The 71,398-nt window shown below is 47.8% G+C and overlaps 1 protein-coding gene across 2 annotated transcripts; it reads right to left on the reverse strand.

Annotated features, from left to right (window-relative positions):
• Positions 1 to 30,398: 30,398 nt before the first annotated feature.
• Positions 30,399 to 55,642, reverse strand: LOC123949775 (inner centromere protein). 2 transcript variants are annotated; one of them, XM_046017402.1, is made up of 19 exons: positions 55,456 to 55,642; positions 52,212 to 52,362; positions 51,708 to 51,821; positions 50,034 to 50,833; positions 44,395 to 44,446; positions 43,797 to 43,851; positions 43,611 to 43,713; positions 42,629 to 42,680; positions 42,041 to 42,179; positions 41,821 to 41,955; positions 41,288 to 41,299; positions 37,435 to 37,544; positions 37,234 to 37,354; positions 36,888 to 37,010; positions 35,723 to 35,898; positions 35,426 to 35,510; positions 35,151 to 35,261; positions 34,231 to 34,381; positions 30,399 to 32,734 (listed from the first exon to the last, which is right to left on the reverse strand). In XM_046017402.1, the coding sequence occupies exons 2-19, from the start codon at positions 52,349 to 52,351 to the stop codon at positions 32,520 to 32,522; spliced, it is 2,694 nt and encodes an 897-aa protein (XP_045873358.1). In that variant the 5' UTR covers positions 52,352 to 52,362; positions 55,456 to 55,642; the 3' UTR covers positions 30,399 to 32,519. The 2 variants fall into 2 exon arrangements, with proteins under 2 accessions (XP_045873358.1, XP_045873359.1); XM_046017403.1 differs by lacking the exon at positions 41,288 to 41,299 and having other exon boundaries at positions 55,456 to 55,641.
• Between the last annotated feature and the right edge of the window lie 15,756 nt (positions 55,643 to 71,398).

The raw sequence follows: 71,398 nt of genomic DNA on the forward strand, positions 1-71,398 counted from the left end.
GACCTAACACCTCCCACTCCAGGTCTTTCCACCCATGTCTCAGGTAAACATTAAAAGTGCAGTGGGTCCAGGTGAAACGTAAATCAGTATTTGAACTAAGTTAAGTTTGTTGGTTTAATTAAGATAGACATGTCTTTAAAGTTAATAGCAGTAAGCATGAAACTTCAATCAAAGTTTACTGAAGGTCAAATAATTTCATGCTATTTGTTAAAATCTGTTAACAAAAAAATAACAACTGATGGTTAATTGTCTGTGTCAAAGTTTTAATGTGTAATTGTTAAAGTAACTTTCAAAGTCTTTGGTAACCTGAAACTTTAAAGTTTTGGTTGGATGACAAATAGAATTAAATTATGGACATCTAGGTCTTAACCAAATGAGATAAAATGCTAAAGTATTGGTTGCTGGAACTAGGTTTGTGCTTTTGGAATCTGTTGGTAAACATGTTTTGTGCTTAACTGATTCATAAATTTGTCTTCTAAGAATTCTGTTGTAACTATTCACAATTGGTTAATACTTAACCATCACTAGAAACTGAAATGTTTCTAAGAATAGAAAATTCTGCTAACTGTAACTAAGACTGATGGAAGTAAGGGAAATAACCCTATATGTAAAAAAGTAGGAGACACATAAGAAAGATATGGATTTATTCACAAGAAGGAAAAAAAGACGAATAAATCTTTTCCTGTAAAATGTTTCTGTTCAAATGAGACATAGTATTTAAGGAGGGAAGACTAAAGCCCTGTGTCATGGCTAAACTATATTGGTGATCCATTCAAGTAAATGTTAAAATCAGAGGGCAGTAAATCTTGCCTTTGCCAGTCAGTCAGCCCCAGATATAAGGAAGAAACTTCAGAAAATTTAAGAATTTGAAGGGAAGAATCTGACTGAGTTAGTGGGAATAGCAGAAAAGGTGTTTAACAATAGGAATACACAAGAAGATGAAAAACAGACTAAAAAAAATAGTTAAAGTTTTGGGCATTACATGAGGTGGGAAGGAGACCAAAAAAAGGGGGGGGGTCAATGAAAAAGAAAAAGGCAAGTAGGAGATGGTCAATGGAAAGAAAAGCCTAAACACAGAGAAAGCAGGTGGGAAGGTTTAGATTCAGATCAGTGTGCTTACTGCAAGGAAAAAGGACCCTGAGCCGGAGAGTGCCCTAAGAAGAAAATGGCAATGCTGGCCACCAAAGACTGAAGGGGCCATGGTTCGGAGCCCCTCCCCGAACCTCGGGTTAAAATTGAGGTGGAGGGCATACAAATGGCTATCAGACACATGAAAAAATGTTCATCATCACTAGCCATCAGGGAGATTCAAATTAAAACAACATTGAGATACCACCTAACACCAGTTAGAATGGCCAAAATTAGCAAGACAGGAAACAACGTGTGCTGGAGAGGATGTGGAGAAAGGGGAACCCTCTTACACTGTTGGTGGGAATGCAAGTTAGTGCAGCCACTTTGGAGAACAGTGTGGAGATTCCTGAAGAAATTAAAAATAGAGCTTCCCTATGACCCTGCAATTGCACTGCTGGGTATTTACCCCAAAGATACAGATGTAGTGAAAAGAAGGGCCATTTGTACCCCAATGTTTATTGCAGCAATGGCTACGGTCGCCAAACTGTGGAAAGAACCAAGATGCCCTTCAACGGATGAATGGATAAGGAAGATGTGGTCCATATACACAATGGAGTATTATGCCTCCATCAGAAAGGACGAATACCCAACTTTTGTAGCAACATGGACAGGACTGGAAGAAATTATGCTGAGCGAAATAAGTCAAGCAGAGAGAGTCAAGTATCATATGGTCTCACTTATTTGCGGAGCATAACAAATAACATGGAGGACATGGGGAGATGGAGAGGAGAGGGAGTTGATGGAAACTGGAAGGGGAGATGAACCATGAGAGACTATGGACTCTGAAAAACAACCAGAGGGTTATGAAGGGGCGGTGGGAGGGGGTGGGGTGGGGTGGGAGGTTGAGGAACCAGGTGGTGGGTAATAGGGAGGGCACGTACTGCATGGAGCACTGGGTGTGATGCCAAAACAATGAACACTGTTATGCTGTAAATAAACAAATAAAAATAAATAAATTAAAAAAAAAATCAGAGATGGGAAAAAAAAAATTGAGGTGGAGGGGAAATCAGTTGATTTTTTTGGTGGACACGGGAGCCCAATTTTCATCATTACTAAAGCCTCTGGGAAAACTATCTGGAGAGGAAGTCTGGGTACAAGGGGCAAATGGCACAGAAAGACAGAAATGGACAACAGAAAGGACTTTAAATTTGGCCTCAGGAGTAGTCAAACATCAATTCTTGGTCCTCCCTAATACCCCGTATAACTTGGTGGGAAGAGATCTCCTCCACAATCTACAGGCTGGCATTCAGTTCTCGGAAGGAGACATGACTGTGACTTTGGGACAATGCACTGTGCAGATGCTTGTGGCAGCAGTAGATGAACATCTCCTTTCGGAGCCAGTCTCAAAACCAGAGGAGATAAGGGAGTGAAGCCTTCTCCAAACCCTACAGGTCGAGTTTCCCGAAGTCTGGGCAGAAGGGAGGCCTCCTGGCCTGGCCAAGGGACATCCTCCAGTAGTGGTACAGTTAAAAGCAACAGCTATGGCTGTTCCAGTCCGGCAGTACTGCCTCCCCTGGGAAGCAAAGGAAGGGATCAGAAAACACATTAACTGCCTCTGAGGAGACGGGATCCTAGTTCCTTGCAAGTCTCCATGGAACACACCTTCGCTGCCTGTCAAAAAGGCTGAAACTGGGGAGTACCGACCCATTCAGGACTTGCGGGAAGTTAACAAATGGGTTGAAGATATCCACCCAACGGTGCCCAATCCCTATATCCTACTTTCCCTCCTAGGCCCCAAAAGAACTGTGTATGCCATCTTAGATCTCAAGGATGCATTTTTCTGCATATCTTTGGCAAGGGAGTCTCAACCCCTCTTTGCTTTTGAGTGGTCTGACCCACAGGAAGTGTTCCAGGGCCAGCTCACCTGGACAAGACTTCCCCAAGGATTCAAAAATTCACCCACCATCTTCGATGAGACACTACATGAGGATTTCCATGAGTACAGAACCTCCAACCCGGGAGTCACCCTGTTACAGTATGTTGATGACTTGCTAATAGCCGCTGGGGACTATAAGTCATGCTTGCAGGGGGATGAAAACTCTCTTACAGACTCTGCAGGAAAAAAGGTATCCGGTGTCAGCAAAGAAAGCATAGCTTTGTCAGAGCCATGCCACTTATTTAGGCTTTGCTCTCCACGACGGAATGCATTCACTTTCTGAGTCCAGGAAACATGCCCCAACAAGTGAGGGAGTTTCTTGGGACAGTGGGCTACTGCAGACTGTGGATACCGCGGTTCACGGAGATTGCCCAACCCCTCTACGAACTGATTAAGGGAGGATTCACTATGGTAGAGTGGACAGCTGAGGCAGAAGGAGCATTTCAAAAATTACAAACAGCCTTACTGAGTGCCCCAGTACTGGCCATCCCAGATGTTACCAAGCCCTTCCACTTGTATGTAGATGAAAAGGCAGGGGTGGCCAAAGGGGTTTTGACTCAGACTCTGGGGCCTTCGCAAAGGTCAGTAGCCTATCCTAGCAAAAAGACTAGATCCAGTAGCGGCTGGGTTCCCCCCTTGCCTCCGCATAATTGCTGCCATGGCCCTCATGGTGAAGGATGCAGTAAATTAACTTTACGTCAAAATCTCATCTTGACCACTACTCACGCTATGGAAGGCCTCCTCTGGACCCCACCAGACAAATGCCTGAGTGACAGGGTATCAAGCCCTCCTCCTCAATGAGCCAAAAGTGATTTTCAGGCCCCTGGCAGTGCTAAATCCAGCCACATTGCTGCCAGAAAAGTTGGCTAACCACCCACATGACTGTGGGGAGGTCCTAACCCAGATCACAGGAATAAGGCCTGACCTCAGAGACACTCCCTTCCCGGATGTGGAGATGACTCTGTTCACAGATGGGAGTAGCTACATGATCGATGGAAAGAGGTATGCAGGGGCTGCGGTGGTTCCTCCTGAACAGGAGCTGTGGAAGGCAGCCCTGCCACACGGAACCTCGGTGCAAAAAGCAGAGCTGATTGCACTCACCAAGGCACTGCAGATGGCCAAAGGTAAAACCGCCAGCATCTACACGGACAGCAGGTACACCTTTGCTACTCTCCATATATGTGGGGCTATTTATAAAGAAAGGGGCCTATTAACAGCAGAAGGAAAAGAAATTAAAAACAGAAAAGAAATATTGGCTCTCCTCTAGGCTATTTGGGACCCAAAAGAGGTGGCCGTTATGCATTGCCCGGGACACCAAAAGGGGACTGATCTTGTTTCCAAAGGAAACCAATTAGCAGATCGAACAGCAAAGCAAGCAGCCAGGGAAACAGCTCAAGAACTGGTTACACTCATGGCTCCAGACCTACCAGAAAAACCAGATTATTCAGAGAAAGGTTTAAAACATTTACAAAAATGGACTAAATTAGACTACAAAGGGGATTGGACTAAGACTAGAGCAGGAGAGTTAATTCTTCCTCGAAGACTAGGAAAAAAAAATCAGTAAGCCAAATACATCAGGGCATTCATGTAGGGACATACAAGCTTAAGGAGCTCATGGGTAAACAGTTCCAGGTTTCTAAGTTAGGGCGTATGGCTCAGGATATGATTGATAGTTGTGCTTAATGTCAGGCGGTAAATGCAGGAGGAACTAGGATGGGAAGAAAAAAGAGAAAGAGGAAGGGAACCAGGAATTTATTGGGAAGTAGATTTTACAGAGATGAAACAGGGAAAGTATGGACACAAGTATATGTTAGTTTTTGTGGATATATTTTTCAGGCTGTGTAGAGGCTTTTTCTGCCAAACATGAAATGGCAGGAATGGTAGCCAAAAAGCTACTACAGGAAATAATTCCTAGGTTTGGGTTGCCTCTCGCAATTGGGTCAGACAACGGCCCTGCATTTGTGAATTCAGTCTCATAGGCATTGGTCAAGGCCATGGGCACTAATTGGAAACTACACTGTGCCTACCGGCCCCAGAGCTCCGGACAAATAGAAAGAACGAACTGGACTCTTAAAGAGACCTTGACAAAGTTAATTCTGGAAACTGATGATGGATGGGTGGATCTCCTTCCCTTCGCCCTCCTTAGAGCGCGATGTACACCCTACTTAAACAAGGTAAATAATGTTCAGGAGACCCCGCTCCACTCTGCCCACAGCTATAAGAGGTTGCCCTAACAGAAATGACTGATCAGTCTGTACTCCAGTCACTGCAGGTGCTACAGTCCATCTTAAAAAGAACCCACACAGGGATCCGAGCTGCCTACACTGAGACAGAGATGGAAATAAGACCACATCCTTACCAATCCGGAGACTTGGTTTGGATACATTGCCACCAAATGAAAAACTTTGAACCTTGCTGAAAGGGACCATTCACTGTCATCCTGACCACCCCCATGGCAGTAAAAGTAGAAGGCATCAGGGCCTGGATTCATGCGTGTCATAGCAAATGAACCGAAAACAAGGACACCCCCAGAAATGGGAGTCACTGCCGGAGGACCCCACTAGCTGTGGACTAAAACTAAGACTCAAAAGGGTTTCATAACTTGGTCACTTTTAACCCTGTTCCTACCTAGCAGCAGCCAGGGGACACCACATCGGCCCAAAACAGCCCACTAGAAAATCAGAAAAACAGCCGATGAAACAACACTCAAGGTTAATGGCACCTCAGGTCAGCCTGTTTTCACCCTCAAGAACTGGCTGAAGAGTCAAAGAATTGACTAATCTCCAAAGAAAAGGGGGGAATGTTAGGGCCAATTTAATGTTAAAACCTGTTTAACTAATAGGGCCTGCTTAGCCAGAGCGACTCCATATTGCCTCGGTAGCCATATTGTTGTTTACATCCATGGACTTCATTCTGGGAATAAACGCCCCAGTAGTTCCTGGTATGGTTCCGGGTATCGATTCTGGGAGTAAATGCCTTAACAATAGAAGTCACGTACCTTGGGTCTGCAGTTATGCCCTATAAAACCAGCCTGTGAGATCAGGAGGGGGTTGCTCTCTTCAGAGGCAGCCCTGACCAGTCAGTCTGACTTCTAATGCTTGGCATAGAATAAAGCTTCACATAACCTTAACTTTGTCTCAGTCTCATTCTCCTGGCCAGTCAGTCTAACTTCTAATGCTTGGCATAGAATAAAGCTTTGCATAACTTTCACTTTGTCTCAGTCTCGTTCCTTTGATAACGGACCCCAACAAGGAGGGGAAACTCAGAAGTGAGGCTGTGGGAGCAGAGGTGGCAGAACTCAGTGAATTGCTGGATGTCAGGGGCAAGGTAAATGTAGTAAACTTTTAAAACTCCCCAAAGATACCCACATCTCAATCCCTGCTACTTGCCATGTTCCCCTTCGTGGTAAGAAAAGGACTTTGTAGATACGATCTGATTCTGTAGATCTAGATCTAGATTCTGATATGGGCAGATTATCCTGATTTGGGGGGATTGTCCTCTAAATGCAACCCCATACATTTTATATGAAGGAGATAGAGGGAAATTGATAAATAAAGAAAAACAAAAGGCAGTGTGATGGGAGAAGGCAGAGATCAGAGTGATGGGACACAAGACAAGGAGTGATGGTTTCCAGCCATTAAGGTTGGAAGCAGCCATGAATAGATTCTCACCTCAACTTTTCAGAGGGAGCCGGCCCTCCTGACACAATGACTTCTGCAAAGTGTTACATATTTTGGACCTCTGTCATCCAAACTTTGAAAAAACAATTGGTGTAAGCCACTAAGTGTATGGTGGTAGTGTTTTGGAGCAGCCAATGGAAACTCTTCCAAATGGTCTGCATTGGGTGCCTCATGGGTTGGGGCATTAGCCAAAATGGGAGGCTCATGGAAGAAAGAGTAAGTTACAGGCAGGCAGTGTGGAGTTTCCTACATTTCTCTTGAAATAACAATGGAGGCCTGAATAGAGTTTTCCAGAGGGCACCTGGATGCTCTTTCTGGAGCTCTCAGGAGAATGTGAGGGAGAAAACATTACCCTGAGGTGTTGATGAATGTTCTAGAGGTCAGGGAGCATGTGCATGTGCAGAGTCAAAATGATTTAACTGAAGGGTGAACCCTAGAGGTTCACTAGCTTTGAGAGGTAGGTAGAAAACAAATGACACTGGGCAATTCATAGGATTGAAGCCAGAGCGAGGTGTGAGAACCAAGTGTGATGTACAAGAAGTACATCACAGATTGCATAAAATCCATCAAAGGCAATCTTGAAGAACAGAGGCCAGAAAGAAGAAAGCCTTTTATGACAGGGGCTGCAGAACAAATCAAGCATATCCTTGCTGATTTCAAAAATTACTAGTTCTTCACGGTGGACATGGGGAGATGGAGAGGAGAGGGAGTTGAGGGAAACTGGAAGGGGAGATGAACCATGAGAGACTATGGACTCTGAAAAACAACCAGAGGGTTTTGAAGGGGCGGAGGTGGGGATGGGAGGTTGAGGAACCAGGTGGTGGGTAATAGGGAGGGCACGTACTGCATGGAGGACTGGGTGTGGTGCAAAAACAATGAACACTGTTATGCTGTAAATAAACAAATAAAAAAATTAAATTAAAAAAATTACCAGTTCTTGGGGGTTGCTGGGGGGAGGTGGGATTGGGAGAGGGGGAGGGGGCTATGGACATTGGGGAGGGTATGTGCTATCGTGAGTGCTGTGAAGTGTGTAAACCTGGCGATTCACAGACCTGTACCCCTGGGGATAAAAATACATTATATGTTTATTAAAAAAAAAAATTTGGAAGGGGAGGCGAACCATAAGAGACTATGGACTCTGAAAAACAACCTGAGGGTTTTGAAGGGTCAGGGGTGGGAGGTTGGGGGAACAGGTGGTGGGTAATGGGGAGGGCACGTTTTGCATGGAGCACTGGGTGTTGTGCAAAAAGAATGAATACTGTTACGCTGAAAAAATAAATAAAATGGAAAAAAAAATTACCAGTTCTTTATTGGTGAAAACACGCATCCAGATGGCATGATTGCTCTGCTGGCCTACTGTGAGGAAGGTGGGACCCCGTATATGATTTTCTTTAAGGATGGTTTAGAAATAGAGAAGTGTTCATGCATCTGGCCATTACTTCGCATGTGTCGCCTGTTGTCGTGACTGGCTGCTGCTCTCCATCCACACAACACTGGGACTTAGACAAATGGCACTGATGTCATCTCTAGCTGTTCATTTCTTTTGACCCTGATTTATTTGGAGTGGAGGCATTGTTTTTAAGAAAAAAAAAACATGTCATGTAGGTTATCTAAAAATAAAATGCATTTAAACTAATAAAAAAATGTTGTGACTGGGACAAAATACTAATGATGCTGCTCATGGGAACCACACGACTGCCTAGACAGATTGGCTGTGTCATACAAAACCATCACAGGAACGTTTTAATTGCACATCACCCTGAAACTTCATTTTCACTTGTGACCCTGTGAATGGGAAATCTATAGAGTGAAACAGGATGATTCTTGCACAAATATTTCCTCCTGTGGTCCCTGCTCCTCAGGCGGCTATGGGTAACTGAATATTGGATTTCCAAAATTTACTATTGACAATACCCAGTGGCCACTTCATGACAAAGAACATCCCAACTCAAGGCCAGAGACTGTGGGATAATAATAAGACAATAAAGAAGTGCAGTGAAATTGATTTATTGAAGCAAGATGTTGAGATCTTTACATTTTCCAGAAGACAGAGTACGGGTAGACAGAGATACTTGTATATATGATTTGCTATGTACAAGACAACACAATTTTCCCCTGAAATAGATAAGGAAAGAGAGAGAAGGTCAGTCATGCTTCTCCTGGGGACGACGCTTTAACCCAGATTGTCATTTACAAGAAGTTGTCTTCTTGTTGAAACAAGAAGTTTCAACCAACAAAAGGCAAGTAGAATGGGCACAAGACAGCAAACCAGGGAGGATGGTTAAGTAAATACACCTAACACAATGACAGCCAACGATGCAAGTCAGGCAAAATCCATTTTCATAGTCTGGCAAATAAAGCCTGAGGTGTCCCAAGAGTAAGACTCAGGTTTCTAATGGAAGAGGGAGAAGCCCAGGATTTTTTTTTCTTGCTATCCCAGGGGGATGGACTCTAATTTTTCACTGCAGCGAGGATACAGGTATGAGAGACTAGAATAGGGATGGGAGGGGACTTTGGGATGCTGCTTTCAGAAGAGTCCCAGGTTCACATGTAGAAATTCAACCAGATGGCACATGTCTTCTCAGCACTGAAAACCCAGCCCCCTATGGGCCTTTATGACTGAATCTTATGACCTAAATCCAGCGGTGCATGGACTGAGAGCCACCTTTAAGTAAGTATCTTATTTCTAGACAAAGATGTAATTTAAGTGTTTCACCCTCACATGTGACTACAGGAGATAAGAGGAAGGAGGGTCTCTGGACAGGAGGATGATAAGGGAGAGAGCTGTAGGCAGGGAGTGGTGAAGTCGACTGAGGTCTGAGGGCTATATCTTGGCTCAGCAGAAGCTGGCAGAATGCCCAGGCAGCTGCCCTCCCTGCTGACAGAGGGCTGGGCTCCCTCCTTTCCAGCTGTCTCCCCATTCATTACTCCCAACACCCTCATGGGATTCTGCTGTGATGGTGTCCACTCAGAAGGGGGAACTCGCCCTAGGAAAGCTCCCAGGCAAGAACAAAGCCTTGCTTTGATCCTACAACACCCCTGCTTGGGGCCCCAGTTTTTCCCTTCCTCAGGACACTATGGGTAACTTGATGCCTGTGGCCACCTTTCACCCTATCAGGGGTGAGCAAGGAAGCAGGGACCTCTACCCCCTATGCCCTTGACAGAACCGCATCGTGACTCCCTTACTGGCTTCTCTACAAGCAGAAGCTTTGATGCACAAAGAAGGAATGAATTACCAATGCCTCTCCCAATCTTTTTCTGTTCCCTGCTGAGATCTGATCCACTCATTTCTTCACTTCCAGATAGTCCTCAATGACTCCTTGAGGTGGGTTATATTTTCCCTGAACGGTAGTCTTGAAGCTAGCTGCATCTTGAAAGAGGAAGCCCTTCGAAATATTTACAAAGTCTGGACAGACTGTGGCATTGGCTGGAGAAGAAAAAGGAATACAATCAATACAAGGAAAATCACATTTTCCCCTTGGCTCCCTAATGTTATAATTAGACAGGAACCCTAAGGATTTTAGGATCTCATCCCATTATAGTGCCAAGGACAATGCCTGACTATGGAAGCTGTGAATTCCTCATTTCACAGAGCAATCAGAGCAAGCCTAGGATATAGGCTTGCTGATCGCTGGTTCAGTTTTTTGTTTTGTTTTGTTTTTTAAGATTTTTAAAAAAAATTTTTTTAATTTTTTATTTTTTTAAAGATTTTATTTATTTATTTATTTGACAGATCACAAGTAGGCAGAGAGGCAGGCAGAGAGAGAGGGGGAAGCAGGCTCCCCCCTGAGCAGAGAGCCCGATGTGGGGCATGATCCCAGAATCCTGGGATCATAACCCAAGCCAAAGGCAGAGGCTTTAACCCACCGAGCCACCCAGGTGCCCCCAGTTTTTAATCCTTTTTAAAGCACATCTCCTTTTTAACAAGACTTTCCTGGTTTGCTAAAAATTACTTTTTTTATGTTTCAAACAATTAAGCTTTGCCTGAACCCAGTGACACCTTTGTTTTGTCTTGGATATCAGAGGAAGAGAGATTTGAGTAATCAATTTTTAAGTAAATAGTAGAGTGAGATCTTTCCAGAGTGCAGAGAAGTGGGAGAAGAGAAGAGAAGTCGCACTCTCTATGTGATGGAAGATGACAGTTTGAGACTAAAGAATAAAGTTGTGTCACTGGTGGCAGATATGGTTGAAAAGCTAAACACACACACACAAACATGATCCCCCAGGTAATCAGTTCAAAAACATTTGAAGTTACAAACACACAAAGTTACAACTGGCTCTTTTATTCCTGCAGAATCCCCTGGAGAGGGTGAGAGGTAGGGGCTGGGCTGTCTGGACCCACTGGAACTGTGTGGAGACCTGAAGAGACCAGCTTTCCTAGTGCAGATTCTCGAACCCTTGAAGTCTTTGTAATCATGCTGTAGTCTCGAAGTATCCTACCAGGCTTCATCTGACCCCTGATCATATGTCAGACTGTGAAAGGGATATGAGAGATTCAAATCAAAGGAAAATGGGGGAAAGATGAGGACATTTAGAAAGTCAGATGAGATAGAACAACTGTAGAAAACTAGGGTCAGTAACAAGGATAAGAAGACATGCAAAAATATTATTGAATGAATGACAAGAATTTATCTAGACAAACAAAAATCCTACCCTTATGAAAGTACTAATTCTATTACAATTACTCATAGCAATTACAATTACTCACAGATAGATACAGCGAGATACACTCACTAGCAGATGGAGTGAGCGCTGCTTATTCTCAGGGCCACCTTGAAGATTTATTATTAAAAGACTCAGACAAGGGGTGCCTGGGTGGCTCAGTGGGTTAAAGCCTCTGCCTTCGGCTCAGGTCATGATCCCAGGGTCCTGGGATCGAGCCCCACATCGGGCTCTCTGTTCAGCAGGGAGCCTGCTTCCCTTCCTCTCTCTCTGCCTGCCTCTCTGCCTAATTATGATCTCTGTCTGTCAAATAAATAAATAAAATCTTTTTTAAAAAAGACTCAGACAACAATGGATCTTCTGGAAGTTAGAACTCTTCCCAAAACTCTCCAGCTGTAACATTTTTGAGACTGAATCCAAGAGCTAAAAGCTGTGAACTCAACTGCCACCTGAAAAACTCGGGGAAGGAGAATATCTGGGAACTGCTAGAAGTTGGCTTGATAGCCAAAGCTGGCCTCTTGGCATAGCTATCTCACTCCTTGCTACAGTTACTCTTGTGGTATCTGTCAAACCCAAGGAGGAGAAGAGACTTGGAATGATTAAGAATTTTGTTCAAGGTCAAAGCACTGGAGAGTGACAGAGAAATGATTCACACCTAAATCTTATGTCCTCTCGCTTCTGAAGCCCAGATCACAGATAAGGAGAGAGGCTTCAGTGGAAAAACTCTTAAAATTTGCCTGCAATAATTTGCTGTACAACTTCCAGGGTGTTGGGAACTCACAAAATTAGCCCTGGAGTTGGGAGTGGGGGGTGGGAGGCTAGCTCACAAGGAGAGGAAAAAGAAGAAAGCCACTTCAGTTCACCTGCTTCAAAGAAGGGATGTTTCCAACTGATGAGAAATGATACCCTCATAGGAGTAAAGAGCCAGAGTAACCAGCAGGACACTCAAGGATAGCCTCATGGTTTATTTTGCTCTGAGTTTTCAGCTTTAGTGAAAGGTGGTCTACTAGGAGCTGAACTCAGGATCCTCCATTTATACCTAGAGAGCCTCCCTTGTACTGCCCAAATAAACATGTGGTCAGGTCATGGGCCTGGCTTCCAGCCCTCCATTCCTCTCTCAGGGCTCATGCCATCCATTGGAGTCATAGTCCCCAATAGCATGGTCAAATTTCCTGTTCACAGACATTGCTGGCACCTTTAGCTCTCCTTTGTAGCAAACACTGAGGTTGTAGTTTTACAATTGTACAGTCAATTAATTTATTGAAGCCCCCCACCCCTGGACATTAGCTTCTGAGCTACAGGGGTAACCTCTGGTTTTGCTCCTCTTTACTTAGCATAGTGCCTGGCACACAGGAGAGGAAAAGCATATATTCTTGGAATAAATGAATGAATATGAACCAACAAACCACTAAACTTGGCTGGAGTGTATCTGTGGGATGAAGTGATACCTGCTATGCCCAAGTTTCCCTTTGGGCAGGTGAGGGAGAAATATTAATAGCATGGTGACCCCAATGAGAGACATGAGTGGTTTTGGCATCCCAAGAAAAGAAAATGCCAAGGGGAAGGCTACCTACCCAACTACTAATTTCTTATCCTAAGCTAGTATTGTAAAAAAATATCTGAAGATATTTCAAATCAAATCAGGTTCTACATGGAGAAAAGAAACTCCTCACTAGTTTTGCTTGTCCACTGGCACAGTCACACCTTCGTAGTCAGTGAGGTCCAAGCAATAGAGTTCCCCAAAGGGGCTTTTCTTCTACCTCTCCTCAAGTATGACTAGCCTGCTCTTGGAAGCAGAGGGGAGGCATGGGAAATTCTTACTAAAGGCATTAGGATGTCAGTCTGGTTATCCAGGGGAGTCTATGGGAGAACCACTGAAGGGTATACAGAATTCTGACTTGAAAAAATGGCTAGTGAGCCCTGGGTATTATACGCAACGAATGAATCATTGAACACTCAAAAACTAATGACGTGTTATATGTTGGCTACCTGAACATAATTTACAAGAAAAGAAAGAGAAGAGAAATGGCTGAGGAAGAAATTAAGAATAGAGCTTCCCTATAACCCTGCAATTGCACTGCTGGGTATTTACCCCAAAGATACAGATGTAGTGAAAAGAAGAGCCATCTGTACCCCAATGTTTATTGCAGCAATGGCCATGGTCGCCAAACTGTGGAAAGAACCAAGATGCCCTTCAACGGATGAATGGATAAGAAGATGTGGTACATACACACAATGGAGTATTATGCCTCCATCAGAAAGGATGAATACCCAACTTTTGTAGCAACATGGACGGGACTGGAAGAGATTATGCCGAGCTAAATAAGTCAAGCAGAGAGAGTCAAGTATTATATGGTCTCACTTATTTGTGGAGCATAACAAAGAACACAGTGGACATGGGGAGATGGAGAGGAGAAGGAGTTGAGGGAAACTGGAAGGGGAGATGAACCATGAGAGACTATGGACTCTGAAAAACAACCAGAGGGTTTTGAAGGGGCGGGGGTGTGGGAGGTCGAGGAACCAGGTGGTGGGTAATAGGGAGGGCACGTACTGCATGGAGCACTGGGTGTGATGCCAAAGCAATGAACACTGTTATGCTGTAAATAAACAAATAAAAAAAAAAGAAAGAAATGGCTGAGGAGGGATCCTGAGGTAAAAGCGTGGGGGAGAAGAGATGGCATAAACCACGTAACTTGGGAGTATCAGGCACGTAGCTTACCCTGAAACATATACTACCTGCAACAGTGTCTGGTGGCAGAGGGAAGGCTTTGGGACTGGAGAGACAGGACAGGCTAAATCAAGGAACACTTCCCTTGTATTCTGCGGGATGTGGGGGCAGAGTGATGCATGGAGAAAGACACATCCAGGTTTATTTGCACTAGTGCTGTCGTGCTGGGTTTCAAATCTCGTGTCAAAATCACACAGATTTTTCACACCCATTTTGACAGCTACTGGGGAAAAATGAAAAGAAATAGCAAGTGCTGGCAGGGATGTGGAGCAATAGGAACCCTTGTGCATTTGGTGGGGGTCTAAAAGGGTGCAGCTTCTGAGGGAAAAAGCCTGGAGTTCCCTCCAAAAATTAAAAAGAAAATTAATACGATCAATCGAGTTCACCTCTTGGTACCTGGGCAAAAGCAATGACAGCAGAGTCTCAAACAGATATTTGCATTCCCATGTTTACAGCAGCATTATCCACACTAGCCAAGAGCTGGAAAGAGCTGTGCAATCCAGCAGTTGCTTTTCTTGGTCTATACGCAAAGGAGCTGAAGGCATGTCTACTCAAACTCTGCACATGATGTTCATGGCAATTTCACTTATAGTTGCCCAAATTTGGAAGCAATCAAGATGTCCTTCAGCAGGTCAGTGGATAAAGAAACTGTGGTACCTCCAGACAGTGTAGTAGAGTTCTATAATTCTATGGAATTGATCCCTTAATGATAAGCTGTAAGGTATGATAAGGCATGGAAGAACCTTACGTAAATACTACTAAATAAGAGAAGCCTGCCTAAAGAGCTCTAATGTATGATTACAATCCTAAGACATCCTGGAAAGGCAAAATTATGGATACAGTAAAATAGTCATGCTTTCTGTGAGCTGGGGAAGAAAGGATAAGGAGTATGCAGAGTACAGAGGATTTGCAGGCGTGGACACTATTCTGTATGAGACTCTGATGCTAGATACCTGTCATTATGTATCTGTTATAACCCATCAAATGTACAACCTGAGTGAAATCTAATGCAAATTACTGACCTCGAGTGATAAGTATATGTCAGTATAAGTTCACCAATTGTAACAAATGTACCATCAGGGGTGGCCTCTTGATGGTGGAGGAAGCTGTGCCCCTGTGGAGGTGAGGAGCCCACCAAGACTCTGTATGCTCTGCTCGATTTTTCTGTGAAACTCACTTCTCTAAAACCATAAAGGCTATTTAAAAAAGAGAAATGTCTTGTTAAAAATATTGCCTTCCAGCAAGAAAGCAATCAGAAATATATGAAGCAATGGAATTGTTACCGCATATAGATAGTTGATGAACTGTCAGGAAAATTTAAGATAATATACTAAAAAAAAAGGTATGAGAGGTGATAAAAGTTCACTATGTAGCAGAATATAAGATCAACACATAAACATCAATCACTTTCCTATAAACCTCCTGTGACCATTCATGACATCATGGGGGAAAAAAAGATGTCATTGGCAACAGAACGATAGCAGCAACAAAACTATGTTGGAATATATGGAGATAGGCAAAACTTTTAGGATGAAATCATGAGTTTTACTTACAGATATAAAAAGGAATCTGAAAAAATAAAGGTACACACTTTGGTCCTGAAGGAAGTCTTAGAACAGTAAGAAGGTCCACTCTTCTCAAATTATTTTACAAATCCAGTCCAGCCCACATCAGAATCCTCACCGGGCAATTTTACACTGTGTGTTGAATTCTAAAGTGCTGGGTCTTTCAAGGTAGAATGTATTCGCTCATTGAGCAATGTGAGCAGTGTGTAAGGGCCCAACTTTAGGGTCCAACTACTGGGTTCAAGCTCAGCTCTTACACTTTCTACTTGAGGGCACATCTATTTATCAATAACATTTTATATCGTAGATTTAAGAAGTATCAAAAATTGAAATGTGGATGTCTTTATCCAAAGCTGCAAGCATTTTTGATGGCACCCAAGTCATCCTTGTGGCTTATCTTACGCACTCCTCGAAGCCGTTTTATTATTACTTCTCTTGTCATTGTGCACTGTTGAGCCTCTGAGACTTTTGTCCTGAGGCCCCTCAGGGGAAATGTGTGAGCTGACCAAGCCATCCACCACTCCCACACATCACCTGCCACAATGTTCATACCCCTAAAGCATGCTCAAATGTCTTACTATAAGCTGTGAACTATGAAAAGAAGCCCATGACTTGGAAAAAGCCATTGCATATAAGATTGTTTCCTTCACCTATTCACCAACTATTCTCACAAGCCAATGGTGCAATGGCGTCTAAATTTCTTCCTGTGTCATACATAGGGAAGAGAATGAAGAAAAAATTCAGGGGACGCCTGGGTGGCTCAGTTGGTTGAGCGGCTGCCTTCAGCTCAGGTCATGATCCCAGCGTCCTGGGATCGAGTCCCACATCGGGCTCCATGCTCGGCGTGGAGCCTGCTTCTCTCTCTGTCTCTGCCTGCCACTCTGTCGGCCTGTGCTCACTCTCGCTCGCTCTCTGACAAATAAATAAATAAAATCTTTAAAAAAAAAATTCAGGAGTGCTTGGTTTGCTCCAGAATTTTCCATAACCATTTCTCATTGTGTGCACTGGTCTCCTTGCGCATTTCATAATGCTGGGAACCCTGTCCAGATGCCATTTCAGATGCAACCTGGTGTTTGAGGACCCTTCATCTAACTGCGCATTGACTTCATATACCATCACCATCACTGGGTCCTCCCGTGGCCAGGCTGTATCAGGTACTCTCCCAGGATGATCTGACCCTTCCTTCCCCAGAAGGGAGAAGTTTGTTCATCCCATTTTGTCTCAGCAAGACAAGTGTTAAATTTGTCTTTGAAAATAACTAGAAATTTATAGGAATTATGCAATGTTATAGGAATTATGCAATGTTATAGGAATTATGCAATGTACCCTACAGGAACACAGGTTCACATTTACCCAGATTCACCTCACCCCATTGCCTCAGCAACACAAGTGTTAAATTTGTCTTTGAAAATAACTAGAAATTTATAGGAATTATGCAATGTTATAGGAATTATGCAATGTACCCTACAGGAACACAGGTTCACGTTTACCCAGATTCACCTATTATGGATGAGTTCCTCCATTTGCTCCATATACAGCCTCTTTGTGGGAATTCTGTTCAAAAATAGAATAAGAAAGAGTCTCATCTTATGATACAAATTTTCCCACAGATTTGCAAAGGCTTAAACATCAAATTATAACCACATATCATATCCTAATCCCAGAGCTCTGACAAGGTCATTCCCAAATCCAGGCACATTACAGACCAAATAAATCACAAGTAACAAGCCTACTGAGGAGCCAAGGCTTCTCAATGATGCAGGAAACATACAGTCTGCATTTAAATGACCTGCAAAGCACTGCACATATGACATTATCATGGGCCCAGGAGATTTCCAGGTAGGACTCTGGCAATTCTCTTCTGCCATGAGAAGAAGGCACTTGTATGTCAAGGACTCTCTTTTCATTTCAAGCTCCTTTTAAGCTGAAATCAAGGCTACCAGACCAAGACTGCACAGACTCTGTCACAGTACACGTGTTCTGTCTGAGTAACTGATGTTACCAAGAGCAGTTCCAGAGGAGCTGCCCTGTGGAATCCAAGCCAGATGCTAACAAGTCCTCTTGACCGTCCCCACAGTCAGGCAGGTGTGCTGGTCCATCCCTGAGGTATGATAAGTGAAGACAGCAAGTCACGACCTCATCAGAGGTACCTCCCAAACCGGGGGGTGGGGAGAGTTAGAATCCTCTCCAAACACTTAAGTAAATGACACTCAGATGCCACTTAGATTTTCTCCATCTTTAGCCTAGGGAGGAAATCGGTTAACCCGTGGCCATCAGCAACAGGTTGAGTAAAGTTGTTTCTAAATTTTGGAAGCACTGCATGAAGAAGGAAGCCAAATAACCTCCTGAGGTTACTCGTGTGGTGTTGGGAAACTGATGAAGCATACGCACTGTAGGATTCTCAAGACTATTTGCTTTGCTGACCTTTATACATTGCTTACACAAAGACCTTTCTTCTTGAATAGTCTTTTGTAGTGAAATGGACAATAAAAGTAATTTGTGCCTTATGGGCATTGATCCTCTTTAACCTCCACTATGCTCTAATATTTATGTACATGTAGCTTTAAATCTTCCCCAAATCTCTGATTGTAGATCTGCTACTCTGGGTATGAAACAGAAGAGCCTAAGTGACCTTTCTTATCTCAGCGTTACCTAGCACGCAGGTATTGACCAATAAAGCTAATGGGTGGGTTAGTTATTTATTATGCAAATAAATAATTATTATGCAAATAAATAAATCACATTTATTATGTTTTAGGCTACAAACTTACCAGCTGCTAACTTTTCTATGGGTAGACAATCCGTCTCCATCAGGCTGAAAAATAAAACCCAGGCTCTGTAGATTAAATTGCTGTGTGCCAGACAGGCTCTATGCTTTCTTAGTTCTAGAGTTGTTTTGTCCTACTCATATCTGTATCGCTAGAAATGAAGGCCCGTGAGTTACATATCCTAGACCCTCTTGCCAGGGCTGCCATGTGTGGTGCTCCAGTGGAAGACACTGTTGGGAGTTTAAACGTGGAAAGAAGTCAGATGTCACGTTTTCTCCTTTTGTGACATCACCTCTTGTAGTGGTCATAGAAGTATGATCTCCACAACCCACAGAAGCCCAGCAAGGACAGTGCTTTATGAACTATGGGAGCATGGAAAATGACTCCCTAACCAGAAGACATTCTGGGAGGCTTCTTGGGGGGTATGGCATGAAGATAAAGAAAGTATCCATGCTAGAGATATAGTCAACTTTCACAACTTTGCACAGGGTGAGAACAGAGGAAGACCTGGTCCCATTGCCTGCTGGAAATGGAACAACATGAACAACATGGACCTCTAGGGCAAGAGGTGAACTGAGACCATTCACAGGGGCTCTGGACCAGGTCCTTCCACGGCAATGCCTGGGTTCCTTCAACCCATGAACAGGAATCCTCTCTGCAAGTGACCTCAAAGTACCTTGGGGATTTTTTTATTCCATTCCTCTTTAGTTTCATTCCCTGGGTAGGCGATGTAGAGATCAGAATTTATTGAATGCCTAGGAAAAATGAGTAGTGATGATGTAGTAGAGAGATGAGCCACCCCCAGTTAGAGAATGCAACTTCCCAATTTCTACCAGCAAAACTGATTCTGCAAATTGATTCTATTAATTTATCATGATTGAGTGCATGATCTGTGCTTACTTGGGGGCAGTTAAAATGGTGATGGAGATATCAAGAACCCTCCACTCAAGATGTGCAGAGTGGGGTGATTTAAAGAGACAGAGAGGAGCTTGTAAAAATTAGATTCATTTTAGTAACATAAATGAGATTTAAACCAACACTAAGTCATTTGTTTGGAAGGGAAGTGTAACAGGGCCTTTAATAAAACATTTTCACTCTCATCTGGGCAAACACACTTGGAATAGGAGAGAATATTTATTGACTGCTTTGCTGAGGTTCAAATATGGTGATGATTTAGGTGGTCTGTTCGGTCCATTCAACTTTCCAAGCATAGCCTTGGAGCATCTCCCATGGACCCAGAGGGCTTAAAGGCTGTGAAAGCAATCACAACTCTCACCATCTAACCTCCTATTGCTTCATTTCTTAAGTGCTTTGATACCAAAATTGTGTCTGCCTCCTTCCTCACCTGTCAAATTCTCTAGTAAACACCAGGATTCACCAAGGAGAAGGACTTGGAGGCAAGAGACAGTGACTGTACTGATGTTTGCAGGAAGGTCAGTCCTGGGTTTCTAAACAAGGTATCAGGTGATCGAATGAGACTTGAAGGATCAACAGTTGTCCGGGTGATCAAGGTGGATGCAGTTATCCAGAAGGATCCAGAGCCCACGCCCTTTCCCCTGGAAGGGAGACATCTTGTGGTCCTCCCTGGGAATTACACCTATTCCATGAAAGCTGAGCGTCCACATTTGCCCTACCCCTTTCTGTCCATAACCCTAAACCTCAGGAAAACACTTGATTGTCTGTCCTCATTTATATGCCAACTGATGAACAGGACTCATAAGCATCTGTTTCATCTCTTTGGCGTTCTCCACATCTATTGCTTCTCCACCCATGTTGGCTTTTAAATGAAATTTCATAATTCCTTCCTTTATCATAAACCACAAAAAATCTCCATCCCCAGGGGGACACAAAATTTTTAGAGTGATATTGCCTAGAGCTTCAGGTGCAGTGGGATTGCTAGGTCCCCACATAGAGAGGGCTTGCTGCCCCACTGAATGGAATCATTTACATGATTTCAGCCTCAGTGTTTCTGGTTGCCACGCTGACCCCCACAAGTCACCATAATCTCCAGTACCCAAGAGAGTAAATACACAACGCACTGCAAGTCAGATCATGCTGGAGCTCCTTTTTTTTTTTTTTTTTTTTTTTGCTGATGGTTCTTTTTGTGCTGTCATCTATAATGGTCTTTTCTTCAATTCTATTGCCAATTCCTCATCATCTCTGATCTGGACTTGCCTGGGAAACTGTGTCTCTCTTTGATCATCCCTTGACTGGGTCCTCCCACTGACCAATTCTTATATGAGGGTGATTGACTCACAAACCTCTTGTTGAACTTGCATTTTGCAGGGGCCAAGGGCAAGCTTCCCCCAAATGTGACACTTTGGCATATTGATTATTTTCTCTTTTTTTCTGTAAAGAAAATTCTTTTCAGCTTTACTGAAGTTAAATAAAATTATCATATACATGAAGTGTACAAAACATGATTTGATAGATGTTTTTAAAAGATTTTATTTATATATTTGATAGAGACACAGCAAGAAAGGGAACACAAGCAGAGGGAGTGGGAGAGGGAGAAGCAGGCTCCCCACTGAGCAGGGAGCCTGATGTGGGGCTTGATCCCAGGACCCTGGGATCATAACCTGAGCCGAAGGCAGATGCTTAACCCATTGAGCCACCAGGTGCCCAATGGATTATTCAGTAAAAGTTACTTGAGAGGCAATCAGTGCATAAGGGCACTCAGACCATATTCTGTTGCCCTGAAAGAAGGAAAAAAATCTTCCCATGTAAGGTAAGATCTCTGTGTCAAGAGAAGACATCCTTATCACCAAAGATAGGCTATAGAAGGAATACTTAACAAGGAGGCAACCCACGGAATGGGAGACGATATTTGCAAATGACCGTACAGACAAAAGATTGATATCCAGGATCTATAAAGAACTTCTCAAACTCAACACACACAAAGATAATCATATCAAAAAGTGGGCAGAAGATATGAACAGACACTTCTCCAATGAAGACATACAAGTGGCTATCAGACACATGAAAAAATGTTCATCATCACTAGCCATCAGGGAGATTCAAATCAAAACCACATTGAGATACCACCTTACACCAGTTAGAATGGCCAAAATTAGCAAGACAGGAAACAACATGTGTTGGAGAGGATGTGGGGAAAGGGGAACCCTCTTACACTCTTGGTGGGAATGCAAGTTGGTGCAGCCACTTTGGAGAACAGTGTGGAGATTCCTCAAGAAATTAAGAATAGAGCTTCCCTATGACCCTACAATTGCACTACTGGGCATTTACCCCAAAGATACAGATGTAGTGAAAAGAAGGGCCATCTGTACCCCAATGTTTATTGCAGCAATGGCCACAGTCGCCAAACTGTGGAAAGAACCAAGATGCCCTTCAACGGATGAATGGATAAGGAAGATGTGGTCCATATACACTATGGAGTATTATGCCTCCTCAGAAAGGATGAGTACCCAACTTTTGTAGCAACATGGACAGGACTGGAAGAGATTATGCTGAGTGAAATAAGTCAAGCAGAGAGAGTCAATTATTATATGGTCTCACTTATTTGTGGAGCATAACAAATAACATGGAGGACATAGGATATGGAGAGGAGATGGGAGTTGAGGGAAATTGGAGGGGGAGGTGAACCATGAAAGACTATGGACTCTGAAGAACAATCTGAGGGTTTTTAAGGGGCAGGGGGTGAGAGGTTGGGGGAGCAAGGTGGTGGGTATTAAGGAGGGCACATATTGCATGGAGCACTGGGTATGGTGCAAGAACAATGAATTCTGTTACGCTGAAAAGAAATTATAAAAAAAAAGTATTAGAATTACCCATTGGTACATTCAAGCATTTAATTAACTATGGAAATTCAAAGGGAAATCTTATTTGTCAAAGTCAATTTAAAGATAAATATGTTATATATTTCATACTTTCAAATAGATATATGATTAAATGTTATAAAGTAAGTTACTTGCATAATTGCGTGCTTTAAAAAACATAAAGCTCTCTTCAAATTCAAAGCAAAGCATGATAGAATTATTGAAAGAATTCGTGTTGTACCTTCTAATCTATTATGAAATTGTAGTAAATGTGGCAGAAATGATATTTTAATCAGTGGGTGATATCTATAAGCATCAATGTACTTCTTTTCTCAATTTATAATAAATTAAACTAAGGTCTACACTAAATGGAAAAAAAAAAGAAAGAAAGAATCCTTGTTATTTTTTACTACTTTACTACCCCAGTGGAATTCTGTTTAGAATTTTTACATTTTGTACCTCCCAAAGGTGTCTTCTTTGCCCTGTAAATTCCTCAATGATTTATTGTCTCTTTGTTTAAAAGTTATAAAAACTGTCAGCCGTGGTTATTCCTTTAGGTCTCAATTTTATTACTGGGTGTTATTTATTCCACATATATAATAAAAGTTTGTTATTTTTTCTCCTGGTAATCTATCTTAAGTAAATTCCATTATCAGCCCAGCTAAAAGACCTAAAGGGAAACCATATGATAATTGACTCTCTCTGCTTGACTTATTTCACTTAGCATACTCTCTTCCAGATATGCTAAGTGAAATAAGTCAAGCAGAGAGAGTCAATTATCATATGATTTCACTTACTTGTAGAGCATAAGGAATAACATGGAGGACATGGGGAGATGGAGAGGAGAAGTGAGTTGGGGGAAATCGGAGGGGGAGACAAACCATGAGAGACTGTGGACTCTGAGAAACAAACTGAGGGTTTTGAAGGGGAGGGAGTTGGGGGGGTTGGGTGAGCCTGGTGGTGGGTATTAAGACGGACACATATTGCATGGGGCACTGGGTATGGTGCATATACAATGAATTCTGGAACACTGAAAAGAAATTTTTAAAAGGAGAAAATATTGGACACACACATACACACACACAAGGGGAACTTCATGGGAACTGAAAGCAGTTATTGCAAGGGAGCAGCACAAGCCAAGGATTCTCAGCAAGCTGCCAGAAGCTGGGAAAGAGGCACGAAGCAGGTTCCCCCTCACAACCTCCGAAGGAATCAGCCGTACTGACCCCTTGATTTCAGATTTCAGGCCTCCAGAATGAGGAGACAAGACATTTCTGTTGTTTAGGCCACCCAGGTAAGAGTACTTTGTTATGGCAGCCCTGAATCACCAGCCTCGGCAATGATTCCTTGGATCTGACTCCAAAAACAAAGGCAACAAAAGCAAAAATAAACAGGTGGGACCATACCAAACTAAAAACTTCCCCATAGCATGGAAAATCATTAACAAAACGGAAGGCAACCTACTGAATGGGAGGAAATATTTACAAATCACATATCTGATAAGAGATTTCCTATCTAGGATATACAATAAACTACAGCTCAGTGGCAAAAAAATAAAGTAATTCCTTTAGAAATGGGCAGAAAACCTGAACAGACTTTTTTTTTTTTTTCCTGAAGAAGACATACCGGTGACCAAAAAGATGAAAAGATACTCAACAACACTGGTCACCGGGGAAATGCTCATCAAAACCACAATGATTTATCGCCTCACACCTATTAGGATGGCTATCATCAAAAAGATAAGAAACAACAAGTGTTGGCGAGGATGTAGAGAGAAGGGGACTCTTGTGCACTGTGGGTAGCAATGTAAACTGGTGCTCTGGAAAACAGTATGGAATTCCTCAGAATGTTACAGGTATAGCCACCATGTGATACAGTGATCCCACTTATGGTTATTTATCCAAGGCAAATGAAAGCCACTAACTTGAAAAGATTATCTATATCCTTGTGTTCATTGTAGGATTATTCACAGTAGTCAGGATATAGATCCACGTAAGGGTCCATTGATGGATGAATGGATAAAGAAATTGTGAGAGTTCTCTCTCTCTTTCTCTCTCTCTCTATCTGTTCCAGATATATAGATATATATAAATTGGAATATTACTCAGCCATAAAAAAGAATGAAATCTTGCCATCTGCAACAACACAGATGGATCTTAAGGGCATTATGCTAAGTGAAATAAGCCATAAGTCAGACAGAAAAAGACAAATATTGTATGATTTCACTTATCTGTGAATCTGAAGAAAAAAAAAACCACTCATAAGATACAGAGAATAGATTTGTAGAGGCAAAGGTGGGGGGTTGGAGGAAAAGGTGAAGGGGATCCAAAGGTACAAATGTTCAGTTATAAAATAAATAAGTCATGGGAAGTAGCATACAGCATGGCAAATCTAGCTACTAGTACATATTTGAAAAATTGCTAAGAAAATAGACCTTAAAAGTTCTCGCCACAAGAAAAGAAGTTTTGTAACTGTGTATGGTGACGTGTTAACTGGATTGTGGTGGTCATTTTGCAATACACACACATATGGAATCATTAGGTTGTCCACCTGAAACTAATATCATGTGAAATGTCAATTATACCTCCATAAAAAGATGAAATACTGACACATGCCATGCTATGACGTGGATGAGCCTGGAAAACATGCTAAGTGAAAGAGGTTGGATACAAGAGACCATATGGGGTCTGATTCCACTTATATGAAATATCCAGAATAGGAGACTTCATAGAGACAGAAAGAAAGTTAGTGGTTGCTAGAGCTTGAGGGGAGATGGATTTAGGTATGAGGTTTCTTTTTGGGGCAATGAAAATATTCTGAAACCAGAGATAGGTGATGGTTGCACAGCATTATTTTTTCTTATTTTTTAAAATTTTTTTATTTTTTATGAACATATAATGTATTAGTAGCCCGAGGGGTGCACAGCATTTTGAATTCACTAAATGTCACTGAATTTTACAGTTTAAGTGGCTGAATGGTGAGCCACCTGGCGGGCTCCGTAAGTAGAGCTTGGGACGCTTGATCTCAGGATTGTGAGCTCAAGCCCCACCCTGGGCATAGAGCTTACTTTCTAAAAAATGGGTGAATTCTGTGGTACATGATTTGTATTCCCCAAAAGCTGTTTAGAAAGAAAGAGGGAAATCCTAAAGAAGGGGAAGGATTAGATTTACTACACACCAGACAAGTGAGGCTGGGTTAGGGTTAGGCATGCCCCTGATGATGGCATCATCAAGTGCTCCTGGTCACTCCACTGGATTTCATGGGCTCTGGATTCTCATGCTCATGGCTGCGATGAGTAATCATGATTGCTCGGGAATGTTCTTGTCATTCCCTCAAAATTGAAAGTCTCGGACGAGAGCATGCCCTTGGCAAACCTAAGCCACCTGCCTTGTGTCTAACTAAGCACTCTATGCCAGAGAGCAGGAAACATGACCCTGTCACTTCTCAGCTTCCAAGAGGGGAGGAGGAGTGGGGCTTGTCACCCACCTGTGTTCAGATTCCTATCAAATCAGAAGGGTCCAGGTGCTGAGCAGCCAAAAAGTGACAATTGTTGACTGCATACAGATGGCCCTTCTGGAGGCCCTGGAAGTACCCCCAAACCAGAAAGCAGGAGCCCCCGCTCCTCAGGTTACAGATCCATAAACACTGAATGAGCAAAGTCCTTGATGCTGAGCTCTACAGGAAGCATGGTGATGGGATTTCACTTAATTCTCGCTGTGAGAGCGCTATTCTTACATTCATCCGACAGATAAAGCTCCCAGAGGTTGCTTGGAGGGTAAGGGACCACTCCTATATCCCTCACCCAATCCGCTGTGCAAGTCAGAACCCCTGTACACCCACATGCTGCTCCCCAGCTCACCTACCTGACCCACTCCAATGCATCCTTAAAGCTTCCATTCAAGGAACCTCCCCAAAGCCTGCCTTGATTTACCCAGGTAATTTGGGGGCAGGAATAGGACACAGTGGGTAGGACTGGCCAACCTCACCTTTGTGTCCCCACTGAAACCTATAACTTGCCCAGGGCGTTGCACACACTATGTGACCTTGAACAAGTGACGAACATTTTCAGTCTCACTTTCCATGAGCTTAAGAGAAAGATGAAAATAATACCCGCCCCCAACTTGGGGAGCAGATGTGTTTGAAGAACATAGCCAAGTCCAAGCACCTTGCCTCACACACAGTAGGGGCTTTATTATCCACACTCCTACACTATTCCCCAGGAGGAGTTAGGTGGGACTGGATGAAAACTCCTTGTCCTTGGCCCCGACAGAGTGAGTTTACTGGATGAGTTCCTGCCATGTTGTGTTCTCTACCCGAGGTCTCTTTTCTTGGTCTATCGCAGCAAAATGTGATACAGCTGGTGAATGCGGCAGTGGCACCCAGTCCTAAGGACAGCAGCTCCGCAGAAAATGCGCCTCCCACTGGAGCTCCTAAGGCTGGTCCTGAGTGGGGACACAGTCCTGCTCCCTCAAGGGCCACCATCTTCTAGACACACTTCACTGCCCCCTTTTCTTGGCTCCTCTCAATAAAAACACTGCAACTGCTTTCTTGCCAAGGCTCTTCTTCCCCGCTGCGTTGTCCTACAGAGGTGGGCCCAGTGAGGGCTGGGTGCTGTGGGTGGGAGAGGGTGGCGTGGTGACTGAAATAATCAGGGGTACCGGGGTAAGAGGAAGAGGATTGGGAGCCACACAAGTTGTCCATCCAGGGAAGATGGTAGGCACCTATATCAAGCGGGGGCTGCCCACGTGGCTATTAAACTGGGTCCTTTTTAGCCCTGAGGGGATCTCTGATGAAATGCTGGCCGAATGAAGCTACCGTCACTGCCCGAGCTTGTAACTCCCTGCATCTCCTCAAACCTCGTTCTCTGGGCCACAGCATCTGCGGTCCACTTTAGCCAGTGGCATCACAAACATGCAAATAACATCACGACAAGGTCCCCGGGGCGACAGCCTTCCAAGCTGACATCTGTTTTCCTGCATTCCTTCAGAGCTGACTGAAACTTCAGCCCTTGCTGCTGCCCCAACACCTCACGGGGCTTCTGAGTTTGAGCAGCTAGAGGATCCCTCACAGATGATCCTACTTGTTTTGTTAGAGTCCCAGGGATCCCAAGGGCACATGTGATAAGAGGCCCTCAGGGGGCCCCTGCCTCTGCTATTCTCAAGTTGCAATTCGGAGACAAGTACACTCCTCAAGTTCAGATCCATGGGACTATACAGAGTCCGGAAGTAGAACTACACATAGCTGTGGGGAGTCATACATCTAGGCTTATGATCTATCATGAATTAAATCTGATATATGGTGTGAGGAAGGGTTGCAGATTCTTTTAACATATCCAAATGCCCCAAGACAATTTGTTAAAAGATTGTCCTTCCCACACGGAATTGCCTTTCCACTTTTGTCAAAAACCAAGTGATCATATGTGTGTAGTTCTGTTTCTGGACTCCGTATTGTTCCACTGATTTGTCTATCCTTACACCAACACCAATACCGTTCTTACCACTGTAACCGTACAGTGAGTCTCAAAGGTATGTATGTAATACCTCCAAATTTGTTCTTCTTTTTCAAAGATGTTTTGGTTATTGTAGGTCCTTTGCAATTAAATATACATTTTGAAACCACATTTTTCATAAACTTCTGCCCCCCCAAAAATCCTATCTGGGCTTTGAGATTGCATTGCATTAAATGTATGATCAAATCGGAGGAAATTGACATCTTAAGAAAATTGCTTCCAATCCACGAACATTATGTACGTCCCATTTAGGTCTCCATTAACTGCTCTCAGGAATGTTTAATGTTTTAATATATATGTCTTTCACATCTCTCATCAAATTTATTCCTAAGATTTTGATAATTTCTGAGATCGTCATAAATTGCCAAGTTTCTTTCTTTTTTTTTTTTTTTAATTTATTTGACAGAGAGAGATCACAAGTAGGCAGAGAGGCAGGCAGAGAGAGGGGAAGGAAGCAGGCTCCCTGCTGAGCAGAGAGCCCGATGCGGGGCTGGATCCCAGGACCCTGAGATCATGACCTGAGCCGAAGGCAGCGGCTTAACCACTGAGCCACCCAGGCACCCCAATTGCCAAGTTTCTTAATATTGATTTCCGATTTTGCAAGGTAAGTATATAGAAATGCATGTGATTAAGTGATTTTGTAAATGTTTTGAGTATTATCAATTTTGTTTTTATATTACAAAACAGTATTTGCAAAAATACTATTACATAGGGGCGCATGGGTGGCTCAGTGGGTTAGGCCTCTGCCTTTGGCTCAGGTCATGGTCTCAGGGTCCTGGGATTGAGCCGCACATAGGGCTCTCTGCTCAGCAGGGAGCCTGCGTCCCCCTTTTTCTCTGCCTGCCTCTCTGCCTACTTGTGATCTCTCTCTCTGTGTCAAATAAATAAATAAAATCTTTAAAAAAAAAAAACTACAATTACATAACTTTAGGGGGGAAAAGTTTGACAATGGATTCACTGTACTTATTTTGTAATTTGTTTTTCTTTTCAGATATCTAGGGCATGTTTTCATGGTATTTCATTCTGTTTATTGTACTTGGCTTATCTATAAATGGGCCATATGAACTATTTCCAATTAAAATGTTGAACTTAAAAGAAATACATGTGATTTTTCATATTAATTTTGTTTCCTACAGCCATGCTAAACTCACTTATTAATCCTGGTAGACACTATACCTTCAGCTTAGGTGCTGAGTTTAATAGGATACCAAAAAAATTTGTAATTTGTGCAGAGCTTTTATCACAAATTAGCACTGAATGTCAGATGCACTCTCTGCATCTATTAATCACACAATTTTCCTCCTGTATTAATATGGCAAATTACATTAGTTGGCTTTCAATTGGTAAACCTACTTTGCGTTCTTGAGAAAAACCCTATTTGTTTACAATGTATTATTCTCTTTATAGAACTTGCATTTAATTTGCTATAATTTCGTTGAGAATTTTCGTGTTGAGGTTTATGAGGGATGGGTGTCTAATTTTCTCTTCTTGCAGTGTCTGTTTGGTTTTGGGATCAGGGCAATGTTGGCCTCATTGATGGAGGATGAAGGGGGAAAGTATTCTTTCCTCTTTAATTTCCTGAAAGAGGTTATGTAGAATTGGTACTATGTCTTTCTTGAATATGTGGTTGCATTTACCACTAAAGTGACCTAGGCCTAGAGTATTCTTTGTGAGATTTTATTTTTTAAGATTTTATTTATTAGAGAGAGAGAACATGAGCTGGGGTGGGGGGGGGATTGAGAGAGGAAGCAGCCTCCCCACGGAGCAGGGAGCCCAACATGGGGCTAGAGCCCAGGACCCCAGACTCATGACAAAGGCAGATGCTCAACCAACTGAGCCACCCAGGCACCCCCCTTTGTGAGATTTTAAATTCAATTTCTTGAATTTTAAATTGATATTTTAAATTCAAATCCTTTAAATTCGATTTCTTCTTACAAATTCAATTTCTTTCATAAGTAGGGCTATTTAGGTGTCTATTTTTTTCTTGAGTGAACTAAAATAACTTCGATCTTCCAAGGAATTTGTGTTCATCTAAATTGTCCAATTTATTATAAATTGTAATATTCTGTTTTTACTATCTATAGACTCTATACTGGTTTGTACCTCTTTCATTCCTGACAATGGCCATTTGTTTCTTTTTTCTCCTGATCAATCTAGTTAGAGGTTTATGATTTTTGTTGTTTTTTTTTTTTGAGCTTCTCAAAGACTCAGCTTTTGGTTTAGTTAAATTTTCTCCATTATTTTTCTTTCTCCACTGTCATAGATTTCTGTTCTGCCTTTGTTATGTCCCTTCTTTTGCTTATACTTTTATTTGGTCTTCTTTCTCTAATTTCTTTTTTTTTTTAAGATTTTATTTATTTATTTGGCAGACAGCGAGAGGGAATACGAGCAGGGGGAGTGGGAGAGGGAGAAGCAGGCTTCCCGCCAAGCAGGGACCCCGATGCAGGGCTTGATCTCAGGACCCTGGGACCATGACCTGAGCCAAAGGCAGACGCCTAATCACTGAGCCACCCAGGTGCCCTTCTTTTTCTAATTTCTTAAAGTGGAAGCTGAAGTTTTGATTCAACACCTTTTATCTAACAGACATTTAGTACTATCAATGTCCTCCTACATATTACTTTGGTTGCATCACAAGACACAAGGTCAACACACAAAAATCAATTGTATTTCTATATACCAGGAATGAACAACTGGGAACCAAACTTAGAAAAACAATACCATTTACTGTAGCTCCAAGAAAATAAAATACTTAGCAGTAAGTTCAACAAAACTTGTACAGGTTCTGTATGTTGAGATCATGAACCACTGACGGAAGCCCCAGATGCAAATAAACAGAGAGACAAGACACGTGACAGTTTAGAAGACTCACTATATGTGAATTCTCCCCAAATTTATCTATAGATTTAATGTAATTCCAATCAGAGTCCCAGCGGTGCTTTTGTATAAATAAGCTCTTTCTAAAATTTAGATGGAGAGGCAAAATTGATGGACAAGTCAAAATAATTTTGAAAAGGCAGAATAAAGTTAGAGGAGTCACACTAACCAATTTTTAAGATGGATACAAGCTACCGTAACTTTGACGATGTGGTACTGGTAATAGGAGAGACTCACAGATCAGTGGAAGAGAATACAAAGTCCAGACATAGACCCATACAAAAACGGCTAACGGACTCTTGACAAAGATGCAAAAGAAATTCAGAGGAAAACAAAGTCTTTTCAACAAATGGTCCTGGAACGACTGAACATATAACCATATGCCCCCAAAACCAAATACACCAAAAACATAATCCTCTCGCTTCAAAAAAAATTAACTCAAAGTAGATCATAAACCTAAATGTAATATTGGTAAGACTATAAAACATGTAGAAGAAAATATAAGGGAAATCTTTGACAACTGGAGCTAGACAAAGATGTAGAAGATGGGACACCAAAAAGTTCCGTCCGTAAAAGAAAAATGTTGATCAGTCCTAGGTAAAGACACACTCGCCAACCGACTCCACACAACAGTTTCTAGTTCAAGAGCATATGGAACCAATTTGAGCTGTGTGCCATATTTGAATGAACCATCAAATGTTCTTTTTGTTTTTTTAAATGGGTGGAGTCCTTTTGAACTTCCGTCTATTGTATATGCTCACTATTTCCTCATTTTCAAGTACTCTTGAATTCAGCCTTTATTCAAGGGGTCAGCCAAGCAGGGGTCCTAGAGCAGGGGTCACCAAACTTCCTGTAAACGGCCATAGTATTTTCAGCTTGAGGGGGCCGTAAGGCCTCTGTTACAACACTTTAACTCTGCCCTCAGCAGAGCAGCCGGAGACAACAGGTGTTTGTTTCTATTAGGTGGGTTCCAGTGAAACTTTACAAAAACTGCCTGAGGTTTCGTTTGGCCCATGAGGCCATAGTTCACCAACCGGTCCTAGAGGCTGGAGCAGACGAGGAGCTGAGCAGGCAGCTCTGGAGCACAACCAGAGCCGCTAAGCGTCAAGCACTGAGCATTGAACGAGTAGCTGCCTGGACTGTTGCAGAAACACCTCAACAGCTTGCAAGCACTGGTCCCAACGTGGTTTCCGGAGACATCTTTCTAATCAGAACTCCTGCTTTAGCAGTGTGCACACCTTGTCAAGTCCTTTGACCATCCACGCAGCAAGGGTGGGGCTGTGGTGACAGAGCTGGGTCAAGAGCCCAGTCCTCCTGACCTCAACCTCCATGTCTTTCCCACCGAACAAGCCCCTCTTTACAAGGAGGGAGCTCCCCAGAAAATGAGAAAGTAGCTTCACCTGTCCCATTGTGTAGGTAACTGACTTGAGTCTCAGCACTGCCCAAGGACAGGATCGGAATCACCCACTGCATCAGCATCTTGACGTGGGAGACCCGGCTGACCTGGAAGCACACCTCAGGAGAAGAAACAGTGCCTTGACCCCCCGCCCACCGGTGGCCTGAGACACGGGGTGGCAGGGCCAGGGTCTGGGACATCCTGCCAAGGCCCCATCACCATCCCCACAATACCCATAGCAGGCTTGAAGGAACAGACTTTATTATTCTAGCTCTCGAACACTAGAGGCTAAAATTCCACTGAATTCTACCAACCTATTTACAGAGTGCTGTGTGCAGGCCAGAAGGGGCTGGGCTGGTTCTCCCTCAAACCCCCACCCAACGCAGCCTCCAAATGGGCCTGGGCCATGTTCTGCCTGCAGCACACAGAGGACATTTATACACACACAGCAAACCCCCGAGACAAAACACCAGGCAGGATGGCACCGAGCGACAGAGGGGCGGACAGGCAGATACACACGCAGGGGCTGAGACCGCTGGGAAGGCCCGGGGGCCTCAGTACTTCTTCAGGCTGTAGGCCAGGCTGCTGGGGACCCTGGCACCCAGCAGGGGCGGCGAGTTCCAGACAGCAGAGCTGGTGCGCTTGTGGTAGCGGGGTTTGCTCTTTTTGAAGATGTCCTCCAAGTCCAGCGGGAGGATGGTTCCAAAGAGCTCGAGCAGGTTCGGGGGGTTGTAGTACTGGTGGATGATGGCCTGGCTTAGCTGAGTGCCTGCGGGGGGACACGGAGGGTCAGGTCACTGCCTTGGGGCTCCTCGTGAGTCTCTCCAACCCCCGGTCCCTTGTCACCTTCTCCGCCCCAGCAGGTCCCCACTTCCGCCACACTGGCTCCTCTCTCGGGGCCCTTGTTCCCTGAAAATGCTCTTCCTGCCTGTTCCCACCACCATCCTCTGGCAGCTTCACCTGAACACGGGTCCCCGGGTGCTCACGTGGGCCAGGCCCTGGGTCACTGCATGACCTCGTTATCCCCACAGCCACCAGGGAGGCCGCTCCTTCATCCTCCCCATTTGATAATGCTGAGACTTGTCCAAGGGCCCACGGCTAGCGACTGGGGGGAGCTGGGGCCTGGAGACCAGTCTAGCTCCAGAACGTAAGCACATGCTGCTATCCCCGACCGCTGTGCTCGGGTGCTTCTCCCCCCGACCGCCACGTCCCATGGCACAGGGAGCTTACCGACGGAGCCCCTGGGCCAAGGCTATGGGTGGCACACAGCCCTGTTAGGGGGTCCCTGGGGGGTCAGGAGGTGAAACATGCGCCTGGCACTTATAAACACTGACTCACTTCATCCTAAATAACCCTTCTCAGCAGGCATCACCCCCACTTCACAGATGAGAAAACTGAGCCAGGTTAAGCTGGTGAAGGTCAAGCACCATTAGGGGGCCCCTCGGGCATGCTGACCCCCCTGCCTGCTGCCACCTCCCAAATGACCTGATGTCAGACGTTAAGGAGACGAAATACGATTCTGGCCAACACGGAGCTAGAGCGAGGTGACACCAAAGCAAGCTGTCTTCTGTCTTCTGGACAGAGCTGACCCCTGTGGGGCTCTGGGCCCTCCTCTCCCGGCAGTGAGACTGCAGCCTACCCTCACCCCGGCTCAGCTCACTCGATCAAGGGCCCACGGTACGCACGGGCCCCGCCCCTTTCCCAGTAGGCCTTGCACCCCGGTCTTCGGTGGCCTGGTCACCCCCACCCACGCTCCTGTTTAAACACTGCAGCTTGTCTACTCTGGGATCAAATCCTGCTCAACCGTCCCTGCCTCGGGCGTTCCCCAGCTGCCTGGAACTGCCAGCTCCAGTTCTTGGGGCGCTGCCTAAAACCTGTTAACCTATCTTGGTGTTATTCCTACCCGAAGCTGCTTATTTGGGTCCAACTCCAGCTGGCCCCTTGGATAGAGCTCCAAAGAAGGGCACAGAGCTGAGCGGGAACAGCCAGCACCGTGCCTGCAGGCAGCCAGCCATAATTTAACTCATTTCTTGAGAAGAGAGGCGCCCCCCACCGTCCAACTGGTCCTCAGATGAGCCCACTGGCCATAGAGTGCCCCCCCTCCCCGGCACATCCCAAGGTCCACCACAGGCTTGTTGGGCCAAGCAGCCAGCCCATGGCTACAACAGCCTCCTGGCACCCACAGCTGCCAAGCCACTATGTCCAGAATCCAAGATGTCACAGGGGAGGACCTGGGTCTCCTGAGGAATTCTGAGCCCTGCTTACCTCTGGCCCAGGTGGGGATAGGCTTCCGGGGATGGGCCTCGTCATCGGTGGAGTCGTCGCTATTCAGGTCCATCCCGTAGTTATCTGGGTTGATCTTGGGGGGGGCCCTGTGGCCTTGTGGCGTCATCTGATAGGAGGTACAAGCTGGAGACTGGAGAAGACGAACATGGCTGTCAGTATCCCCGGCCCGCCTTCTTGCCTCTCTCACTGCCAGGGACCACTGGGGCTCTAGTCAGCACCCCTCATTTCAGGGGGAATAAGAAAGGTTCAGGGGCTCACTGAATTTTAAAAAAAAGTCATGCCACAATGGCTGTATCTTCCTTTTTCTTTTTTAAAATTTTTTAAAATTTTATTTTATTTTGTTTCTTTTCAGTGTTCCAGAATTCATTGTTTGTAACTTCCTTTTTCAAGTTAAAGTGCTTTGCAAACATTCTTCCCGGTCAATGTGTCTCCAGCAGCCAGAGATATTCCCCTGGGACCCCCGTGACTGGTGCTTACTTTAACCATCTGTTATAGATGAGCATTTGGCTCAATGCATCCTCATAAGCTATACTGCGATGAAAACCCTCCCACGTACATTGTAAGAACATTATGCTGTTACAAGGGCTCGCTACAGAAATTCTGGTACAAGGGGCGCCTGGCTGCCTCGGTCCGGTTGAGTGTCCAACTCTTGATTTTGGCTCAAGTCATGATCTCTCTCCTGTAAGGTACCTTTCTTTCACTTTATACTCTCTAAAAGAATTTAGTTTCTTCTTTCTTTTTTTTTTACAACAAATTCTACTTTTAAGAGTAAGAAAATGGTAAAAACAACTGGGCCACCTGTATCCTTCCTCTTTCTTCCGGTCCTAGTACAGGGTCTGTGCCTCCAGCTACTGGGAAGGGAAGGACCAGAGCCTCTCCACTCGGGTCCCCAGCCTCACCTGCACATCCACAGTCACATTCAGGCCTTTGCTGGCCGCCGCCGCCGCCGCCCTGGCTTTCCTCTGCTGCTCCTCCTGCAGCCGCTCCTCCGCCAGACGCTGCTCCTCTTCCTGGGGCGCGCAGAGGCCGGTGTCAGAGACAGAGCGTGTGAGCCGCGTGCCCTCGCCAACCCCACGCAGCCAGGCAGGTGAGGCACCTGCTGGGCCGGCGGACCCCAGGTCAGCCCAGAGCTCTGCACAGACCTCACGGGAGCCCCAGGCCCGCTCCCCTTTACCTTCTTCTTCTTCTCCTCGAGCTCCCTCTGCAGCCGCTCCTTCTGCAGCCGCAGCGCCTTCTCCCGCTCCCTCTCCTGCAGCTCCCTGAGGACCAAGAGAGAGCCTGTCAGGGCAGGAAGCCGAGTCCTGGCCCAGTTCCCAATACGAGAAGAGCCTGCCCTTTCGCAGACCCCCAAGTGAAGGGGGCAGCCGCCTCCAGGTGATGGCTATGCGTGTCTCCCTTCCACACGCTCACAGAAGGCAGGTGGCATGACACCAGGATGCCGCCTGGGCCGGCGGGGGAGTGGGCCCCTCACCTCTCGGCCTGGAGCCGCTCCTGCTCCCTCCTGCGCTCCTGCTCCCGCTGCTCCGCCAGCTGCCGCTCCTGCTCCTGCTGCTCCGCCAGCCTCTTGGCCTCGGCCGCCCTGCGCAGCCGCTCCTGCTCCTCCTCCTTCTTCTTCTGCAGCTCTTGGTGCCGCCGCTCTTCCTCGTCCTGTGAAGGGAGAGCAAGGTCGGGGGCCCCGGGCCAGCCTCGGGCCGGCGAGGGGAGAGGACTGCAGAAGGAGCGAGGACAGCGTGGGCAGAGAGCTGCTCCCTCCCAGCCGCGAGAGCCCGAGCAGAGCTCCACCAAGAGTCACCCGGAAAAGTGCCGGCAGTCAAGGGCAGAGACTGGAGCCAGAAACTCCCCCACTGTGTGACCCTGGCCAAGTGGCTTAAGCTCTCTGGCCTCGGTTTCCTCACGGATAAACGGGAACAACAGTAATACCCACAACCGCAGGAAGTTGCCGAGTTCATACACCGTACGTACTTTGGTGTCTGGCACGTAGCAGATACTAACTAAATTGTAGTTATTTGGGGCGCCTGGGTGGCTCAGTGGGTTAAAGCCTCTGCCTTTGGCTCAGGTCATGATCCCAGAGTCCTGGGATCGAGCTCCACGTCGGGCTCTCTGCTCAGCAGGGAGCCTGCTTCCCGTCCTCTCTCTGCCTGCCTCTCTGACTACTTGTGATCTCTGTCTGTCAAATAAATAAATGGAATCTTAAAAAATATATGAAATGAAAAATAAATTGTAGTTATTTGTACTTTACCCCCTAGTGACAGATTTGTGTTCCCTATCATTCATCCACACACCAACCCTATCAGTAGATACCACTGTTACTGGAAGGACCTGAAGCCCAGCAAGGTCGAGCGACCTGCCCAGGGTCACACAGCTGCCAAGTGGCTGAGCCGAGACTGGGAGTCTGGCTCTGGGGTCTGTACACTTCACTCTCGAACTGTCACCTCCACGGCAAACGGGACGGAAGTTCCTGTCACCATCCACGTCTCCCAGGCATTTGCTGAACCTCCTCCGGGGCTGAAGCCACGGGAGCCCAAGACCAGCCCAACCAAGTGGGGTGCGCCCAGCGGTGCTGGGGGACTGAGGCACATGCCAGCCTTCCCCACCCTTCCTGAAGGCCGAGCCCGTCGGCCCACCTGCCCTCATACCTGCTGGAGCCGCCGGAGCCGCCGCGCCTCCTCCTCCTGCTTCCGGCGAGCCTCCACCTCCTCCATCTTCTTGGCTGCTGCCTTCTTCTTGGCTTTCTCCTCAGCCAGCCGCTCCTCCTTGGCCTGCAGAGCCCACCCAGATGTGCCCATGAGCACACCCCTCCTTACTCAGCCCTGCAGAACCGGCGCAGAACTCTGCACCCCCTGCCCCTGCAAGACCTGCTTGCTCTCCAGGGCCCGAGGGAGGGGCACCCAGAAGCCATGCCCCCCTAGTCTGACCTGCTTGGGGCCCACCAGGGTGCAGCCCAGCCCAGAGCACGGCCGCCCACCAGCCCGAGGCTCGCACCTTCTCAGTCTTCTCGTCGATCTGAGCAAACTTCTGCTCGATCTGCTTCTTCTTCTCCTCCTTCATCTGCTCCACCCGTTCCCGGGCCTGCAGCACCTTGCGGAGGCGCTCCTCACGCTTCCTGCGGGCACAGGGCAGTGGTGGGGAGCCCAGCCGAGCGGAGCCGAGGCCGGGGCTGGGGCCAGGAGCCAGAGCACTTACAGCTTCACCTCCTCCAGCCGCCGTCGCTTGTCTTCCTCCACCTTCTGCCTGCGGAGCAGCTCGGCCTCCTCCTTCCGCCGCAGGTTCTCGAGGCGCTGCCGCTCCTTCTCCTGGGGCGAGGTGAGGTGGGGTGGGACGAGGTGAGGTGGGGTGGGGTGGGGGGTGAGTGAGGCCCCGGTGCAGCGGGGGTGCCAACAGGCCCCTGCCAGACTGCTTGAGAGGCAGAGTCGCCCCCAAACATGCCTCTCTCCCCAACCAGATTGAGGTCTGGGGCTATAGTCCTTCTGGGGGGGCCCTAAGGCCTCCCAAGTGCCCTTGACTAAACCCTGCCACATCGCAGCAGCACAAAAATCGGGCTCAAAATTGGATCTATTTTTTTTTTTTTAAGATTTTATTTATTTATTTGACAGACAGCGATCACAAGTAGGCAGAGAGGCAGGCAGATAGAGAGGAATGGAAGCAGGCTCCCTGCTGAGCAGAGCCGGAGGTGGGGCTCTATCTCAGGACCCTGGGATCATGACCTGAGCCTGGGGCAGAGGCTTAAGCCACTGAGCCACCCAGGCACCCATGGATCTATGTTCTGATTACAACTATGTTAAAGTGCACTTGAAAAGCGAAGGAAGGGTAAGACCAGGAAGGGACAGACAGCTGTAGAAGTTGCGGTTAACGTTCTACACGGGGCACGGTGGGTACACAATGTTCATCTATTAGTACTAGGCTGTCACTTTTATGCTATGTGTATACACACACACACACTCTTTTGTGTTTCTCAATATTTGAAAAAAATGGAATACGGCCAAATGCTAACAGATTACTATAGTATAGTATATATATATACTATAGTAATATACTATAGTATATTACTATATACTATCTGGGGAGATAAAATTAAGGATGGCAGATTCCCTGTGATACAGGAACATTATGATTTTTACCACTTTTTTAAAGTACTAGTTGGTTGTTCAGCAGATCAGTGCTGGCACCCTCCTCCTCCGCGTGCCCAGAAAGCCCCAGAGCACAGCAGGGGGCAAGCAGAGGGCACACGTGGGGACACGGAGCACTCCCTGGTCAAGGACAAGAGCAGTACTTGCCCGCTGACAGCCAGGGCAAGAGGGTGGCGGCTGGGACCTGCACCCCTCTCCTGCCTCCCATCAGACTCTCACTTCTGGGTTCGGCCACCCGGAGGCCCCTCTCCCTGCATGAATGACTGCCCATTCCCCCTTGGCCTCTGCTCCTGACTGCAGATTTCCCACCCAGAAATCTGGGCCCAAGGTAATACGACCCTAAAGATGGAGAGCAGGGCTCCTCCTGGCCAAGAGCAGACACTCCGCGCGGCCTCTCCCACTGAACGTGGCCATAAACGGCTGCATGAGCAGCTGTGTGAGGGCTATGCGGGCAGACAGAGGGGAAGAGCAGGCTTCGGTGCATCACGGAATCCACAGTAAGTTTATTATTTTTCCTCTCGTCTAAACTCAACGAGGTCTGAAACCCTAAAGGGCCCCATGCAGTGCAGACAGACAGAATGTGGGAAAGGCCCTCTCATTCTGACTCAGGGAGTGGAAAGGGGACGTCTAATGCTCAGCGTATGCAGAAAGCCCGATCTTTCTTCCTCCTCTCATGCCCCAGGCCACAAACCACCCTGTGGCAGTGGGGACAGCCGCAGTTAGAAGAACCTGCAGCATCAAAACCCTGAGGGAGGAGAAGCTTCCCCTCCCTACTGCGGGGCTGTGATCCCGGAAGCTTGGGACAAGGCTGCTGCTCCTTTCTGTCCCTGCCAGCAGCTGACTCCGGTTGCGGCCGTGGAAGCACAAGGCAGAGCAGGGTAAGAAAGCCTCAGCTTCCTGGCTGGGGAGCGAGAGGGGGAACCGCAGAGTCAGGAAACGTACAGTATGGATGGAGAAAACAACACTGTCAGGTTGTGTGCGAATGCCGAGGCTCAGTCGCGAGGGGCAGACGCATACACAGGACCCTGACTATCACACCGCTATTCTAAAAATGTTTCGGCAGTAGTCACGTTCTTGAGACAACTGGCAAAACAGAAAATCTCAGCAGACAGAAGATCCAGAAAAAAAGTAAATTGGAAATTTGAGAGCTCAAAATACAGTAACGGAGATAAAAAAAAAAAAAAAAAGCCCTCAGTGCCTAGGTCCAAGAGCAGAATGGCAAAGACAGGCAGGTATCGATACACGTGAAAATAAGTCAATGAAACACCATCTGATCCAAACAGAGAGAAAAAGCAACTGAAGATAAACGAACGGAGCCCGAAGGATTCCAGGACACACAGGAAGGCCGGCGGCGGGCATGGGTGTTGTCGCCACCCACGATGGAGGGAAGGGACGTAATACTAAAAATTTCTTAGCAACAGTGGCTGCGAACGCTCCACATTTGGTCAAAGATGTAACTCTGCAGGTTCAAGGTCACCCAGACAGAAGTCAACTCCCACCCCCTGCTGTCCAGTGAGGAACACACCTGGGAGGCAAAGTTCATGTGGTACCTGGAGCGCCCACCACCCTCTGTTCCTGCCCCAAGGGCCGAGCAGACTCCTGCTTCCCACAGGGCTCAGCAAAACTGGTTTTGTTCTGGAAGTTTGAGTGCTAAAATTTCCCAGCACAGGTCAGGGAAACTATCCTGGGCATTGTGAACTTTATAGGAGAAAGCAAGAATTGTCCGTGTCATAGAATCCGTGTGTGCCCTCTGTCCCAAGCCTCCAAGCTGGGCTGGGTTGTCCCTGCTCCCCAGAGGCCGCACTGAGGCCAAGGCAGCAGGTGAGAATACCAAAAGCTTGTTGAGCCCCTTCTGCCTCAGGAGCCTCAACCAAGCAGTCTCTCTGCCTTTTACTCAAAATCACTTTGTACCCGGCCCTGTGCTGGGTGCTCAGAACACAGGACTCTGGCGCATCCATTTCTATGAAACAACCTTGATCTCATTCTGTAGCTAAAGGAAACTCAGCCAAAGGTTAGGAAAGGAGTCCAAGGCCCCAAGGTCCCTGTGACCCACTTACGCCCCCTGTCTCCGAACGGAGAAACGGCCCACCAGCCCCAGATGCTCAGCTGAAGGGGACCAGCCCCCATGCAGGATAGGCAAGTTCAGGGCCTACCTGTCTAACTGCTGGGAAGCCCCCTGACCTGCCTAGCCCGAGGCCCTCTGCTAAGAGGTAGAAGCCCTCCTGGCAGTAGGCCCCTCAAAGCGCCAGTGGGAACCAAGGAGACCCCAGGAAGCCAAGACTCCAGACTGAGCCGATCCCGGCTATCTGGGGCTCCTTCCTCAGGGCCCGTGGCCCGGCTCAGCTCTGAGGTATCTGGGAAGAGAACAGCTTCCATGGCCTTCTCTCTGAAGGCTGCTATCGGCAGTTCCACTGCTACGCCCACAAAACCCAGCCTTGAACCCCGGCTTCCCCCACGGCTCCGCCCCTCAGGGCAGTAGCTAAGGTCTGTGACCGGATCCATCTTGGTGGCTGTTCTCTTCACAGCCCCAAACCCTGAGGGGGAGCCCAGTGCTGGGGAGGAGGGAGGGAGGTGCTGTGGGGAAATCCAAGCTGTGGCCCCCACCAATGGCCGCAGGCCGCACCCCCTCTGCCTCCCCTGGCTTCAGGGAGGTTCCGAGATCAACACACGTCCTCCCAGGAGCAGAGACAAGGGCAGAGAGGACAGGGCCTGCACGGGGAGGGCACCCGGAAGGGCTGGGCGTCTCCAGGCAGCCACCCAGCGCCTCCGGTTCCCCCACCCCCTCGGCCGCACCCCTCCATTTCCCATGTTAGTGCTTCTACACACGCTGGTGGGTTTGCAAGAGCAGGGCTAACCAGGTAAGTGCTAGGGGGCGCTAGGTTACTGGGACAGGAAAAGGCTTTACTTACAACGAAGCTGCACTGTGGGGGAGAGGAGACAAGGAAAAAGCCAGGAGTTAATGGCAGGCTGGGGGACGCCATGAAAGCCGGCCACCCTCTTAGCTGTGCCAGCATCGGCGTGGGGCCCGCAGCCTCTCATCAGCAACCCCCCGCCACCTGCCAACTCAGCAGCACCCATTCCCAGCAAGCACAGCTTGCTGTGTGTCCCTCACCTTAACTACTCAAGCCCCCAGAGGGGGAGTGGGGATGGATGGTCATGGTCATGGCCTTGGCCAACTACGCCATTTCTACTACTTCTCAGCCCAGCGGCCAAGGCCCAGGTGTCATGGGCAGCCAGCCAAGCCTCTAAGCCGTGGTGCAGAGACCAAGGAGCAGGGACAGTCCTCCAGTGGCCATAGAGGATGGAGCTGGCCCTTGGCCAGGGCCAGGTCATGGCTGCCTTGGTCCAGACCCATGCTCCTCCCGGCAGCCGAGGGGGCTGGAGCCTCTGGCTGCACCAGCCAGCTGAAGCAAAGCTTGGCCAGGGCCACGGGCTCCCTCACCTTAGGGTCCACGCGCAGGGGAGTGTTGCGCTTGATGAAAGATTTCATGACGCTGTTGCGGGGCGCCGAGGTCGGGGTCATGAGCATCTGGTTCCTCTGCACGGTGTGCAGGAAGGTCCGGAGGGGCCGCACCACCTACGGGAGGAGACCGGGGTAAGAACAAGCCTGCAGGGGGCAGGGCACCAAGGCAGGGAGGGCGGGCAGGCGGGCACCCGCTCACCTTGCTTGCAGGGCAGGGCGGGGAAGGGGTCTTGCTCCTGGGGGCCTGCAGCTCCTCGTCCTCCAGCTGCGGCTCCCCATCCTCCAGCTGTGGCTCCTCGTCCAGCTCACTGACCGCCTGCTTGTAGCTGCGCTTCCTCCTGCCGCAGCGGGGTGAGAGGTGCGGTGCAGGGCTGAGCCCAGGACCCTCCCCAGAGCCCCAACCTCACCCCGTAAAAGTCCCCCCGTGAACAGAAGTAGGCCCAGCACAGGGCTCCCGACTAAAAAGCTCTGCTGAAGTGGGGTCTCCCTGACCAACTCTCTGCCGCCCAGAGGAAGGGAAGTGGCCTGTCCCAGGTCACACAGCCAGGAGGGTGCAGAGGACAGGGTCTGGGATCGGGTCACCCACTCCCGGACCAGATCTGTGTCATCGCAGTGAGCCAGCTCCTTCATTCAGCCAGAGCACTAGGCCCCCTCACCTCCCCAACCCCCGCTGAGAGGAAACAGAGGCCCCCAACCCCACGCCCACCCTCCCAAACAAGGACTCCACGTTCATGCCCCTCTGGCCCCCTCAGGATTGTTGCCTGCAAGGCCCAGCCTGGATGCAAACCTGACACTCTGGGGGCGCTCCTTGGGGCCATCTGCTTGGTCAGTCTTGGGCTCTGTGAAGAGAACAATTTTGGTGAGGCTGCAGGGACAGCTTGGAGGGGCCAGGGACCCCCCCAATCCCCGCCCCAAGCAGCCGCCACAGCAGGGGCAAGGCTCTCTTCCTGGCAGACCCCAGGGTGGCCAGTGGCAGACGCCATCAGCCTCAGCACCGAACGGCCTCGAGACATCTGGGGACATCCGGAGCCCAGCATGCTATGCCCTGCCCGTGGACTCCCTCACCCCCCAGCCTGGCCCCTGTGACAAGAACAGCAGGACAGTCCTATAGAGGTGACCCCAACCATGTCTCTCCACCAACACTGAGAGTTGGTGGGGGTGGGTACCCTTCAGGAGCAGAAGCCTGTGGAAACTGAAAACTCTAACAGTCCCCCTCACCTGGCTTCGAAACCGCACTCCTCCAGGGCCTACAGGCTGGGGCTGGCATGACGGGAGGAGGGAAGGGCTCCTCACACGCGGTGTGGGGGTAGTACCTTCTGTTTCACTGCCCAAGGAGAGCACGCAGCTCCCCCTCCTGCTTAATACTCTCCCCGAAAGGGGCCTTACAGCTCCCATGGGCTACGGGGCTGGCGTGGCCCTTGTCCCTGACCCCCACATAAAGCTGGGAAGCCATGTTCAAAGACCTCATAGTTCTCGTGCTCTTCCCACTGAGGAGACATATGCCAGGCCTTGGACGCCTGTGGCAGCTAGTCTGGGGGTGCCAGAGCCCAGAGCTCTCCTGTCCTCTTCACACAGGGGACCCACAAAGGTGAGAAGTGAGCCAGCGACCGAGACATAACAAGGCCAGGTGTTCGCGCCCCAGCACAGGGTTCCTCCCACTGCCTCCAGGAGAGGGGACACAAGCCTCTGACAGACAGACAGAGTCGGGCCAAGGCCATCAAGGCCAGCACGGCCCTGGTCTGGGTACACGGCAGATCAGAAAGACTCACCTCGCTGCCCCTCAGAGGGCGTTTCCTGGCCACCAGCCACAGGCCGCGAGCCAGGTGTGCCTATGGCGATCTTGGTGGCACTGCGGGGCACGTTCTTGGGGACCTGGGGGAGAAACCAAGGCTTTGGGGTCTCACCTGGGACTCCCAGGCCCTTGAGCGTTCCTCTCCCTGGCCTGCTCGCCTTACCTCCGGTTCAGCTGCCTCCACGGGCTCAGCCTCCTTGCCGGGCTTCTGCTCCGGGCTGAAAGCAGAGCAAGAGGCATGTGGGACCTGCCCAGCCGACCTGGGTCCTCCTCACAGGAGCCCCTCGCCACCCCATCAGATGCGCTGGCCTGGGTCACAAACCCACAGTGCCAGGCAGGCCAGGAGGACAGCCAGAGCCAGCAGCTCCCTGGAGCGGCTGCCGCCTGAGCAGACGAGGATGGTCAGCTTCCGAATCCAGCTGCATGCGGGATGTCAGCCCCTTCCTGGCTCTACCCCAATCCCGCACGCCCCGATAAGCCACTGTCTCTCGTGTCTTGTGAGGCCGCCTCTCCGTTCACAGAAGGGCCAGTAGACCCTTTGGATTTGCCAACCCAGGAAGCCCATGCCCCCAGGGTAAGGCTTGGAAGAGTCAAGGCCAGGCCAGGGCTGACAACTGTGTGCGGCCACAGCCGTAGGCAGTCCCTACCAGGAGGGAAAGCTCGGGCACAGGAAATGCTTCTAGCCTGGAGCTCATGTACACAGACATCCATGCACCCTTCCCAGCCCTGGAAAGGTCCCCAGGCCCTAGAACTGAACTTACCCAACTTTCTGGGGCACCTCAACATTCAGGAGCCTCTCCAGGTAACTGTGACCTGAGGGGGAAACAAACGAAGAAATGATGCCTCCGAAACTGGGCAGGTGCCGCTCCAAAAGGCCCAGGGAGCCAGGTGCTGGTTGGGGCTTGGCCACCCTTCAATGCAGCCAGACCCTCTCCACCCCAGAGACCTCCCATCACCAGGCCCAGACCTTCTCCACCTCAGAAACCTTTCTCTTCACCAGACCCAGGCTCTCTCTACCTCAGAGACCTTTCTCACTAAACACAGACCCTCTCCATCCCAGAGATCCCACCCTTCACTGGGCGCAGAGGTCCTGACCACATTCTCCCTGCTCCTAGCGCCCTCAGCAGAGCTGTTGGCTTATGTCTCCTACTACTCCCTAGCGGGCAGCCTGCCCATCTGAGGGCAGGTCTTGGCTCCTTCACAAGGCTAGGAGTATCTTGAGAATATCTGATTCCAGGCCCCCAACATCCAGCATGGGGCCCAACAAAAGCAGCTCATTCATTCAGCAATTATTCTTTGAGGGCCTACTATGTACCAGGCCCTGAGCCAGGCCCTGGGGATCCAATGGTGAGCAAAACAGAGCCACTCTCCGGTCTATATAACCATCAAACAATGCAGTGAAAGACAGGTGGTATGTGTGAAGACAGGAAAGAGCAGAGGATTTTGAAAGACTACAAGGGGGCCGGGAACTGAGCTGGTTTAGGGGCTGGGACATGAAGGAAAACAAGGACACAAAGGGGCAGGGTTGGCAGGGAGAAGGATGTCCAGGTCAGTGGTTCCCAAAGCGTACTCTCAGACTCCTGGAAGTCAAGTGCCCAACCCTTTCGGCCAGGATCCATGAAGTCCTGTTTCCACTGCAACACAGAAACAATCTTCCCTTCTCATTGTGCTGGGATTTGCCCTGAAAGAGCAAAAGCGATGCTAGGTGAGACTGCTGGAGCGTGAGCGCTTGACGGAAGTCACGAAACCAGCCGTATGCCACACTCAGCACAGAAATGTCATTTCCCTTAAGAATGTCCTCAATGAAGGAGTAAAAACTATAAATTTTATCAAATCTAAACTTAAGTGCATGTCTTCCGAACCCTCTGTGTAGAGGGTGGAAAGTTTGCACAGTGCCCTCTGGTGCACAGTCATGTCTCTGCGGAAAGTACCCATGTTTGAGTACCCAGCTCAACTAGCCACTTTTTCATGGAACTATTTTTCATTGAAAAGGCAACTTGTGGAGCATAATAAATAACATGGAGGACATGGGGAGATGGAGAGAAGGGAGTTGAGGGAAATTGGAAGGGGAGATGAACCATTAGAGACTATGGACTCTGAGAAACAACTTGAGGGTTTTGAAGGGGCGGGGGGTGGGAGGTTGGGGGAACCAGGTGTTGGGTAATAGGGAGGGCACGTGTTGCATGGAGCACTGGGTGTGGTGCAAAAACCAATGAATACTGTTATGCTGAAAAGAAATTTTTAAAAAGTGGGGGGAAAAAAGAAAAGGCAACTGGCAAACCATGGCTATTCAGTCTTGGATAGTTGGCGGTACCCACGTATCTTAAAAAATGAAGTGAGCCTGTCGCTTAATATGAAACAATAAATATTTGTTGCCAATAATTCAAAAAATGAGGCCCCCCAAAAAGGCCAAAAATAGAATTTTGAAAAATATGTATGCACTACCACGAGCTTCATAGCTTTCCAATACCTAAAGACTTTTCTGATGAGATCAGAAAGCAAAGGTGCTCCTTTTAAAGAAACAGATGATGAAGGGTGTTGACATTTGGAAGATGCACCTAACTCAGTAACACAGTACTATCCAAATGATCGATGCACGAGGCTACAAAATCAGACATGGCTAAAAGTTCCATTCAAAGTGAAAGACAGACCAGGGTGGGATCAAGGATAGTTTCTAATTCTACACTGCAATGAGCTTCTAAGAAGCTACCACTTGTGTTGAGAACGCACAAAATTATCTGGGGAAAAAAAAAAACATGCGCAATTATCTGAAAAGACTTTTAAAGTACTCCTCTCTTTTCCAACTACATATCTGCGTGGGGCCAGCTTTTCTTTGTATGCTTTAACCCAAACAACACAAGGCAACAGATGGGAGTACAGAACCCAGATGCGTCTTTTCGAGCCACACATGCAAAAGATCTGCAAGATGTAGAGCGTGCCCAGTCTCCTCCTTACAGTTGTTTTAGAAAAGAGTTACTTATTCTATTCATTAAAAAAAAAATCTAATGTTAATAGACAATGGGTTTCTTTATATTAAAGTATTGAATAATATTCTTAATCTTCACTGTCGAAATAATAGGACTACAGAGAATATAATATTCAATAGTACTGAAACATTTTACATTCCTCAGATTTAGTTTCTAATATGGTAGCTATCAATGGAAAGAACCCTCATCATCAGAAGCTCTTTGGGGTCCTCCATAATTTTTAAGACTGGAAACAGCTGCTTAGACCGAAAGTTGAGAGCTGTTGGTCTAGGCAGCAGGAACAGCACCTGCGAAGGCCGTGAGGCGGACTTTCCTGAGGTGACGCTGAGAGGCAGCCGAGGTGAGGCCAGGCAGTGCCCATGGGCATAAGGGAAGGCGGGAAGAACAAAGGGCTGGAGCAGCAAACATGAGGCACGGAGAGAAGAGCACCAGGACCCTGCTTCCAGGGGGGTAGTGGGGCCTGGAGCAGAGCTCGCCCGCAGTACAGGTGGGGCCCGCTCCCACCTGTGGGGATCAGCAGCCTTATGGCTCCCCTCCTCATCTCCCATCCCAGCTCAGCGCATGCTGAGGGAGCCGAGGGATGAGGAGACACCACGTGACCGCACCTTCCGCCAGCGCAAGGACTCCTCCGGAATGTTAAGTGCCATCTCCATGCCATTCGGGACTCAGGCCAGGTGTGGTGGCAGGGAGATGGCGTCAGTCCTGGCAAAGGGACGGATGGGCTGTTCCCTAACACAGTGGTGGTTGGGGGACCCCAAGGAGGAGCCTGGCCCAAGGAGCAGGACCCTCCAAACACGCTGAAGCAGGCTCTGCCTAACCACGTCCCAACCCACCCCCTTACCCTCTGCCAGCCCAGTGGCTCCCTCTGGCCAACTCGCACCAGGCCAGAAGCACAGGGAATGAATGCCCCCGCCCGGCAGCCCCTTGCCTCAGTGCCCCACCTGACTTCCAGGGGTGCCCCCCACCCCGCCCCCAGCAGCACCAGGCCCCTTCACGGGCAGGCCTTCCTGTCTCACTTCCCCACGACCCCGCCGCAGGCGTTTCCCGCACCTCCAAAATTAACAAGCTGCACTCAAATCCTGACATCAAGGCTGCTTCTGGGGGAACACAAACTAAGACACCACCACCCCCGCCAAGTTGCCTGTCAGACAAGTCCCAGAGCCTGGCCATCAGGAAGGCCTCTAGGAAGCCTCTCTTCCTCACTATTCCACACCATTGCAGCCCAATTCAGGTCAAGGTCAGCCTGGCCACACCCAGACAGAGCTTCAGGAACACAGGTCTTCTGGGGTCTTTCGGTTTAAGAATGACCAAGCCAGTACCCTCCCCTCGCACTAAGATGAGGTCCAACACTCAAGGCAAGTGTTTTCACCATTCAACAGACTGGAAAACTGAGGTCCTGAGAAGGGTGTGCCCAAGGTCACTGAGGCTCTGTGTGACTCCAAGCCTTAACTGCCAGGTTTTACCGTCTCCCTCCTTTCCCTCCTCCTTCCACCTCAAGATGGACGAGTCCCGCGCTCAGAGTGAGGAAGACTTGTCTAGAGTCTCTCTTGTCCAGAGCCAATCCTTCTGCTAGACCACCCCTGCCCCGGCTCTGGAGCTCCAGGCTCACCCGCTCCATCAGACCCCTTCCAAGGATCAGATTCAGGTGTGAGCTAACCACCGAGGCAAGTCAGAGACCTCAGCCAGTCTGAAAATCCAAACACGGACAGTGGGCCAGGTGCCCGGGCTGCGTGTCCAGGCCCCATGACCCGGGGAAAGTCCTTCCCCAGGGAGGGAAGAAACCTGGCAAGGGGAGGCGGCCTTACCTGGCAGACTGAACCCCACTCCAGGGCTCTCCACAAGGCCTCCTCAGCCAGCAGCCCACCATTCCAGAAAGGCTGAAAAGGGCTCAAGCCCGTTTCCCAATCTTATAGATTAGGTGCCCGCCAGAAGCTTCGGGTTCCTTCTCTGTAGAGTGCAGGAATTCTAACAGGCTAACAGTGCTGCTACAAGGGCCAAATGACAACCTAGCGTTTCACACATCCGGAAGCGCCAGGCTGACGTTGACCCCGATTGTGAGACACATTCACTTAAAACCTGGCCCTTCTTCTCCATCAGTCCCACTGCCTCGCCGTCCTCTGGCTGGACCCTGGTGGCAGCCTCTTCCCTAGTCTCCCTGCCTCCTTTGCTCCCTTCCTTTTGGCCATTTTTCACACAGTGCCAGGGGCCGTTCAACAACCATCAAGGGACGACATCCTCTGCATCAGTGGGGTCAAGCCCAAGCCCCTTGTGTGGCACATGAGCACAGGATACCTCATTACCTGCCGTGTTATTCCTCTGGGTGTTCGCACAGGCTGTTCCCTCTGCCAGGGTTACCTTTCCCCATATTTTTTCCCACCTGCCAAAGCCCGGGCATCCTTCAAAACCCTCCCAGGTCAGACCCTACCTCCTCCAGGCAGCCAGTCCAGACTCCTCCCAGCTGCCCATCCTCCTCTGTGGCTCATAATAGCTGCTCCCACCAGAACAATATCCCCTGAGCTGGGACCAGATGATGATAAAAATGACTTTAACGCTAAAGAGGCCTGAGTGGCACAGTCGGTTAAGGTTAAGCATCTGACTCTTGGTTTCAGCTCAGGTCGTGATCTCGGGATCATGGGATGAGACCCATGTCGGGCTCCACGCTCAGCATGGAGTCTGCTTAAGACTCCCTCTCCCTGCTCTCTCAGGCCCTACCCCTTGCACGCACACATACACTCTCTCTCTCAAATAAAAAAATAAATCTTTAAAAAAAAAAATGGTTAACATTAACAGTGGAGGCCCACGAAGAAGTTTCTGTAACCTGTTTGAGGTCACAGGGCAGGTAAATGGCTGAGTTCTCTGTCCCTCCAGAATGAGCCTGCTGCGGTGAACAGCCTGGTCTCTTCCCCTCAGTATCCCCAGACCAACAGTTGCGCTATCAGGAGGCAGCCTACAAACGCGCTCAGTCTGCGTGAGCCTCTGTGGGTGGATGGTGGAACACACTGGCCCTGGATAAAAGACCTAGGTTTGAGCCTCGACATTGGCGATTAATCACAGGGACACTGTGGCCAACCTCCCTGGACCTCAGTTTCCTCGTCTGTAAAATAAGAGGGTCGGGCTGGATTTGCACTCCCCAGCATGGTAGCCACTAGTTTAAATCTAAATTAGGTAAAATGTAATAAAACTAAAAATTCAGTTCCTCAGTCATACTAGCCACTTTTGGGGGGCTCAACAGTCACACGGGGCTAGTAGCAGCTAAGGTGGGGGACAGCAGACAGGGCACATTTACTCGGCTGCGGAAAGCTCTAGGGACAGCGTCTTGCTAGATGGTTCTCCGGAGCTCCTCTGGCTGAGCCAGGCACAAGGACCCTCCACGGGCCCCCCACCCGCTGCGGATCCCGACACCCCAGACTCACAGATGATGCGGGCCGAGGCAGCCGGCTCTTCAGCGGCTTTCTTGCCAATCCTTCTGCTAGACCTGCGGACGGGTTTCTCCTTTCTGTCCACCAGCGAGTACTTCTCGGCCAGCGACACTTGGCAGCCAGGGGAGGACGGTGTGATCAGGCTGCGCCGCACTGACTGCGGGTCCACGCGGGTGCCTGTGGGCGTGGAGCAGTTGTCTGGCAGGATGGGAGCCAGCACCCGCTCCTGCCATGGGGATGCTGGAGAGCCCGACAGTTCCTGCGGGCCCGGGGAAGCCTGCGCGATCCTGAGCTTGGAGGCTGACCGGCTTGCTCCGACCCCTCGGCCCTTGGGGTCCTGGGGTGTGGCCATTAGGGAGGTCACGGTGACAGATTCCAGTCTTCTGGCCTCTGGCTTCTTGGGGGTTGATTCCTCTTCCGACATCGAGATGCTGGGGGAGGCCGGAGCTGCGACTGGAGGGGACGGAGCCCAGGAAGGCGCCTGGGCAGACTTGATCCCGTCGAGGTGCTGCTCGGCGCTCCGGCGCTCGCTGAGGCTGATCTCCACCACTGGCACCAGCTGGCCCTCGGCCAGGCTGTTCGCAGGCTTCTTGGTCAGCGCTGTGGGAGACTCGGGGCTGGACGAGGGGGCAGCGGACGCCGCGGTGGCCGCCACAGCTGCGGCCGCAGCGCGGGTCATCCGCCGCAGGACAGAGCCGTTCTCCCCCACTACCGTGGCCAGCTTCTCCACCTTGTCCTTGCTGCGGAGGTGCCGGGAGCTCAGCTGGCTACTCCGGGATTTTCTGCGGGACAACCTGCCAGAGGCAGCCGGAGCAGAAGCTGAGACAACCCAACACGGCAAGGGGCACCCCACAATCGAGCAGGGGCACACCCATCTCCCCAGGAGCCACTAGCTTGCATGGAGTATGACTCAGAGGGCTGGCAGGGGGAAGACCAAGGCCAAACCCCAACCAAGACCCCCGGCTGCTCCTCTCTGAGCCTCAGCCTCCTTACCTATAAAGCTGGGACAAGGCCAGACCTCACAGAACTGCTGGGAAGATTAAACTCACACAAAGCTCCCGCTGACTGAGATCACACTGTGCCAAGCATCTCGTCATGCTGAGGAAGCCCTAGCCATGCTGTCGCTAAATCCACAAGATGACCCTGAGAGGCGGGGACCACCCTCCTCACCTTAGAGACAAGCAAACTGAGGCTCAAAGATGGAAAATTAACCCAAAGGTGGAAAATCAACCCAGCCGAGAAGGGGCAGAGCCAGGGTGTGTGCGTTAGGGACTACCTGACCCCAAGACCCAGCCTCTCTCCCCCAGTACTCTGCAACCCAAGGTCATTTCCGTGGACACTGTCAAACACAGCAACAGGAGGATCCCTGGTGCATACCTCTAGTTCCTTGCTCCCAAGTAGAAGTTTGGATTTTCTTTTTTCTCCCACCTCTGGAAATCCTTCCCATCCCCCAAGATACAGAAAACACACACACACACGCTCTGGACTCCACGGTCTAGGGGTCTTCGGTCACACTTTATTTCCCAGGGACATTCTACCCCTCGGCCCACATGGTATCCACCACTACCCCTGCCGGCCTCTGCTCCCCATGAACACCTGCGAACCAAGGCCTCCCGGTAGGCACCAACCCTCCACGGACCCCTCCTGCCCAGCTGACCCTCCTCGCACCTTTTCCGGACGGGGTCTCTGTTTTCATCCTGAACATAGGAAACCCGTCTCTTCTTCCGTCGGTTCTTCTGAGAAGGTGTTTTGGGCATCAGCTCAGGCTCCTTGCTGAATTCTCTGTGTGGCACAAGGACAGTGATGTTCGACGCTGCCCCAGAACCGCAAGCCCGCTCCCTGACCCAGCCTGGCCCCACCCCTTTCCTGGCAGTGACAGGTCAAGCCCGGATGACCCACACCAAGCTTTGTAGGCCACATGCAAGCCCCTTGCCAGGCATTCAGGGCTTCGTCCCAGAGACACAGAGCGGATCAAGGCTCCCAGGTGAGCCTCTGCAGCCCCATCCTGAGGCCCAGCCCAGGACCACCTCCCCTTCTTCCCATTATCCTAGGGGAGCCCCCAGCACACGGCACACTCTGGAGGGACCCCTGGCAGCCTGTCTTGCGGGTCAGATAGGGATGAAGGCTACTGTGCTCCCAAGGCACCTCCTGCCAGCACGCGCCTGCCTTTACCTGGTGAACATGCGCTCGGCCTCCTCCTCGATCTCTTCCAGCCACACCAAGTCCTTGTTGTCCACATTGCAGATGAACTCCATGAGCTTCTGGTCACATAGCTCCAGCAGGTGAATGGGCCCTGGGGCTGTCGACCCCATGGTGGCTCTGGCTGGTGAAAGCGAACCAGAAGCACAAGGGCTCAGGGTTGGGGGCTAGGACCTCCCCCAGGGGAAGAGCCTGCCAGAGCCCAGATCCCGTACTCAGCCACAATCACCCAGTAACTGAATCAGAGCCCCTTCCTGCTCACAGCCACCCTCACAGGGGCAAAATCCCAAATGCCAATCCACTAACCACATTTTGGCAAAAAGGAGGGCCTCCCTCTTCTTGCTGTTCAAATGCCTTCCCAGCTGACCCCCAACCCCCAATCCACAGCCCACTGTCCCCTTAAGTCCGCACTTCCCAGCCAATTCTGGTAGCAACAGTCCTTACAAATGGCCTTTTCTGGGGCTTAATATGACAAGACATGGCCAGCTGCTTTCCTGGATCAGGGAGAAACTGCAGGCAGCACAGGACCCCTCTCTACCTGCCCAATCACAGGCCTGTGGGCTCTCCTCTTACTACCTGGGGTGAGCAAGGGCTAGACACAGCCCCTCTGAGCTACACACAAGTTGACCCTTGGCATCAGGCCAAAGAACATCAGCTCCAACAGCTTCTTCAAAAGGTCAGTGAACAGAGAATTCTGCATTCCAAAGGAGTTGGTAAGAAAGTAGGGGTTCAGAGACATGCTCCTCTCCAAAGAGCCCCCTACCACCTTCTCCCTTAAACTGAAATGCCCTAGAAATGAATGAGAGAGATGAGGGGAGTGGATAAACAATGTCTTCATTTTCAGAAAATACAAAAAACACAAAATCAATGTCTCTTCATTTCTAAAACAAACCAGCAACTCACGTATCCTCCTTAAGGCTCAGTTATAAAATCATCATCAAAGCCCCAGGTCAGGAAGAAGTGTTCATTACAGTCACAGCAGGAGCTCAATAAATATCCTTACAGGGGAATGAATGAATGATGGACATCAGCCACCAATAGACGGCACGTCTCATGCGACGACAATGACCCACCACCCTGATCTACACCCCTAAAAGCAAGAAACTGCAGAGCTCAGCCTCCCACTGAAGATGGAAGCTCCTGGTTGGGATGCCTGGGTGCCACAGGCGATTAAGTGGCTTGGTTTTGGCTTGGGTCACGACCCCAGGGTCACTATGCTCTCAGCTGGGAGTCCAGAGTTTCTCTCTCCCTCTGCCCCTCCCCCACTCTGCGCAAGCTCTCTCTCTCTAATAAATAAATATTTTTCAAAAAAAAATTGAAGCTCCCGGAAGGAGTTTCTAAATCACTGATCCATTGACACCTTATAGAGCTTAACACCAGCTTCACAAGACTTCCTGGGGCCTTATTTCCAGGGCACACTAGCCTTTGTTCCTCAAGCAAGATCTGCCCTCCAACTGGAAACTTCTGTCTCAGATTTGTACCTGGATCTCAGCAACTCAGGAAGGACCTGACCACCACCACGATCCCATCTATAGATTTCAGTTCTCTGCATGGCACTTGGGTAACTGCCTGTCTCTGCCCACTAAACATTTGCTCCCCAAGGGCAAGCCTTTGTCTGTCTTGCTTGCAGATGAAAGCCCAGAGCCTGGCACAGTGCCTGGCATAAAGGGACTACTTATTGAATGAATTAATTCATCTGTCAATTCTACACCTAGAAATAAACATCCTACAGGTACCTCTCCCCCCACGCAACACACAGGGACACCATTCTACACAGGTTAGGGCATGCCATACACAGGTTAGGCTCCTGCTCCTAGATGCCAGAAGCAGCCCTAATCAGGGTAGGGCCAGTTGGAAAGGACCGCAGAAGCTTTGGGCAGAGGCAGCTCTAAAGCCAACCAATCAAAGGCATGGCCTCTGTGCTGCCCTCCCTCCCCTCAGACCCTCTGTCCCAGAGCTCAGCCCTGGCAAACTGCAGGACCCCAGTTCCAGGCCAGGAAAGAGAAAATTGTTTAAAGAAGCCAAAACCAAAACAAAGTTTCGCTGAAGAGCTACAGCAAGCAACACTATACTTTTTTTCTTTTTTAAGTAATGTTCAAAATAGAGTTGGTGAGAACTTCTTTCGCAACGTGCAAAAAAAGTGTTTATTTAGGCTTCTTCCATGATAAAGTTTTGTTTTTTTTTTTAAGAGACCTCAGCTTGGCTCTTTAAAAAGGGTCACTCTAAGTTAGAACAGAGATTACTCTAAGAAAGGATCAGTGTACCACAGAGGCTCCTGGAAAGAACAGTAAGAAAATCTCTTCTGCCCGTGAAGAACCCGTGTGCACAAATCAGGGCAGCCAACATCCCACCAAGGGAGAAAGGGGCGCACCTTCCTCTCCCAGTACTTCCCTCACACCACCCACGAGACCCGGGGCGCGTTTTTTGAGGAGCAGGAAGTGGAGCTCTTAACCGTCTACCACACCTCAGCGAAGGACGGTCGCGATCGTAAATGACTGCTTCCACTTACTGAGTCCTGCCTCAGTGCTCAGGTAGAGCATCGTCCCATTTACCGCCCACCATGATCTCAAGGACACCCGTGTGCAGATGAGGAAACTGAAGCAAAGAGAAGTCGAAGTCTCCCAGTAAATCAGGGGCGGGGCCTGGATTTAAACCGCGCTCCTGGCCACAATCTATGCCGCCGGCTCGATTTCAGTCTCTGAAGGGTGGGCGCCCCGTTTGGGCCTGGGCACCCGCAGGGAAGACCACGGCGGCGGGATGGAATCGAACCGCTCGCTGACTGCGAAAGTCCTTGCGGAGGGACAAATGAGGGGCGGCCCTGGCCTCCGGAAACGGTCAATTTAAAAACGTTGCTCAGCTGGTGGGGGAGGTGTTGAGCGAGGGTTAACTGTACAGAAATGCCATCTGGCATAATCCCGGGTTGGTGTGCGTTTCATGTGCGTCCAGGTCAACAAAGGGTCTCCCAGCACAAAACAAGGCACCCCGCCGGAAAGGGGGAGGATTATTATTCTTTCGGAATCTGGTGACCCAGGCGGAGGATAAGGGGTCATCTCAGGCCCCAGGACCAAGGCAGGTCACCTCGCCACCTGGAAGAAGTGGCCCGTGCATGTCCAGGCCGCGGGGCGAGGCGGGGGTGTCACGCCCCCCGTCCGGAGTTGGCAGGAGGGTAGAGAACCGCCAACCACCCCCAGCCCCGCCGGCCGCCCCGCGCACTCACTCGACTGCACCGCGTCTGCTAAGTGCTGCTCCGATCCAAGTCCGGCGGCCTCCCTAGCAGAGCCCCCGGCCGGCCCAAAACCCTCGGCTCTGGGTCTCCAGGGCTCACAGCTTCGGAGACGCAATGGGGCCGCGCAGTGCGGCGAAACCTCCGAAATTTCAAAACTGAAGATTCGACCAATCCCCGGCGAGTTTGTGTAGACGCTACAAGACTCTAAACCAATCAGATAAGAGAAAGCGCCAACCCGGCCACCTATTAGCTACGTGGGTTGGCAGTCTGCGGGACCAAGGGGCGGGGAAAGGAAGGGCTGAAACTTTAACCGGCTCAGCTTCCGGGAGCGACTGCAGGCGGCCGAAAGAGGAAGTCGCGCCCGGCGGTGGATGCGCGCGCACGGCCCCTCACGCCGGAACTGCAAGCCCCAACATGCACTGCGAGGTCCCGCGGGAGGCGGGGGAAGTCCTTGGGAAGGGGCGGGGCATCGGTGGGGCCGGACCTCAGAACGCGGCTTATCGCGGGAACCTCACGCTTTGCAGTTTCTTAGTCTAGCTCTCTTCTTCATACTGGACGGCATCTCTCTGACCTCTGCCATTTTTGAGAATTAAAAAGGATATTCTTTATAGAGCGCGCCAGACTTTGTGTTTCTCCAGAGCCCAGCGGCCTGGGTCCCACCTGTACTGGCCCCTGAGTGTTTCTTTGGAACAGTGTTCTCAACCCCAAATGGCAATATTACCACGTCGAGAAACTTCTTTAGTCATTCACTTTGCTCTGAGTCAGGGTTGCCAAAGCAATCAAATCTGGAAGAGGTATTCATCACCAGTGTTCATTGCTGCAGCATTATGAATAATAGTCAAGAGGTGTTTAATGTTTAAGTCTAAATGTTTATCAGTTGATGACTGGATAAAGAAAATGGGGCATAGGCATACCCTGGACTATTATTCAGCCTTGCAGGGGGAAAAAAATGCTGTCATCTGCTACGGCACGGGTGAACCTTAAGGACACGATGCCGAGTGAAATGAGTCAGTCACAGAAAGACCAACGCTTCATGATTTTGCTTATAAGAGGTATCCAAAGCAGTCAGACTCTTAGACACATAAAGTAGAGTGGTATGTTTGCCAGGTGCTGGGGGAGAGGAGGGGAGAGGGGAATTATTCAATATAGCTTCTGTTTTGCGAGATGAAAAATTCCCAAAGTTTTAGGAATCTGTTGCACAACCATGTGCTTGTAGTTAATGTACTGTAATGTCCGTTTAAAAATGGCTAAAATGGTAAATTTTTATGTTTTGACCAAGATTGGGGGAAAAAAAAAAGTTAAGCGGGATCACCTTTCCAGTTCCTATGTTTCTGTGGCATAGATTTTCTTTTCTTTTTTTTTTTTTTTTAAGATTTTATTTATTTATTTGACAGAGAGATAGCAAGAGAGGGAACACAAGCAGGGGGAGTGGGAAAGGGAGAAGCAGACTCTCCACAGAGCAGGGAGCCCAGTGTGGGGACTGTGATCCCAGGACTCTGGTATCACAACCCCAGCAGAAGGCAGGTGCCCCTGAACCCAGTCTAGTTCCACTGCCTCCTTTCACAGGGGAATAACAATGGCCTTCACCCCCTGATGCCTTGTTAGCCCCCCACGTTTGCCTTACTTAGCCTCCTTCAGAGATGTCCTGCACTGCCATTTCAACCCCCCAAATCATGTTAAAGCAAACTGAGAGGTGGGAACGCGGGAGGAAAGTGTGTGTAAGGAGGAGAGAAATCTTTTTCTACTCCACCCAGCCCCAGAGCCCCATGTCTACTTTGGAACACTGACCTGTGGAACACAGGGAGGAACAACCAGGCCAGTAACAGCGGAAACTTACCTCCAAGCTACCATTTCCTGAACGCCCACTCTGCAACTGTATTCGTTCCTGCACTCTTCCATGCATGATCTCCTCATAACAGGCTGTAGAGTTTTATCCCCCTTTTAACTGATAAAAAAAGAGGATAAGTAACCTGTGGAGATACAGTAGCTAAAGAACTGGAATCAAACCTCATGTCTTAGGGCACCTGGGTGGCTCAGTTGTTAAGCATCTGCCTTTGGCTCATGGTCATGATCCCAGGGTCCTGAGATCAAGCCCTGTATCGGGTTCCCTGCTTGGCAGGAAGCCGCCTTCTCCCTCTCCCACTCCCCCTGCTTGTGTTCCCTCTCTCACTGTGTTTCTATCAAATAAAAATAAGTAAAATCTTAAAAAAAAACAACCCTCAAGTCTCTGGAAGGGCTTGCCTCCTCTGTAGGAAGAATTATTTAGGGCAGATGTGAAAAAAGCAATGTATTTAGATGCCTTCAAATAACAGGAAGACTACCCTGCCCCCCACAAAAAGGAAGAAGAATTAGTTAGACTTAATCTTTTTTTAAAAGTTTTTATTTAAAGGGGGTGCCTGGGTGGGTTAAGGCTTCTGCTTTAGGCTCAGGTCATGATCCCGGGGTCCTGGGATCGAGCCCCACACTGGGCTCTCTGCTCCACAAGGAGCCTGCTTCCTCCTCTCTCTCTGCCTGCCTGTCTGCCTAGTTGTGATTTCTCTCTGTCAAATAAAATATTTAAAAAAAAAAAGAAAAGAAAAAAGAAAAAGTTTTTATTTAAAAAAAAGGATTTTTTTTATTTATTTATTTATTTGGGGGAGGGGGGGCGTTGCTACACGAGTGGGAGGGAGAATCTGAAGTAGACTCCAAGCTGAGCACAAAACGGGACCAGGAGCTTGACCCGATCGTGACCCGAACCAAAATCACAAGCCGGACACCTAACCTACTGAGCCACCCAGGCACCCCAAATGAGTTAGACTTACTCCTGGGTTTTACCTGAATTATCAGCCCAAATCTCCAAGTCTGCTCATCCAAAATAACAAGTTGCGGGTCACCTGGCTGGCTCAGTCAGTGGAGCACGCAACTCTTGATCTTGGGGTCCTGAGTTGGAGCCCCAGTAGAGATTACTTAAATAAACTTTTTAAAAAATAAAATATAAATAAAATTTTAAAATAAAATAAAAATTAAATAAAAATTTTTTTAAAACTTCCCCTACAAAATCAGCTGCCCCTCTTAATTCAATTTAACTACTTTTAGCTCATCCACTATGTTCCAGACCTTGTGCTGAGGACACGGCAGTGAGCCTAGCAGATGTGGCTCTGGTCTCATGCAGTTTACATCATGGTGGACTATATTTTTATTGTTACAAAGTTGGGATTTAGAGTTGGATTTCTGACAGTGAAATAGAGTAGCAGCCACAGGTACAGATTAGCATAAAGAAGCCTGTAATGGAATGTTCTGGAAAGCAGTGAGGAAGCCTCTTCCAAGATGAGCACGGCAGCCCTCCACTGCCAGAAAAGGCGGTGGAGACAATGGCGGTGCCTGAAATGTGGATTCCCTGTGAGATTAGGAAACCCTCCTAACATCTGCCCAGAGGGGAAGCTGGTAGCTCCAGGTCTCCAGAGCAGAGGCAGAAAGCCCAGAGGTCTGCAACAGTAGTCTTCAAGCAGTTTTGTTCTAGCATCCACTAAGACGATTTTAAAACCACATACACGATTTTTAAATTGACCTAATGACAGCAAAATGCCATAGGTATTTAATATCCACCATGATCCATTTTTCTGTGTATCTTTTCTCTGTACTGAGGTTAATTGAGAAATAAAAATTTATATATATATATATACATATATATTTGAGGTGTATGGTGTGACATTTTGATGCATTTATATGTTGTGAAATAGTCATCACAACCAAGCTAATTAACATATGCTTCGCCTTACACAGTCTTCCTTCTTTCTTTCTTGATGGTGAGGTCACTTAAGATCTACCCTCTTAACAAATTTCAAGTACACAATACAGTATTGCTATCTATATTCACATAGCTGTACATTATTAGATCCTCAGAACTTAATCATCTTCCATAACTGAAACTTTGTGCTCCTTGAACAACCTCATCCTTTCCCCCTCCACAACCCTTAGAAACCACCATCCTACTCTCTGCTTCTATGAATTTGCCTATTCGAGATTCCATATAGAAGTGAGATCGTGTGTCTTTCTTACTTCATTTAGTGTAACGTCCTCCAGGTTCATCCATGTTGTTAGAAATGCCTGAACTTCCTTCTTTTATAAGGCTAAACAATATTCCATTCTCTCTATATAAGACATTTTCCTTTTTCTTTAACAAAAGTATTTATTTATTAGAGAGAGAGAGAGAACAAGTGGAGGGAGGAGCAGAGAGTGAGGGACAAGCAGACTCCCAGCTGAGCACAGAACAGGACCGTGACCTTGAGACCATGACCCGAGCCAAAATCAAGAGTCAGACACTTAACTGACTGAGGCACCCAGGTGTCCTGCCACATTTTTTTTTTCAAAGAAAGATTGTGTATATGTTTTTATTTACTTTTTAAAGTAGGTTCAACACCCCACGGAGTCATGAACTCACGACCTCAAGATAAGAGTTGCACGCTCTACCAACTGAGCCCACCAGGCACCCCTATTTATACCACATTTTCCTTAGCCATTCAGTCATCAACAGACATTTAGGTTGTTTCCATAACTTTGCTATTATGAATAAGGCTACAATAGACGTGGGACTGCAGATACATCTGAAATGATAACATTTCCTTTGGTTATAGACCCACAGGCGGGATTGCTGGATCATAAGGTAGAACAATTTTTAATTCTTCGAGGAAGCTCCATATTATTTTCCACAGTGACTGCACCACTGTGCATTCCCACCAACGGTACACGTGCGCTTCCTTTTCTCCTTATCTTTGCCAACGTTGTTATTGTCTCTGTTGAGACAATATGGCGTGAGGTGAGAACTCGTGAACTGAACTTGTGCTTTTCTGATAATTAGTGATGTCGAGCATCTTTTCGTGTGCTCGGTGGTTGTTTGTGTATCTTCTTTGGAGAAATGTCTATTCAAGTCCTTTGTCCAGTTTTTTTTTTAAAGATTTTATTTATTTATTTATTTACTTGAGAGAGAGTGAGAGAGGGCATGAGAGGGGAGAAGGTCAGGGGTAGAAGCAAACTCCCATGGAGCTGGAAGCCCAACGTGGGACTTGATCCCGGGACTCCGGGGTCATGACCTGAGCTGAAGGCAGGTGTTTAACCAACTGAGCCACCCAGGCACCCTCCTTTGCCCATTTTTTTTTTATTTTTATTTTTTTAAAGATTTTCCTTATTTATTTGATAGAGATCACAAGTAGGCAGAGAGCAGGCGGAGAGGGAGGGAGAAGCAGACTCCCTGCTGAGCAGAGAGCCGGAGGTGGAGCTCAAACCCAGAACCCTGGGATCATGACCTGAGCCGAAGGCAGAGGCTTTAACCCACTGAGCCACCCAAGCACCCCCTTTGCCCGTTTTAAAACTGGACTGTTTGTTTCATTGTTGTTGAGTTGTAGGAATTTTCTTATATATTTTGGATATGAACCCCTCATCGGATATGTGGTTTGCAAATATTTCCTTCCATTCTGTAGGTTGCCTTTTCATTCTATTATTTGCTTCACTGTGCAGAAATTTTAAAGTGTGAGGTAGTCCCATTTGTCTATTTTGTTCTTGTTACCTGTGCTTTTAGTGTCTCATTCAAGAAATCATCGCCAGGCCACGGCCAAGGAGTTTTTCCTCATGCTTTCTTCTAGGAGTCTACAATTTCAGGTTTTTTATTTAAGTCTTTACTCCATTTTGAGTTAATATTTAGGAGTTAACTTCTTTTTAAGATTTTATTTATTTATTTTACAGAGAGAGAGAGAGAGAGAACACACACACGGGGGTTGGGGGAAGAGCAGAGGGAGAGAAACAAGCAGACACCTTGCTGAACGCAGAGCTCAATGTGGAGTTTGACCCCCACGACCCTGAGACCATGGCTTGAGCTGAAATCAAGAGTCAGATGCTTAACCCACTGAGCCACCAAGGCACTAAGTTAATTTCTGAGTTAATGAGTTAATTGTTAAGATAGGGGCCCAATTTCAGGGCACATGGGTGGCTCAATCAGTTGGGCATCTGCCTTCAGCTCAGGTCATGATTGGGGTGTGGTGTCCCTGCTCAGGGGGAGCCTGCTTCTCCCTCTCTCTCTGCTCCTCCCCATCCCCCACTCATGCTCACGCGCTCACGCTCACTCTCTCTCTCTCAAATAAATAAATAAAATCTTAAAGAAAAAAAAATAGGCGCCCATTCTTTTGCTTGTGAATATCCAGTTTTCCCAATACCTTTTATTGAGGAAACTATTTTGTCCCTACTGTACATTCTTGGTGCCTTCATCAAAGATTAGTTGATCATATATGTGTGGGCTTATTTCCGGGTTCCCTATTCCGTTCCATTGGTCTGTGTGTCTGTTTTCATGCCAGTACCACACTTTCTTATTACTACGGCTCCGTGATATATTTTGGAATCAGGAAGGGCGATGCCTCCAACTTTCTTTTGCTTAAGATTGATTTGAGAGATTTGGTCTTTTGTGGTTCCGTGTGAACTTCGGGATTATTTTTCCAGAATGCATCGAAACTTGGTAGAAATTGCACTGAACCTGTAGAGTACCTTGGATAGGACAGACATTTAACAATATCAAGTATTCCAGCCATGGGCACAGGATGTTTTTCCATTTCTTTATGTCTCTTTATTTCCTGTCATCAAAGTTTAATCATTTCCAGTGTACCGGTCATTTACCTCTTTGGTTAAGTGTACTCCTAAGCATTTAATTCTCTCTGTTGCTATTGTGAATTGTATTGTTTTCTTTCCTTTAAAAGAGTTATTTATTTATTTATTTATTTATTTGAGATTGAGAAAGAGAGAGAAGAGGGAGGACTAGAGAGAGAGAGATAGAGGATCCCAAGCTGACTCCCCGCTGAGCGCTGAGCCTGACCCAGGTCTCAATCTCAGGTCTGTGAGATCACAAAAGGAGAGCAAATGAAGAGTCAGGTGCGACTTGACCATCTGTGCTCAAGAATTTTCTGGAGAGGGTCACCTGGGTGGCTTAGTTGTTAAGCATCTGCTTTCAGCTCAGGTCATGATCCCAGGGTCCTGGGTTGGAGCCCGGCATCAGACTCCCTGCTCAGTGGGGAGCCTGCTTCTCCCTCTCCCACTCCTCTGCTGTGTTCCCTCTCTTGCTGTGTCTCTCTCTGTCAAATAAGCAAATAAAATCTTTAAAAATATATTTTAAGAAAAGCACATACGGGACAAATCTAGGAGAATATAAAATGGGCTTCCTTAAAACTCTCAGAAAGTCTTGGGGCGCCTGGGTGGCTCAGTGGGTTAAAGCCTCTGCCTTCGGCTCAGGTCATGATCTCAGGGTCCTGGAATCGAGCCCCACATCGGGCTCTCTGCTCCGCAGGGAGCCTGCTTCCTCCTCTCTCTCTGCCTGCCTCTCTGCCTGCTTGTGATTTCTGTCTGTCAAATAAATAAAATTAAATTAAAAAACTCTCAGAAAGTCTTTTTTCTTTCTTTCTTTTCCGTTTTCTTTTCTTTTCTTTTTTTTTTTTTTTTTTACCCTCACTGTGGGAAGTGCTTCCCAATTTGGTGCACAAAGACCTCCAGGCTGCATGCAGCCTCCTCCCTACACTGAAAGCCTCTGGGGTAGAAGCTATAGTCAAAGATACAACATGGGCTCTGAATGACTACCGAGATCAAAAAACTTTGTTCTGTGTGCTAGGCAAGGAGTATCCTGAGCCAGCACGTAAGGCCAAGCAAGGTGGTAACATTAGAGTTACGTCCACCTCTGCCTGGGTTCGGTTTTAACTGTGGTACCTGGTTAGAGGATTTCTGACTTCTAGGATCAGAAATAATAACTGAGTAATGTACAACTGCAATTACAAGAATGGGGGCTACACGGCCAGCCCCTTCTCTAAGTTAGGGAGACTTTGGTACCCCTTATGGACTTGGATGAGTAAATACATAAATTTTAAAAATATTTTTAAAATATTTAAAATTTACTAGCTTTAAAGATTTTATTTATTTATTTGACAGATAGAGATCACAAGTAGGCAGAGAGGCAGGCAGAGAGAGAGGAGGAAGCAGGCTCCCTGCAGAGCAGAGAGCCCGATGTGGGGCTCGATCCCAGGACTCTGGGATCATGACCCGAGCTGAAGGCAGAGGCTTTAACCCACTGAGCCATCCAGGCGCCCCAACATTTACTAGCTTTATACATGTAAAATGAACTTTAAAAGTTCAAGACGAATCAGGGTTTAAACATCTAACTTGAAAAAACTGAATATTTTAACAAAATCCAATCACTCTCGATTTACCTTTTGATGCACAAAGGCCACTCTCGAGGGCACCAGAAAGATTCTTCAAAGTTATTGTACAGGAATTACCAACAATCTTGTCATCCAATTGGTATACCAGGCTAAGCGCTGTTCTGTCCCAAAGATTCCAACCACCTCAGCTGCCCGTGGGTCAAAGCTCTGCATCCGCAGCTCAGCAGGGCTTTAGCTCACGGCACCACCTCAGGACAGAGAGACCAAGCAGTCCAAGGGCTCAACCCCAGATCTTTCCTTACCCCAGTGATTACGCTCCGGCTCTTCCTTCAGTCCAAGGCCTAAAAAGAAGGGTCTTATCCATGGAGGTCCATTTCCACCATCGTTTAAGACAGGTCCTGCTCCTTGTCCCGTTCCTTCATCACAGCTGGTGGAGGAAGTCCTCTGTGATGTGCGTCTTATTTGGGGAGCCTCTGTATTGAGATCGTAAAAAAAACTCACCCTTTTTTGTTGCCGCCTTGTGATAATGGCTGAAGGAAAGTTAATAAGAGAGTGCCTGTCTATTCATTTGCAGTGAAAGATAAATCTCACCGGACTAAAATCCTTGTGTATTATCTGTGCAGTCTCCCTGAGAAGCAAGGCACACAGGGAAATAGCCAGAAACTCTTTCACTGAGGATTTATTAATGAGGAACCATTGTCTAGAGCAGCCAGAATTAGCCTGGATGTAATCATATATGTTCTTTCCCTGAAGCACAATGGAAGCCAGATGTAATCTGAAGGTTATCCTGCTACTGGAACCGGCGTGGGAAGGCATGGGAGATGAATGAATCACAGCCTAATGGCATCAAGCTCTCAGCTTATTATGGGGAGAGTCTTACATGGGATTGGAAATGCATGAGGTCCTGGGGTGCCTGGCTGGCTCAGTCGGTGCAGCAAGTGGTTCTTGATCTTGGGGTTGTAAGTTCAAGCCCCATTTTGAGTGTAGAGATTACTTAAACTCTTAAAAAAAAAAAAAAAAAAGAGGAAATGCATGTGGTCAGCCATACTCCTTATATCCATCTCCACCTAAGAGAAATCCTTTCCTACGGAACGGGAAATACTCGAAATTTGGTGACCATCACTCAGTCTCTCCTGGGAGGGCCCGGGGAAAGGAAATGCTAGTATCTGCTGCTCAGACTTTCCTTCTGCGTTGTTTGGGTGACTTTGCATTTCTCTGCTCCAACAAGTATCTTCGAGTTGAGCTCACAATCCTGTTTCCTTCGTTTCAAGATCCATAAGGAGCACCTCACCGTAGCTCCAACGATTGAATTAATTCTTTGCATGCATTAATTCTTTGCTCCATTCCAAGTCTTCATCTCTTTTACAGACTCTATTGTCTGGCTCTGGTCTGCCCTACCTCCTTTCTGGTGCTGGCTGAAGGAGATAGTGTATAAGGTGTTCCTACTCGCAATGACTAGATGGACCACATTCCTTCCAGCTAATGATTCTGAAATGCTAACTTCTGAAATTCTAAGAACATAGGTCCTGTTCACATTTTGAAATGTCACCATTCATGGGCTACTTGGGAGAAAAGGCAAGTTCATTCAGTTCTGCAGCATCGAAGTGTATTTGACTGACTGGAAGGGACACAGCAGAGAATGCTTTGCGAACCCCGTGTGAGTTTCCTGGGGCTGCCATAACAAAGTCCCACAAACTGAGTGGCTTCTGTGACTGAAATGTATTGTCTCAACTTTCTGGGGGCCAGAGTGCAAGATCAAGGGGTTGGCAGGGCTGGTCCCTCCTGAGAAGGCTTGCAAAGGAGAATCCGAGGTGCTCTCCTGAAGCTTCTGGTGGTTGGCTGGTGGTCTTAGGCATACCCTAATCTCTGACTTCATGTTCCACGGCATTCTCCTGTGCGCTTGCCTTTTTAGGTCACACGACGGTGTCTGAGACATCCTCCTGCAAACGAAGTTTCAGGGGGAAGCAAACCGACATGGGGGGCTGCTATCTTTCTTTGGCTGCCTCTGGTAATGGCAGTTCTCAGCACGCATGAGGTCTACAGGGGGAGGTGGAGCCCAGACAGCAGAATGGAGGTGGAGTGTGATGCAATGGGACAAAAAACCCTGGGCCCCGCTTAGTGACTTCAAGGCTCAACATTCCCATTGAAGTGAAGGAAGTGAAACAGGTGGCTTCTTCAGGTCCCTGCGGCTTGTAAGGCGAACTCTTGGAGCATCTGGGTGATGGAGTTACGATTTCTGAATTTAGAGATGAACGCCGCACCATGTGTCCACTAGGAGGCAGTAGCTGTCTGCGTGTGGATCCCGGGCTCTTTGAACAGAGGCCGGGCCTTAACTTGATGTCCGCTGGTGAAAAAAGAAAAAAGAAGGGGTCAGATAAGGAACCTCTTTTTAGTTTTCCCCTCAACACCAAACTACTCTAGAAGAACGACTTGTAAGTCACAGCCATGGCAATAAGAAAAACTGTGTGTTCTCTTGCTTTCTGCATCAAACTGAACTTCCCCAGAACTGACCGTCTCACCAGGTGCGTGGGTGGCTCAGTCGGTTACGCATCTGACTCTTGATTTCTGCTCAGGTCATGATCTCACGGTCCTGGGATCAAGCCCCACATCGGGCTCCTTACCTGGCAGGGAGTCTGATTCTCCCTCTCCCCCTACCTTGGGCTCTCTCACTATCTCTCTCTTTCTCAAATAAATAAAATCTTAAAAAGAAGAAGAGGAGGAAGAAGAAGAACTGGCCTGTCACCCATAAAGAACGATCTCTTTCTCTTCATATGTTGAACTTGGAGATCACAGACTTGTTAAGAATTTCAGACCTGAAAAGGAAGTTGAGGAAACAGACCAGAGCGGTGAGTGGCTAGTTCAAGGTCACAGAGTGGCAGGGCCAGAACCAGAAACCATCAACATCAACTTCCTCTGCTGTGTAAGAAGAACCAAACTTTGAGGTTCCTTCAGGCCTAACTGGATCACCTGACCAGTGATCCCTGCTCCCCGTGGTGCTTCTAACTAAGCATTACGTTTTGCTTGGTAGATTGATTTTCTTAAAAAATAGACTTTATTCTTTTAGAGCATTTTTAGGCACGCAGCGAAATTGAGTAGAAGGTACAGCAATCTCCCATATACGCTCTGGCCCCAAGCATGCCTAGCGACCTTCCGTTGTCGATATGCCCTGCTAGAGTGGTACGTTTGCTATAACTGCTGACCCTATAGTGTTTGCTCTTGGTGTTGTACAGTCTATGGATTTAGACAGATTTATAATAATATGTATCTACCATGAGAGTCTCACACAGAATAGCAGTTTCACTTTCCCCCAAATGCTCTGTGCTTTGCCTGGCGTCTGCCTCTAGCAATCACGGAGACTTCTACTGTTAGGTCCGTTATTCAACGAAATGAGACTGAGACAAGGTGAAAGTTATGCAAAGCTCTATTCCATGCCAAGCATTAGACGTTAGACTGACCAGCCAGGGCCGCCTCCGAAGAGAACGACGACCCCCAGCTTACAGGCTACCTTTTATTGGGTGAAACTGCAACCCATATCTTGGTATCTCAACCCAATGGGTTTGTGTGTCTCTTGCTGATTGGCTAGTTCCATCCGGTCTGGTGACGTGTTATTCAAGATTACTCCATACTAGGAACCGTTACAAACAGTACTTTCTGGGTAGGCTTATTCAGTTAACCTATTCAGTGTGAATAATAAGATTGTCGTCCTTCCCAAGATGGAGTCATTTAGGTTTGGGCAAGACCTTCTCACTGTTCCAATCAGTACTTTGTACTGATTAGATGTCTCCATCTGGCCTGACTCGTCCTTGTATTCTGGGCTCAGTTATCAGGAACTAGCCAACTACATTTTACTGGTTTCCCGGACTTGTTTCTAAGTTTCTCTGGGGGGAGAGTCAATTTAAGTTTACTGCACAAACAAGAAAATGGCTGTTTACCCAAGATGGAGTCTCTCTGGCTAAATAGGTCCTTTACACTACCATCTCTAAGCTTTTGCCTTTTCCAGATTGTCACATAGTTGGAATGATTCAGTATGTCACCTTTCAGGATGTGCCCCTTTCACCGGGCAATATTCACGCCTTGATAGCTCATTTCTTTAAAAAAAAATTTTTTTAAAGGTTTTATTTATTTTAGAGAAAGAAAGAGCAGGTGTATGTGAGCAGAGGGAGGGGCAGGTGAAGAGGGAGGGAATCAGACTCCTGGCTCAGCATGGAGCCTGACATGAGGCTCATTCCCACATCCCTGAGATCGTGACCTGAGCAGAAATCAAGAGTCAGACGCTCAGCCAACTGAGCCACCCAGGCGCCCAGATAGCTCACTTCTTAGCACTGAATAGCATTCCACGGTCCGGGTGTATCTATTTATGTGTTCACCTGCTGGAGCACATCTCAGTCACTTCTTGTAGGTTAACTTTTTGAATGTACAGAGATGTATTCTTCAAAACCTTCCTTATCAGAATGAGCTTCAGTTACAGCTCGTTAAATCCATTATCTCAAATTAACGCTCTGATGAAATCCATGATAACTGTGGCTCCCTGGACCTGGGGATGTCACAAAGCAGTAAAATTAACAAAAATGTTTGGTCATCTACATCGGGTTCATTTTACCGAGTAAATATGCAGGTTTGAATTTTAAACCCACCGCTTACTGTGATCCTGCTATGATAAAAGAAGAGAGATTTTAACTAAAGTAGAGGGTACACGATCTCCAAATACATCCCAGTGAGATAAATACATTCCCGTGTGGAAAACCCTGGCATTGTTCTCATCTGTCTCATTTTGCCCAAGTCAGTAAAATCCTGTCTCCCACTGAAGCCAGCCTACGGATCAGCCTTGGGAACCACGGCTTCAAGGAATTGGCCAGCGTTATACAAGTTTCTCTACAAAGAGCCCTTCTGCCGATGAATGGCTTCTTTCAAGAGCCAGGGAAGCTGATAACATATCTTAGCCGATAAGAGAAAACAGGGAGGAGGGGGGAAATATGTCGGTTCAAGCTGAGTTTAGGAAGAACTTTCTGGGAGAAGATTTGGGAATTCTATTCCTATATGATAAAACACTCTTGAGGCCTAAGAACATTTCTTTCTGTGAATGAGAACATTCGGGACCAGGAAGGTTGGGGTTGTACCCTAGAACTAGGCTGAGGACTGCCGCTCTGTGGGCTGCTCACACTCACCTTCAGCAATGAATTGAGAAGCCAGGATTCCTGCTTTTATTTACTCAGTGGCTTTTTGGCAGACTGTCTAATCCCAGTCCAAGGTTTTTTGTCTTTTTTTTTTTTTTTTATCTGACAGACAAAGATCACAAGCAGGCAGAGAGGCAGGCAGAGAGAGAGGAGAAAGCAGGCTCCCTGCTGAGCAGAGAGCCCGATGCAGGTCTTGCTCCCAGGACTCTGGAATCACGGCCTGAGCTGAAGGCAGAGGCTTTAACCCACTGAGCCCCCCAGGCGCCCCCCAGTCCAAGGTTTTAAAGGGTGCTATAAGGTTGCCGACAATAGTCACTTGGATAATGCTAGGACTTCTTTTTAAACAATGTGCCAGTTTTGCAAATCAGTGTTCCTCACAGCAATTCAGGCACGCCACTTTCTCCATCTCTTACATTATATTATCTGAGAAAAGATATACTTCAAAAAAACAAAACTTTATCACCTTGTGGGATTTACTAGGTACATACAAGTCAGGGTATAACTCCCTTTTGGTCATAGACTGTGCCCATGGGGCACCTGGTCACTCAGTTAAGCACCTGCCCTTGACTCAGGTCATGATCCCAGGGTCTTGGGATCGAGTCCCGCATCGGTCTCCCTGCTCAGCGGGAGTCTCCTTCTCCCTCTGTAACCCCCTTGCTCTCGTGCGCTGCTCTGTCTCTTGCTCTCTCTCTCTCTCTCAAATAAATAAATAAATATCTTTTTTTAAAAAAGACTGTACCCATGTTCTGTTTTATCAATAATGTTGCATTTTGCTATCTCTTAACTATACTCTGCCCCTCTTCTTCTAAGAGGAGAAAATCAATGTAGAGCTCTTCCTGGATGGTAGGGGCATTCAGGGCATGCCCCAGGCACTGCGGGTTCGTGAGAAAACTAGGAACTCTAGAGGCTTTCTGCAGGAAAACAGGAAACCCTAACCGCTTGGAGTGTAGAGGGGTTCTTGCCATGACATTGCTCCTGGACTTGACGTTATGCCCAAAGATCTCCTGTCCTCAGAAAAGCTGAAAGAAAACATTCTAGGTGTGAAACTGGGGGTGCACACCCCCGCAGAGCCCACAATTTAGACACAGGGCTCAGCCCTTAGTCACTGTTCAAGAAACTGGCAAATGGGCCTCAGGAAATAACCCAAAGTTGCCTCCCCAGAGGTCCGTGGGATGCTGTCCTGCCTGAGATAGCAAACATAACGTGCAGTGTTTGCAAGAAAAAAAAAAAGTAATTTTGTAGCTTAGTAATAGTCCCAGGATGTAGGACTTCTGCCTTTGTATGCTTAGAGATGATGTCACAAATGCAAACAGCCCAGGAGGGTCAGCAGTTCCCAGGTCCTTAAGCTGAAAGTCCTCCTCACTGCAATCACACTGAAACCAGCAAGAAGTTGCCAGGCACCAGGGCCTCAAGAAAGGAAACACTACTGCTGACTCAGTCCCTAACCCATCAGCATGATCCAAGACCCTTACCCTGAATTTGCACCCTTGCTAGTAAGCCATCAGGGCCTTTGGGACTTTTGAGCATGAGCTCCCCGTTCTCCTGGGTGGTGCCACACGAGTAAATAGCCTATTTCGGGGCACCTAGGTGGCTTGGTCGGTTGAACGTCTAGCTTTGCCTCAGCTCATGATCCTGGGGTCCTGGGATCGAGTCCCTTATCTGGCTCTCTGCTCTAGTGGAGTCTGCTTCTCCCTCTCACTCTCCTTCTGTGCCCTCTCTCTCTCCCTCTCAAATAAAAAATGAATAAATCTTTAAAACAACAACAACAACAGCAACAAAACAGCCTACCTTCCTCACTGCAAAATCTTAGTGTCAGTTTTTATTGGCTTGCTGTGCATCAGGTGGATGAACTTGGGTTTGGCTGGAGGTGGGCTGAACGAGGGGAAGAAGGTAAAATACAAAGAAAAGGTTAAGGACTTTCTGTGCTATTAAAGTAGCTCTGGTAGGTTCGCACAGTTTTCTCCAAAGGTAAGTGTAGATCACCGGCAAAGGATTTTTCACTAGGGTTCGTATGCTCCGAGGCTCTTAGGGATGTTCTAAAATCTTTCAGGAGACTGTTGTGGAGACCTCCACCGTCCCTGCAGTTTAGGCTTTCATCACCATGAGAGCTGTGATGGTCCCCCTTCTGGATGTTTACATCAAAAACATCTAGTTTTCAAAATAAGATAGGGGCTGCTGGCTGGCTCAGTCAGAGGAGTGTGCAATTGCTGATCTCGGGGTCATGAGTTCGAGCCCCGCATGGGGTGTAGAGATTACTTAAAATAAATAAATAAATAAACCTAGAAATAAAAGAAAATGTCAAAGCAATATATCCTTATTATAGAAATGAGAAATACAGAACTGGAGGGTGATCACCAGACTCTGACCACCTGATGGCACTGTGGCTATATTTCTTCCTGTGACTCTGTGTCTTTTTTTCAAACACAGACGCAATCAGGGTGTCCCAACAACCTTGTGATCTTTTGTTACTTTAACGCACGTGTGTCTTATCATGCTACCACTTCACGAGTCTCCCTTTTATGGGCTATAGAAACCCTTCTTGTGGGAAACATGTTTCACTTTAATATTCCCTTTGATGAGTTTGAGGACAATGAG

This window comes from Meles meles, chromosome 8, assembly GCF_922984935.1.
Source record: "Meles meles chromosome 8, mMelMel3.1 paternal haplotype, whole genome shotgun sequence".
NCBI classification, from domain to species: Eukaryota; Metazoa; Chordata; class Mammalia; order Carnivora; family Mustelidae; genus Meles; species Meles meles.

Excerpts from the sequence above, each read along its gene's own strand:
- LOC123949775 (XM_046017402.1), bottom strand. The coding sequence starts at position 52,351 with ATGGGGTCGACAGCCCCAGGGCCCATTCACCTGCTGGAGCTATGTGAC. Across the intron at positions 51,822-52,211 it reads GCCGAGCGCATGTTCACCAG|AGAATTCAGCAAGGAGCCTG; the intron begins GTAAAGGCAGGC and ends TGTGCCACACAG. Across the intron at positions 35,262-35,425 it reads TCGAGGAGAAGAAGAAGAAG|GAAGAGGAGCAGCGTCTGGC; the intron begins GTAAAGGGGAGC and ends TGCGCGCCCCAG.